The sequence below is a fragment of the Bombina bombina genome, chromosome 5 (genome assembly GCF_027579735.1).
Source record: "Bombina bombina isolate aBomBom1 chromosome 5, aBomBom1.pri, whole genome shotgun sequence".
NCBI classification, from domain to species: domain Eukaryota; kingdom Metazoa; phylum Chordata; class Amphibia; order Anura; family Bombinatoridae; genus Bombina; species Bombina bombina.
In genome coordinates this window covers 893,331,927-893,404,015 of record NC_069503.1, presented here as the reverse complement: position 1 = coordinate 893,404,015, position 72,089 = coordinate 893,331,927, and the positions used below count along the sequence as shown (strand labels likewise).

The 72,089-nt window shown below is 39.0% G+C and overlaps 1 protein-coding gene across 1 annotated transcript; it reads right to left on the bottom strand.

Annotated features, from left to right (window-relative positions):
- Positions 1-31,309: 31,309 nt before the first annotated feature.
- MRPL15 (mitochondrial ribosomal protein L15) lies at positions 31,310-67,375 on the bottom strand. Its single transcript, XM_053715045.1, has 5 exons — positions 67,223-67,375; positions 66,457-66,614; positions 65,512-65,677; positions 56,199-56,322; positions 31,310-31,895 (listed from the first exon to the last, which is right to left on the bottom strand). The coding sequence occupies exons 1-5, from the start codon at positions 67,325-67,327 to the stop codon at positions 31,558-31,560; spliced, it is 891 nt and encodes a 296-aa protein (XP_053571020.1). The 5' UTR covers positions 67,328-67,375; the 3' UTR covers positions 31,310-31,557.
- Positions 67,376-72,089: the final 4,714 nt, after the last annotated feature.

The following is a 72,089-nucleotide window of genomic DNA, read 5'->3' as shown; positions in this document are numbered from 1 at the left end:
GAATAGGGTAGAATTTTTTTATTTTGGGGGTCTTTGTTATTTTATTAGGGGGCTTAGAGTAGGTGTAATTAGTTTAAAATTGTTGTAATAATTTTTTCTTATGTTTGTAAATATTTTTTTATTTTTTGTAACTTAGTTCTTTTTTATTTTTTGTACTTTAGTTAGTTATTTCATTGTAGTTATTTGTAGGAATTGTATTTAATTTATTTATTGATAGTGTAGTGTTAGGTTTAATTGTAGGTAATTGTAGGTATTTTATTTAATTAATTTAATGATAGTATAGTGTTAGGTTTAATTGTAACTTAGGTTAGGATTTATTTTACAGGTAATTTTGTAATTATTTTAACTAGGTAACTATTAAATAGTTCTTAACTATTTAATAGCTATAGTACATGGTTAAAATAATTACAAAGTTGCCTGTCAAATAAATATTAATCCTAAAATAGCTATAATATAATTATAATTTATATTGTAGCTATATTAGGATTTATTTTACAGGTAAGTATTTAGCTTTAAATAGGAATAATTTATTTAATAAGAGATAATTAATTTTGTTAGATGTAAATTATATTTAACTTAGGGGGGTGTTAGTGTAGGGTTAGACTTAGCTTTAGGGGTTAATACATTTATTAGAATAGCGGGTGAGCTCCAGTCGGCAGATTAGGGTTAATAATTGAAGTTAGGTGTCGGCGATGTTAGGGAGGGCAGATTAGGGGTTAATACTATTTATTATAGGGTTAGTGAGGCGGATTAGGGGTTAATAACTTTATTATTGTAGCGCTCAGGTTCCGCTCGGCAGATTAGGGGTTAATAAGTGTAGGCAGGTGGAGGCGACGTTGTGGGGGCAGATTAGGGGTTAATAAATATAATATAGGGGTCCGCGATGTTAGGGCAACAGATTAGGGGTACATAGGGATAATGTAAGTAGCGGCGGTTTACGGAGCGGCAGATTAGGGGGTTAATAATAATATGCAGGGGTCAGCGATAGCGGGGGGGCGGCAGATTAGGGGTTAATAAGTGTAAGGTTAGGGGTGTTTAGACTCGGGGGTACATGTTAGAGTGTTAGGTGCAGACGTAGGAAGTTTTCCGCATAGCAAACAATGGGGCTGCGTTAGGAGCTGAACGCGGCTTTTTTTGCAGGTGTTAGTTTTTTTTTAACTCAAACAGCCCCATTGTTTTCTATGGGAGAATCGTGCACGAGCACGTTTTGAGGCTGGCCGCTTGCGTAAGCAACTCTGGTATCGAGAGTTGAAGCTGCGTTAAATATGCTCTACGCTCCTTTTTTGGAGCCTAACGCAGCCTTTATGTGGACTCTCAATACCAGAGTTATTTTTATGGTGCGGCCAGAAAAAAGCCGGCGTTAGATTTTCGGGTCGTTACCGACAAAACTCCAAATCTAGCCGTATGTAACCATAACTTACTAAAATATGGAAACTCACCCAGACTAATATTGCTGAACTCAAGCAATCCTTGATTCAATGATGGTGCTATTAAGAGTCCTTAACTCATCTAACTGCAGAGACACATTTCAAATGGGAGCTTGAAGCGCTTGGATTTGTACAATCTTTAGTTCTGCCTCTAAGAATTGACACACTTGTTGTGGAGTATAAAATAATGTTTTGCCATCTGTAAACGCGTGAGAACTGGGTACAGTAAGGTGACTTAACCCTAGAGAGAGCTGTAAAGCGGGTGAGCATCCTTCCAATGTTTGTAAACCTCTACTATATTATCCTGAAAAAGATGCATCTGTTTTTTCCGCCATAATTTAAATTTGGCAATTTTATATTTATCAATACCCACCCTATGGGCTCTTTGCACAGGACAAGGGGTAAGGTCTTCCAATATATTAAGTAATCTGGTCAGTCGCAGATGCAAATTCCTACTGGCCTTTATTCAGTACCTTCTCAGACAGGCTTCTCAACATAGATCATTACTCATGAATTATTTTCCAAAGTCAACTTGTTTGACCCTGCAGCAATTACGCCTACTTTCAGTGATAAGAGATGCTAACTTGATCTGAAATACACTATTCTGTCTTGACTCCTGTTAGAAACACGTTTTGTGAGCAGAAAGGGTGCCCATAGCTTTTTGTAGGAACTCTATTGAAGGCGAGAACAAAGTTGTAAACAGTGTTTCCCAAACGCGGTCCTCACATACCCCCAACAGGCTAGGTTTTCCATTATAGCTGAACTAGTGCACAGGTGAAGTAATCAGCTGATCAGTAACCATGGCTACTAACCTGCTTCCTCACCCATCAGCTGATTATTTCACCTGTGCTCTAGCTCAGCTATAATGAAAACCAGGCGTGGAGGACCACGTTTGGGAAACACTGCTGTAGACCAATTCACTGTAGGGTACGTTAATATTCCTAAAGGGACAGTAAAGTCAAAAATAAACTTTTTGGAATCAGAGAGCATGTCATTTTAAACAATTTTCTTTTATCAAATTTGCTTTTTCTTTCGGTATCTTTTGTTGAAGAGTAAATTCTAGGTGGTCTTGTTGCAAACACTGCTGCCATAGACTGCTAAAGACACATGCATGATCCTCCTACAAGACAACCAAGGTTACTCTTCTATAAAATATATCAAGAGAACACTAAATTAGATAATAGAAGTAAATTGGAAAGTTCTTTAAAATTGCATCGGTCTAAATTAAGAAAGTTTAATTTACACTTTACTGTCCCTTTAATTAATCCTTAAAGAAATGTATTTTGAGTGTTAACCCCTTAACGACCAAGAACGTACAGGGTACGTCCTACAAAAAATGTCACTTAATGACCAAGGACGTACCCTGTACATCCTCAGGGTTTTAAAGCACTGGTCGCAATCATGATCGCTTCCAGCTCTTTATAGGGTATTGCAGTGATGCCTCGATATTGAGGGAGGCATCCTGCAATACCGTTTTTTAAGCACTTCTGTGGCCCTTCTGCATCGGCCAGCATGGTGGCCGATCATTGGTGGGGTGAGAGCCATTGCCGGGAGGCGGGTGGGCGGCCCATCACTGGTGCTTGTTCCGGATCGAGTATACCGTTGGTCCGTGAGCAAGCGAGGAGCAATGCTCGGAGAGCGCGCTTGCGTACAGACATAATCAATGTTAGAATGTTCACTGAAGGATAGGGAAAAGGATCCGGGAGGGAGAAAAAATGGTTTGGAAAGGGATCCGGGAGGGGGAGGGGGAAGGGTATTGAGGGGGTGGAGCTACACTATGTGCATTTTATATTTATTTTAATAACAAATGGCAAATTCTGTAAAGTACAATGGGTACTGGCAGACAGCGGCCAGTACCTAAGATGGCGACCAATAGGTCGAGACTTAGACAGCTGTTGGGGGGGGGGATCAGGGCGGATGAGGGATCCTTAAACTTTATATAAAATATATATTAAGATGGACGGGGTGACAATTGTGAGGTTGGGGAGGGAAGAGAGCTGTTTGAGGGGGGTCAGGGGAGGGATCAGAGGGTGGGATGTTGTCAGTTGGGAGGCTGATCTCTACACTAAAGCTAAAATTAACCATACAAGCTACCTATAATATCCCCTTAAACAGCTGGGCATAAATACAAGTGTGGTGCGCAGCGCATTTAGTGGTCTTCTAATTACCAAATAGCATTGCCTAAAGTCATATATGTCTGCTATTTCTGAACAAAGGGGATCCCAGAGAAGCATTTACAACCATTTATGCCATAATTGCACAAGTTGTTTGTAAATAATTTCAGTGAGAAACCTAAAGTTAGTGAAAAAAGTTAACTTTTTTTTTTTATTTGTTTGCATTTAGCGGTGAAATGGTGGCATGAATATATACCAAAATTGGCCTAGATCAATGCTTTGGGTTGTCTACTACACTACACTAAAGCCTAAAATTAACCCTACAAGCTACCTATTTAACCCCCTTTCACTGCTGGGCATAATACAAGTGTGGTGCGCAGCGGCATTTTAGGCGGCCTTCTAATTACGAAAAAGCAATGCCAAAGCCATAAATGTCTGCTATTTCTGAACAATGGGGATCCCAGAGAAGCATTTACAACCATTTGTGCCATAATTGCACAAGCTGTTTGTAAATAAATTTTAGTGAGAAACCTAAAGTTTGTGAAAAAGTTACCGATTTTTTTTATTTGATCGCATTTGGCGGTGAAAAGGTTGCATGAAAATACCAAAATGGGCCTAGATCAATACTTTGGGTTATCTACTAAAAACATTTTTTATATATGTGAACGGTTATTCAGGGATTCCTAACAGATATCAGTGTTACAATGTTAAAATAGCTAATTTTGAAAAAAATGGTTTTGAAATAGCAAAGTGCTACTTGTACTTATTGTCCTATAACTTGCAAAAAAGCAAAGAACATGTAAACATTGGTATTTCTAACTCAGGACAACATTTAGAAACTATTTAGTATAAGAGTTTTTTGGTGGTTGTAGATGTTGTAACAGATTTTTGGGGTCAAAGTTAGAAAAGATGTGATTTTTTCATCATATGTTATTTTATATTTTTTTTATAGTAAATTATAAGATATGATGAAATAATGGTATTCTTTTGAAAGTCCATTTAATGGTGAGAAAAACGGTATATAATATGTGTGGGTACAGTAAATGAGTAAGAGAAAGATTACAGCTAAACGCAAACACTGCAGAAATGTAAAAATAGCCTTGGTCCCAAACAGTCAACAAATGGAAAAGTGCTCTCGTCACTAAGGGGTTAATCAATCTCATTAGAAACATATGTAAAAAGCTGTGTCCTTTCAATCCTGTTCCAAGGAGATGTGAACATACATACGGCTAGATTTAGAGTTTGGCGTTAGCCGTCAAAACCAAGGGGTTAGAGGCTCCTAACGCCTGGTTTTGGGCTACCGCTGGTATTTAGAGTCAGTCAGGAACTGGTCTAACGCTCACTTTGCAGCCGCGACTTTTCCATACCGCAGATACGCCTACATCAATTGCGTATCCTATCTTTTCAATGGGATCTTTCTAACGCCGGTATTTAGAGTCTTGGCTGAAGTGAGCGTTAGAAATCTAACGACAAAACTCCAGCCGCAGAAAAAAGTCAGGAGTTAAGAGCTTTCTGGGTAAACGCCGGTTCATAAAGCTCTTAACTACTGTGCTCTTAAAGTACACTAACACCCATAAAACTTACCTATGTACCCCTAAACCGAGGTCCCCCCCACATCGCGCCACTCTATTAAAATTTTTTAACCCCTAATCTGCCGACCCGCACACCGCCGCCACCTACGTTATCCCTATGAACCCCTAATCTGCTGCCCCTAACACCGCCGACCCCTATATTTATATTTATTAACCCCTAATCTGCCGCCCCCAACGTCGCCTCCACCCTACCTACAATTATAACCCTAATCTGCCGACCCGGACCCTCACCGCCACTATAATAAATGTATTAACCCCTAATCCGCCTCACTCCCCGCCTCATTAACCCTAAATAAATAGTATTAACCCCTAATCTGCCATCCCTAACATCGCCGACACCCTAACTTCAAGTATTAACCCCTAATCTGCCGACCAGACCTCACCGCTACTCTAATAAATTTATTAACCCCTAAAGCTAAGTCTAACCTTAACCTTAACACCCCCCTAAGTTAAATATAATTTAATCTAACGAAATAAATTAACTCTTATTAATTATTCCTATTTTATATTAATTATTCCTATTTAAAGCTAAATAATTACTGTAAAATAAACCTACTATAGCTACAATATAAATTATAATTATATGTAGCTATTTTAGATTAATATTTATTTTACAGGCAACTTTGTAATTATTTTAACCAGGTACAAATAGCTATTAAATAGTTCATAACTATTTAATAGCTACCTAGTTAAAATAATTACAAAAATTACCTGTAAAATAAATCCTAACCTAAGTACAATTAAACCTAAACACTACACTATCAATAAATTAATTAAATACAATACCTACAAATAAATACAATTAAATAAACTAACTAAAGTACAAAAAATAAAAAAGAACTAAGTTACAAAAAATAAAAAAATATTTACAAACATTAGAAAAATATTACAATTTTTAACTAATTACACCTACTCTAAGCCCCCTAATAAAATAACAAAGCCCCCCAAAATAAAAAAATGCCCTACCCTATTCTAAAATTAAAATAGAAAAGCTCTTTTACCTTACCAGCCCTTAAAAGGGCCCTTTGCGGGGCAATGCCCCCAAAGAATTAAGCTCTTTTGCCTGTAAAAAAAAAACATACAATACCCCCCCCCAACATTACAACCCACCACCCACATACCCCTAATCTAACCCAAACCCCCCTTAAAATAACCTAACACTAAGCCCCTGAAGATCTCAGCCAATCGGATTGAACTTGAATCTGATTGGCTGATTCCATCAGCCAATCAGAATTTTCCTACCTAATTCCGATTGGCTGATAGAATCTATCAGCCAATCGGAATTCGAGGGACGCCATCTTGGATGACGTCCCTTAAAAGGAACCTTCATTCTGTTTTTGGACGTCGGGAAGAAGAGGATGGATCCGCGCTGAGGTCTTGAAGATGGAGCGCTCGTCATCGGATGGAGGAACATAGAAGATGCGGCTTGGATGAGATGTTTGCCGGTCCGGATCTACTCCTCTGCCTGGATAGGATGAAGACTTCTGCCCGAAGATGGAATTCTTTAGCCGCCGCTTGGATCAAGACTTCAGCCGGAGGATGGACGTCACTCTTCAGCCCCGCTTGGGCTTGGATGAAGACTTCAAAGGCTCTTCTGGACCGATCGGGACCCGGTGTGGTGAAGACAAGGTAGGGAGATCTTCAGGGGCTTAGTGTTAGGTTTATTTAAGGGGGTTTGGGTTAGATTAGGGGTATGTGGGTGAGTGGGCTTGTAATGTTGGGGGGGGGGTATTGTGATGGGTTCTTTTTTACAGGCAAAAGAGCTGAATTCTTTGGGGCATGCCCCGCAAAGGGCCCTTTTAAGGGCTGGTAAGGTAAAAGAGCTTTTCTATTTTAGAACAGGGTAGGGCATTTTTTTATTTTGGGGGGCTTTGTTATTTTATTAGGGGGCTTAGAGTAGGTGTAATTAGTTTAAAATTAGTTTAATTAGTTTAAAATTGTTGTAATATTTCTCTGTTTGTAAATATTTTTTTATTTTTTGTAACTTAGTTCTTTTTTATTTTTTGTACTTTAGTTAGTTTATTTAATTTTATTTATTTGTAGGTATTGTATTTAATTAATTTATTGATAGTGTAGTGTTAGGTTTAATTGTAACTTAGGTTAGGATTTATTTTACAGGTAATTTTGTAATTATTTTAACTAGGTAGCTATTAAATACTTATGAACTATTTAATAGCTATTGTACCTGGTTAAAATAATTACAAGGTTGCCTGTAAAATAAATATTAATCCTAAAATAGCAAATAGCTACAATATAATTATAATTTATATTGTAGCTATATTAGGGTTTATTTTACAGGCAAGTATTTAGCTTTAAATAGGAATAATTTATTTAATAAGAGTTAATTTATTTTGTTAGATTAAAATTATATTTAATTTAGGGGGGTGTTAGGGTTAGGGTTAGACTTAGCTTTAGGGATTAATAAATTTATTAGAGTAGCGGTGAGGTCCGGTCGGCAGTTTAGGGGTTAATACTTGAAGTTAGGTGTCGGCGATGTTAGGGAGGGCAGATTAGGGGTTAATACTATTTATTATAGGGTTATTGAGGCGGGAGTGAGGCGGATTAGGGGTAAATACATTTATTATAGTAGCGGTGAGGTCCGGTCGGCAGATTAGGGGTTAATAATTGTAGGTACGACGTTGGGGGGGGGGCAGATTAGGGGTTAATAAATATAATATAGGGATCGGCGGTGTTAGGGGCAGCAGATTAGGGGTACATAGGGATAACGTAGGTCGCGGCGGTGTACGGAGCGGCAGATTAGGGGTTAAAAAATATATGCCGGGGGCAGCGGATTAGGGGTTAATAAGTGTAAGGTTAGGGGTGTTTAGACTCTGGGTTCATGTTAGGGTGTTAGGTGCAGACACAGGAAGTGTTCCCCATAGGAAACAATGGGGCTGCGTTAGGAGCTGAACGCTGCTTTTTTGCAGGTGTTAGGTTTTTTTTCAGCTCAAAATGCCCCATTGTTTTCTATGGGGGAATCGTGCACGAACACGTTTTGGAAGCTGGCCGCGTCCGTAAGCACCGCTGGTATTGAGAGTTGCAGTGGCGGTAAATATGCTCTACGCTCCCTTTTTGGAGCCTAACGCAGCCCTTCTGTGAACTCTAAATACCAGCGGTATTTAAAAGGTGCGGGGGGAAAAAAGCCAGCGTTAGCTACGCAGGTCGTTACCGACAAAACTCTAAATCTATCCGATAGAGAGGTATATAAATATAATTTGTGTTTATGCTGTGCTGGGTAGCTCACAATTTTGTGATTGATCTACATCAGTGTTTCTCAACTTCAGTGCACAAGGGCAACTAGCAGACCAGATTTTTATGAACACAGGTGAAATAATAAGCCAATCAGAAACCATGGTTATTAACCGGCACTCACACTTCAGCTAGTTAAGATATCATACAAATCTCGCCTGTTAGGGCTACCTAACTGAAGATACATCAATGAGAATTTATTCAAAAATCCACTAGATGGCATCAGAGTTCTTTCTATTCACAAGGATATTGAGAGTAAGTCAGCACTCAAGAGTACTGTAGGTGTTAACTTTCAAATAAGATGCTATCTACAGCACTGCTGGGCATAATACAAGTGTGGTGCACAGCGGCATTTAGCGGCCTTCTAATTACCAAAAAGCAATGCCTAAAAACCAATTATTCAGCCAGATATATAAAACAAATTCCATAATGAAGAATAGTCTCAAGCAACCAATAATACAACAAACCCTATACCATGTTGAGAAAATCATTTTGTGATCTGGTATTTGGATAGTGAGAGGAACTAGATTTTTAGCGAGGATTGGATTTTTTATTTTAATTTATATCTTAAAGGGATGCTATACCCAATGTTTTTCTTTCATGATTCAGATAGAACATGCCATTTTAAGCAACTTTCTATTTTACTCTTATTATCAAATTTTCTTTATTCTCTTGCTATCTTTATTTGAAGAGCAGTAATGTAAGCTGAGGAGCTGGCCTATTTTTGGTTCTACACCTGGGTAGTGCTTGCTGATTGGTAGCTACCAATAAGCCACCAATAAGCAAGCGCTATTCAGGGTGCTGAACCTACTCACTCACCCCAGAGATTAAAGGGATATTAAACAGTAAATACATGCTAGACATAATGACGTATTCAAAGCAAATATTAGCCTTAGAATATGTAGCTGTATTAGTTGTTTAAATATTGATGATATAAGTATAAAAGCTTAGTTTCTATAAAGTACTCTAGGTTCTATAAATTAATGGGCGCCACCATGTTTAAACTTCAAGTTATCTCTGCCATCTGCTGAAAACAAAAAGGGAATGATATGTAAAGCAGGCAATTAAGTAGAGTGCCTGTTGCAGCAGGACACTGAGATAAGGTTAAAACTTAAGGGACAGTTTACTCAAAAATGTTCTTCTCTTTAATTAGGTTCCCGATGATCCACTTTACCTGCTAGAGTGTATTAAATTGTTTACAAGTATTTCCTTTACCCTTATATTGGCATTTGAAATAGTTGATTTAGCCTGTGATATCCCTTCCCCACCTATTCTGAAAGTTTCTGGCCTTAGGTCCAAGTTATAGATAAGCTGTGTAAAAACAGCCAGCAGAAGAAATTACATTCCCAATGGTATATAGAAGAGATAAGGTAATAAAATACATTTCCATTGTTCTCTTCAAGTATTGGTATTTGGTTTATGGACAGATATAACATAAAGAAGTATGTATATGTATACAATGTGATAAAGTAATGAGATCTGATTATACCTACAGCTAATTCTCATATTTTATAATCTGCAGTTGGTAAAAAAAGTAATTGAAAACACATTAAGGGAAAACAATTTCACTGTATACTGTCCCTTTAAGGTCAGACATGGTGGCATCCATTACTTTAAAGGTAGACATCAGCTCCTCATTAAATCTGAGCTTCCGTGGGCGGAGGGTTACTAAGGTGGAGGAGATGGAACTTTAAACTCGCGATCACAGGCCCTAGGTAAAGCTGGTACTAAGCCAGTACTATGCTTATCCGGGCGGACCATGCCAAGTGTTCACAGCTGTGAGGAAGGTGCTGAGAAAGGTGTCTACCGCCGAAAGAGGTCTTTGGGTGGAAAATGTGAGGAAGACCCCCATCTCCGTTAGAAAAGCGGTACAAGCGCTCTGCCGCCCCTCTCCTTGACGTAGGTCTACTAGGACCCTGCTGCGTTTGCAGCACCGGGAGCCTTCAACAGCACGCCAGTTCAGAGACTGTGCAAACCAGCAGCTACAGCACGCCAGTTAAAGGGACACTGAACCCAAATTTTTTCTTTTGTGATTGAGATAGAGCATGCAATTTTAAGCAACATTCTAATTTACTCCTATTATCATTTTTTCCTCGTTCTCTTGCTATCTTTATTTGAAAAAGAAAGTCCAGAACCTTGGACAGCACTTGTTTATTGGTGGATGAATTTATCCACCAATCAGCAAGAACCCAGGTTGTTCACTAAAATGGGTCGACATCTAAACTTACATTCTTGCTTTTCAAATAAAGATACCAAGAGAATGAAGAACATTTGCTAATAGGAGTAAATTAGAAAGTTGCTTAAAATTGCATGCTCTATCTGAATCACAAAATATTTTTTTGGGGTTCAGTGTCCCTTTAAGTGACTGTGCAAACCAGCAGCTACAGCTGACAGCCGGATTAGGACAGTAGAATCTGGGGAAACTCTGTATGCTGAAGCTCAGCAGGACGCTTTGAAAGAACCGTGAGTACAGTGCTAGCCGGATGATGTATCACTCGGTAGGCACTGAAATCACTATATAACAGCCTCCTTTGCATGTGTATTATGGTGTAAATCCCCCAGTGAAGAAGTCCTTTAAACTTATGAAAGGCTGAAGCGTTGTAGTTCACCAACTGGCAGCTGTTGAAAACACATCAGTACAACAGGGAGTCCCCCTATAAGTCTCTCATATATTTGCATATACTTGACTACCAAACGGATACATTACCCTAGGGATCAGATATTTAGGAATCTGGTTAACTGGCACAATACAAAGGAGACATTTAGTACAGAAGCTTAAATGCAAGTGCCAGACTTTATTGTATGAACTTTTACAGGATGTGCTCATAAAAGAGACTGACACAGCTTACAGCGTGATCTTCTACGCTGCTTGAAAATTATCGATAATTGCAAGGATAAAGGAAATAAAGGGAAAAGGAGAGAAGTGTAGATATTTATCAGCTAACTGGAAAGACCTGTGAAAATATAAGCAGACTTTACTGTCATTGATCAATTAAATTCAGAAAATCGAAGGGAAAGTAAGGTTATATACTATTAAAATATATGCTTATAGCTGATATGGCTGATGTAGCTAGTAATGTGGTTAAGTTAGGATCGGTTGTATAATAACCTGTGAGCACCTAAATTCCCAAAGTGGGTCCCTTGCCACCAAACAAATATTAGTCACTGTTGGCCAAAAAGGTAACATATTGACATCAAAGTTACTCTTTCCTTTGCTGATGATTCCGGGAGGCCTTCCCTAAAATGCCAGCCTTAGCTTGCTTAGCATTTACTCTTGATGGTAAACGTTCAATGTTACTTCCAACAGTTTCATCTTATTGAATCTCAGCACTGAGTATACACAAAGTCAATGCCTCGGCGGGCCCAAATTAACATACCTCCTAGGCTGAATGCCTCGTCACTGTGGGGAACAGTTTACCATGGTCCGAGTGTAAGCGGTGTGTTCACTATGGGAACCTTGGAGCATTAGCTACCTCTGATTCCTCCGCCTCCTCGATTCTTCCACAGGTTCGCAATCCCTCTGCACTTCCAAACAATGTCTGTAGGCAATTGATGACTGACTCCCAGGGGTGTGTGCTCACTGGCCAATCCTATTGCGGCATAACTGACACAGAGAGTGAGCAGGGTTAAAGCCGGTTATGAAACAATGTAAAGAGCACAAAGAGTCACCACCGCTCGTATATAAAAGGTTAAACTTTATTCCAAAACATTAAAAAGTACAGGAGAGCAGTACCCATACAACAGTAGCTTAGAGGAGCGTAGCAATAGGAAAGCTTACGCATTTCAGCAAAATGCTGTAGTTATAGCCTATTTAATTGCTGAACCCCTGTGTTTAAAAAAAACCTGAGAGGTAAAATGATTGGCTAATCAAATGCTCCTCCCCTAACTTCAAGTGTTGCCTATAAGTATAATGCCTAAAAGAATCTGACAGTCTGACCTTTGCTGAATAGAAATAGCGACTCTCAAACTGTAAAGAACAGAAAATACTGTATTATACACATATCTGGATTGAAAACCAAATGTCCCCAAAAGTGCTTCAGGTTAAATATAAGTAAAAGTGGACCACGTCAATTAGTAAAAAATTGATTTCTATACATAGTGGTCTGACTATATAAACCAATGTTTATACACTTGGGCAAATTCTGGGTTAAACAAATTAACATAATATCTGATAGTTCAACAAATATGTTCATAATGTTATAACAAAATATACTACATTGATTCAAGCTATGATACAAAAATATCCAAAATACATCCTAATAAATGTATGTATAACCTACAAATGAATGGGGAGAGGGGATGAAACTCAAATATGGCTCAAATTAGGAAATACCATTGAAACTAAATACAAATGCCATTAGATAAAGTATAGAATAATAAAAGGACACATTTACCATTCATATTAGAGTAAATACCAAACATCTGAAAAGACATGTGTAAAATGTGTAATCTGTCCCTAATGCAATACAGAAATATGAATGGCAGAAGGTGGACAGGTAACATTCACAATATCAATAGAGAGTAAAAAGAAGGACGAATGTGTGTGATCAACCTATTCCCAGTAATTGATTAGGTCATATCGGGAGTTGAGACCCTCTGGTTGTCTAGTTCTAAGCCTAAAAATCCAATATGCCTCTCGCTTGGCTAACAATTTTTCCAGATCTCCCCCCTCTCTTGGGTAACTTTACTTTTTCAATTGCACACCACCTCAGTGAATGGATGGGCTCCCTGGTGTGTTTCTACAAAGTGTCGCACCAAGGTATAGTAGCTCTGCCTCTTCAAATTGTAGACAGATGTTCTCTGATACGGGACTTTATGTCTCTTGAGGTGAGACCTATATATTGAACTCCACAAGCAGGAGACAGATAACCTCAGTAGACATGCAGTTCAAACATGATTTAATACTAAATATTTCCCCTGTCAGATGTGAGGTAAAAGTGTTCGTCCTGTCCAAGAATTCACAAGGCCTACACTTCCTGTGACCACAATTGTACATACCTGTGCTCGTCAAAAAGGAGGAAAACCCTAGATGTTTCAGATTTCAGAAGGGTAGGGATAAAAGAGACCCTTGGTCTTGGGCATTTCTTGGAGCTACCATCTGACACTATATTTGACTAAATCTGTCAATTTATCATCTGCTTCCAGGAATATGAAAATGGTTCTGTATTATTTTAGAAATTTCCGGAAACTGTATACAGTAGTTAGTGACAAAATTTACACCTCTAAAAGGTTCTTTCCAATTTCTTTTTCTCTGCCAAGAGGGAGGGATCTTTGTATTCCTTCAAAACTGTCTTCTTGCAGTACTGATTGTCTTGTTAGAGTAACCCTCTCTCTCTCAATCCTGTATTATAAATCTTTTGCCTCACGGGAAAAGCCATGTGATTGATTACAATTACGTTTTAAGCGCATGTATTCCCCTTTAGCTACACTTCAGAAAAAATGTTGCAAAAATTGTACCATTAGGGGGTACAACAGCTTGTCACTGGGGCAGTACCCTCAAAGGTACACCTGCTGTACCCTTTAAAATGGGTACAAATTAGTACCCTTGCAGATTGTACCTTTCAAAGGCAAATATTTACCTTTGGTGACTAGATTGGACCTCAGTCCTATGGTACCATATTGTACCCTTAAAAAAATGGTGCAAATCTGGCCTTTTAAGGGTACTGCCCAGTGACAAGCCCTTTGTACCTCATGATGGCAAATTTGTACTCAACACAGCATAAATATTACAAACACTGTTTCATTAAATTTATCATATAACATTCAAATATGCATTCAATTAATGTGTTCTTTTTCAGGCAGTATTACAATAGATACACTGCAGCTTTAATAAAATGTTTGTATACTTAACTGTAGCAATTCCAAAGACTGCTACAGAACCACCTGAAATAGCCAGACTAAACAACCAGCTCCAAAAAGAACTACTCAAAGTATTTTATATCACTCTGAACTAGACTCTAAAAACACCCCATGCCACATGCCACATAAAACATAAATATATAGAAAACATATAGAAAACAATGTAATAATAAAATATGTCTAACGAAAAGAAGGGGGATTCGGGGAAGGATAAACGATAAAACTAACAACCATACATTGACTTGTCACTCTATGCAAAATATATGCAAATGAGTCTATTTTCCTAGTACACACTTTGGTGATAAACCTGCTACCAATAGATGGAGCTGTGTTACACATGTCAAGGAACTTTCAACCAACAGATGGCGCTATGGCGTGTTACACAATGTCCAAGTATGTGACTGGGGAACGGTTACAATTTTATTTTATTTTTTTTTTTAAACTGATCTTAAACAGCTCTTGTTTATTTTATAGAGTTTAAAACATTTTTTTTTTCTTTGTACTTTTAGTTAATGCAATTTGCTTTATGTTTAAGAGTTAACATATTGATGCTCTAAATATTAAAATTAAAATGTTAAGTGCTTGTTTGCTATTTAGAACCAGCAACACAGTATCATTGAATATATGGGTTATTAAAGGAACAGTGTAGTCAAAATTAAACTTTCATGATTCAGATAGGGCATGAAAATTTAAACAACTTTCCAATTGATTTTTATCACTAAATATGCTTTGTTCCCTTGGTGGTATTTTTGAAAATCTAAACCTAGCTAGGCTCAAACTGATTTCTAAACCATTGAAAACCGCCTCTTAGCTCAGAGCATTTTGAAAGTTTTTCACAGTTAGACAGTACTAGTTCATGTGTGTCATATAGATAACAATATGCTCACTCCCATGTAGTTATTTAGGAGTCTGCACTGATTGGCTAAACTGCATGCCTGTCAAAAGCACTGAGATAAGGGGGCAGTCTGCAGAGGGCTTAGATAAAATGTAATCACAGGGATATAAAGTATATTAATATAACTGTGTTGGTTATGCAAAACTGGGGAATGGGTAATAAAGGGATTATCCATCTTTTTAAACAATAAGAATTCTGGTGTAGACTGTCCCTTTAAGTATTTTTTTTTTGCTTTGCCCACTTCTTGGATATTACCAACAACAATTGAATATTGTTCAATAACATAATTATTTTGCTGTACAACATGTATGTTGCATTCATTTTGGGTGACAGTTATGTGAATATGAATAATTGAGCTGTACAAATGATATGGACTTGTAGGGTTTAGCAGCCTTGAAGCACCCATCCCCCTCAACCTTTTAGTCACACAAGTGATTGTACCATTTGGGGGGATTAAATGGTACAGGCATGGACCCTTTGACAGTTGGAAACATATTTGTACCTTATTTACCGCTAAATGGTACATATTAGTTCCTTAAGGTGTAATTATGATCCATTGAGGGTACAACCACAGCAGTTGTACCCTAAGTGTTCACAAACAGACCCCAACCGTACCCTTTTTTCTGACAGTGTACCGCAGCAGCTGTATGTTTAGGATGACAACTTTTACCATGAAGCAAAGAGTTTCCTGATATTGGTTTTCTGTAAATTTTAGTTATTATTGTCTTTCCCTTGTGGCCAATTAGAGTAGCATCCAAATAGTTGATTTCCTTACAATTGGTCTCAAAGGTGAAGCTGAGATCAATGTGGTTTTGGTTTAACCTGTCCCCCCCCCATTCTAAATGAAGAGGTCATCTATATACCTGCCATATGTATGTATATCACTCTTGTGAATGTTTCTATCTCCAAAGATGTGGAAGTGTTCCCACCAACCTAAAAATAGGTTGGTGTATGATGGGGCAAATTTAGCCCCCATCGCCGTTCCAAATTTCTGGAGGTAGAAAACATCCTGAAATTGGAAACAAAAATGTGAGTAAGGAGAAATCGGGGGACCTGTAATATATATTCCTGAAAACCAAGTGAATATTCAGAATATTGTCTTAGATAGAAATGTATAGCCTTGATGCCCTCATCATGGGGTATAGAAGAGTACAGTGCTACTGCATCTACTGTTACCCTGTACTTTTTAATGTTTTGGAATGAAGTTGAACCTTTCATATACGAGCGGTGGTGAACTCTTTGTGCTCTTTACATCGATCAATTAAAGGCAACTTTCTGGTCTATAAGCTAATTGATTTGGAAGAGAAGAGATAGATCACACCCAGTTCTGCTTATGTATTCAGTAGTATAGTATATAACTAGTTTAACTGAAATATTGTAATCTATTGATATAACAAATTCAATCTGATGTTCTATCACCACACTGCTTACCGATTCAAAGGAAAATTGTATGTAGCTTTAATCTCCTGGTTTTTTTAAAAAGCTTATTTTTGGAAAAAGCTCTATTTAGTATTCACCAGGAATACTGCCCTTTTTGATGTTATTTGTGCTTATTGTAAGCTACCTGAAATATTGAATCAACACTGAAGTTTTATTACCATAATGTTACACCCCGCTACGTATGCTCTTAGGTTAGAGCAGAACCAATATGTGCATGTAGTCACTATAAAGAACATATACATATGCACAGCCGCTATGTATGTTCTAGGGTTAGAGCAGAACTTATACGCATATGTAGTCACTATGTACAATGTGTACTCCTGCTACGTATGTTCTAGGGCTAGAGAAGAACCAATATACGCATGTAGTCACTATGTACAATGTGTACACCCGGTACGTATGTTCTAGGGCTAGAGCAGAACCAATATACACATGTAGTCACTATGTACAATGTTTACACCCGCTACGTATGTTCTAGGGCTACCAAGAGAATTTTCTTAATTCTCTTGGTATCTTTATTTGAAAAGCAAGAATGTAAGTTTAGATGCCGGCCCATTTTTGGTGAACAACCTGGGTTGTTCTTGCTGATTGGTGGATAAATTCATCCACCAATAAAGAAGTGCTGTCCAGAGTCCTAAACCAAAAAAAAGCTTTCTTTTTCAAATAAAGATAGCAAGAGAACAAAGAAAAATTGATAATAGGAGTAAATTAGAAAGTTGCTTAAAATTGCATGCTCTGTCTGAATCATGAAAGAAAAAAATTGGGTTCAGTGTCCCTTTAAGTCAGTTTTAGAATCTTGCCAGTTCACTGTAGGGGCGTTCAAGAAAGCCTGACATGTTTAAAATATTTTAAACACTACTACAAACCTTGAATAAGGCTTGTTATATAAAATTAAGTAAAATGGATGACAAGCTGCTATCACTCTATACATTGCTGTAGACATCGCTATAAGGCTTAGCTATATATATATATATCCTGTAATTGGGTACTATAGGTATTCGGTATATGTATATGGAAAAAAACAAATCGTAACATGCCGCCAAATAAACAAGGTGAATAACAAACAAGACTATCATTGAACAGGTTTGTAGAGAAACCAGTGGCTTCCAATGATAATTCAATGGAAAGAGAAAGTTTATCTTTAATTACACAAAATAGCAAAAATGATTGTTCCTAAAATAGATGGAGTTCTAATAGAAGTTCAAAAAGATATTCAGATACTTACCCAAGAAATTACAATTTTTCAGACCAGAATAGGGGAATCAGAACAAAGAATATCTGATGTAGAATATGTGTACACAAATGTGAATGAAAGAATTGTGGAACTAGAGAAACAGAATAAGTCTCTGATGATGAGACTTGAAAATTTAGAAAATTGCTCTAGACAAAAAAAACTTAGCGTTTTAGGTATCTCAGAAACAGTAAAGGTAAATGAATTAAAAGAATAATAGAAACACAAGTACCAGCAATATTAGGTGTTCCTAAAGAAAAGGGCCCATTTTTGATCGAAAAAGTTCAAAGAGTTAAAGGGACAGTCAAGTCCAAAAAAATAGGGAATGTAATTTTAAACAACTTTTCAATTTACTTTTATTACCACTTTTGCTTTGTTCTCTTGGTATTCTTAGTTGAAAAGCTAAACCTAGGAGGTTCATATGCTAATTTCTTAGACCTTGAAGACAGCCTCTAAATCTGAATGCATTTTGACCACTAGAGGGCATTAGTTCATGTGTTTCATATAGATAACATTGAGCTCATGCATGTGAAGTTACCCTGGAGTGAGCACTGATTGGCTAAAATGCAAGTCTGTCAAAGCAACTGAAACAAGGAGGCAGTTTGCAGAGGCTTAGATACAAGGTAATTACAGAGGTAATTGTAAATGGTAATGGTAAAACTGGGGATATGGGTATTAAAGGGATTATCTTTCTTTTTAAACAACAAAAATTCTGCTGTTGACTGTCCCTTTAAAATTATGAGAGAAAATAACTACACAAGAGACCTCCCTAGACCCTGGTTTCTCAACAGCCGGGCCGTGGCCCAGTACCGGGCCGTGATAGCCCTGCTGGTGGGCCCTGACCTGTCATGCCCCCACTGCACACTCTTACCCCACTGCACACAAGGGGCAGACTGAGACCAATCAAGGCCCCAGGAAAACTGTCTCACACTGACCCAAATGTATTCAAATTTATGCAAATGAACATGGTAGCCTCCCTGCCCTAACCACAACAGGCCCATCAACCTCCAGAGCCAGGACCCCCAACATTAAGGGCCAAAGAAAGGGCCCCCAACCTCCAGGACCAGACCACACACTCCATGGCCCTCACAGCGACAGACCCTCGGCAGGACCCCCACACTCCAGGGCCCCCACTAAACCCACACTGAACTGCTTAGTTACTGATGGGGCAAATCCCTGCTGCCTACTATATATATATATATATATATATATATATATATATATATATATATATATAAATATAAAACTACCGGGCCCTGGACATGTCCAGCTAAAATTTACCGGGCCTTGAGGTCACTTTGGTTGAGAACCACTGCCCTAGACAATTGATAGAGGAGTTTATGAGCTTTAACAACAAAATGTTACTGTTTAATGCATATAAACAAAATAATACAGCTACATATCAATATAAGAGAATCTCTATTTACCATGATTACGCACCTGACATCGCTAGAGCAAGACGAGAACTGATTCCCTTATGTAACAAGTTAAACAACAAGGACTTTAAAGCTTTTGTGATATTCCCTGCAAAGATTAAGATCTTATTACAGGATGAGATCAGGTTTTTGAACAACAGTGAGGAAGTGACTAATTTTTAAGAACGTAATAAAAGTTAGGTACAAATATAGATAGGGAGTTTTGGGGCCGGCTGGATGGGTGGGTAGGGGGAGTTGAGAGAAAATTAATATAAAACTTATCATTGACCACTAATACAAATATCATATACACGTTCACAGTTTTTTTGTTTTTTTACACAACATAGCATTCTTCACGTATTAACATGAACACTATTCACCATTATTTATATATTAAAGTGTGAACATAATATATATTATACATTTTTAATGCCCACCAAGTAACATTATTAGTCTAGCTACAATTTTCTTTTCCCCTCTTTTCTTTCCCTGTTTCTCTCTACCCATTGCACCTAGTCAACCCCGCTCCTCCCTGCAATTTAGTTAATGCTTAACCTAAAAAATACACATTGATCAATATCATAACTTGGAATGTAGGAGGAATTAATTCCCCTATAAAAAGGAAAGCGATTTTAAATCCTTTTAAAAAAATGTACATCAGATGTAATTTTTTTCCAAGAAACCCATTTACTTGATAAGGAACATAGGAAACTTAAGAGGGAATGGGTAAAAGAGGTGGTGTTTCTATCACATAAAAAAATAGTAGAGGTTTGGCAATTTTAATAAAAACTTGGATGACGAGATTAAAAAAAACTATACTTGACCCCCATGGTAGATAGGTCATAGGCAACATGCCGCCAGGCAAAGATTCAGGCCCGGATGGCTTGCCTTCTGAGTGGCAAAAATTACAGAAATAACACCTTCGGAAGCCTTTTCGGCGGCCAACATCATTTTCATTCCTAAGAGTGTGAAAGATCCACAGATGGTTAATTCATATCGCCCAATTTCACTCCTTAATCAGGATTACAAGATATTAACTAAAGTTTTAGCTAATAGGTTGAAAATCTTACTTCCTGAATTGATCCATTAAGGATCAATCAGGGTTTATTCAAGCTAGATCTTCCTGCAGGAATATGGAATATTTGTAAAGTATTGCATATAGTTAACCACTTTTGGAGATTAAGGAAAACCCCCATAAGAAAGAAATTAATCCCGAATGCAATGTTGTTGGCCCTAGATGCCAAGAAGGCTTTCGATAGGATAGAGTGGCAATATTTATTATCCTGCTTAGGAAGTTGTAATATAAAAGGTCCCTTCAGGAACTTTGTAAAGAATGTGTATTCCTTATGCCTCTGTCATATTCAATGGGGTGATGTCCCCTAGGTTTAAACTGGGTAGAGGTACCCGACAGGGTTGTTCTCTCTTTCCCCTCCTGTTTATCCTGGTTGCTGATTAAACTAAGAGATAAATTTACAGGTATAGTGATAGAAGGGGTACGCCATCAGCTTTCCTTATACACTGATGATATGCTACAATTTATACAAGATCCTGCAAAATATCTACATAAAAATTTTGAAGTAATCAATGGGTTTGGACTATTTTCAGGTTTTAAAATTAATGGTAGTAAATCGGAAATGCTGTGGTTAAATAAGAAAGATGATTGCGATATTAGCCATTTCCCGTTTATAGAATCTCTTAACTACTTAACTTATTTAGGAATAAATATATCATCCCATCCAGATAAATGGTATAACATTAATTTTGAGAAAATATATCCATCTATAGAGCAAACTCTGAACAGGAATAATTTGCCTATTTCTTTGCTGGGCAAAGCACAGTTAATTAAAATGATGATTCTACCAAAAATGTTATACCCTTTAAATATGTTACCAATCCTGATTCCTACAAAAGACATTGAGAGACTAAAAAAGGAGCTTTAATAATAGGTTTCTCTGGAGTGGGAAAAAACAACTCGTATTAGCTTAGATAACTTGAAACAATCACCGTTAGGTGGAGGTATGAGGGTACCAGATATTTACTTATATAATCTGGCATCCTTAGCAAGACTGGCAGTAGACTCAGATCATTTTTATGTAAACTTCTTGGAAATTATATCCTCAAAAGGAATAGTAAGAGCATATATACTTAAAGGATTACTTTCTGTTATAATTTTTAAGCTAAACAACTAACATATTAAAGTTAATAAACATTAATTAAAACCTACTGACCTATATTTTCTCCAAAATGAAGTTTCATAACGTTCTAAAAGTTATATATTTTATTCGCCGATGATGTCACGTTATCCTGCCCACTATTTTCAGCACTGCATGTTCAAAATACTTAAACCAATAACTCTGTGTTTAAAGCGCCATTTTGAAACCTAGGTATTGTAAACGGATTGGTACAGCGCAAAGGATACCCACGGAGTGGGTTTGGAAAACAATTACATTTGCAGACAAGATTTCTGATATACGGTAGAGATATGTTAATGAAATGCTATTGATAAAAAGCGTATTTGGGGTTGTTAGTTAGTAACAGGCATAGAAAATATTTACTTACAGTGGCCCTTTAATTTAGAAAGGAATGAAATGGACAAAGGTATTAGGAATAACGTTATGTATAATGGAATTTTGAAAGCTTGGTTTAAGATCAGTAGCATGTTGAAGTTCCCTATCAAAAGTTCAGTTTATTTACCAATTAGAGGGAACCCAAATTTCAAACCGGGTTTGGACTCATTGATATTTAAGGAATGGGAGAGAGTGGGAATCAACATAGGAGATTTATTAGATCATGTGAACAAATCATTGCGACAATTCTCTGAACTACAGTACAGATTTAATCTTCCAGAAACACATTTTTACTCCTATATTCAAATTTCACAATATATATAAAAAAAGGTATTATAAACACTTCCTTTTTTTAAGGGTGGAACATCCATTGCAGTGCATGATAGAATTTTTTCGGAAATAACATTTTTCTTACTCTACTCTCTAGAGCTCTATTGGATTCAAGGTTAAATGAGTTCAGGGAAAAAAATCCTTTATGGGTGGCAGTGAGAAGCATCTATTGATTTAGAGGCTAATGTCTTGGGAAAAAAGCTTAAAGAATGTTATGAATACCACTCAAGACTCATTTTAGAGAGTCACAAATAAAAATCCTGCAAATATTTTATGTAACCCCCAAAATTGCAGCAAGGTTGTCTAATTGCAAACATAGTTGCCCTAAATGTAACTTTTATGACCCTAACTTAACGTCTATTGGGCAAAGGTTAGCTTTTGAACCTCAAAAATGCTTAGAATGAAGATTGAGTTAAACTTTTTGAATATTTTACTTGCCTATAAATAGACAGGTTAACTTTGAGAAAGCTGGGTTAATGACAATGATTATTTTGATGGCAAGAAAATATATAATGATAAGATGGATGAATAAACGAGGCCCAAGCGTGCAGCATTTACAGCCAGCACTTTTAAATCAATTGACTACGGATGTATTATACGATAGAGAAACAAGACTTAATGAGTTTTTAAAAAAAAAAAAACAGAATTTATGCTTACCTGATAAATTACTTTCTCCAACGGTGTGTCCGGTCCACGGCGTCATCCTTACTTGTGGGATATTCTCTTCCCCAACAGGAAATGGCAAAGAGTCACATGATCCCTCCTAGGCTCCGCCCACCCCAGTCATTCGACTGACGGACAGGAGGAAATATATATAGGAGAAACCATATGATACCGTGGTGACTGTAGTTAGAGAAAATAATTCATCAGACCTGATTAAAAAACCAGGGCGGGCCGTGGACCGGACACACCGTTGGAGAAAGTAATTTATCAGGTAAGCATAAATTCTGTTTTCTCCAACATTGGTGTGTCCGGTCCACGGCGTCATCCTTACTTGTGGGAACCAATACCAAAGCTTTAGGACACGGATGAAGGGAGGGAGCAAATCAGGTCACCTAAATGGAAGGCACCACGGCTTGCAAAACCTTTCTCCCAAAAATAGCCTCCGAAGAAGCAAAAGTATCAAATTTGTAAAATTTGGCAAAAGTGTGCAGTGAAGACCAAGTCGCTGCCTTACATATCTGGTCAGCAGAAGCCTCGTTCTTGAAGGCCCATGTGGAAGCCACAGCCCTAGTGGAGTGAGCTGTGATTCTTTCAGGAGGCTGCCGTCCGGCAGTCTCATAAGCCAATCGGATAATGCTTTTAAGCCAAAAGGAAAGAGAGGTAGAAGTCGCTTTTTGACCTCTCCTTTTACCAGAATAAACAACAAACAAGGAAGATGTTTGTCTGAAATCTTTAGTAGCCTCTAAATAGAATTTTAGAGCACGGACTACGTCCAAATTGTGTAACAAACGTTCCTTCTTTGAAACTGGATTCGGACACAAAGAAGGTACAACTATCTCCTGGTTAATATTTTTGTTGGAAACAACTTTCGGAAGAAAACCAGGCTTAGTACGCAAAACCACCTTATCTGCATGTGAAAAAGTATGAAGGAATTGTTCAAAATTCACCAAAATTTCACCACAGTGTCTTAAGCATTAAAAGTATTGCACACCCAAATTTCAGAGCTTTAACCCTTAAATTAACGGAACCGGAGCCGTTTTTACATTTAACCCCTATACAGTCCCAGCTATATGCTTTGCTGAGACCCAACCAAGCCCAGAGGGGAATACGATACCAAATGACGCCTTCTATAAGCTTTTTCAGTGATTCTTAGCTCCTGACACATGCATCTGCATGCCTTGCTCTCCAAAAACAACTGCACATTAATGGCGCGAAAATGAGGCTCTGTCTATAACTAGAAAGGCCCCCATCTGAAAAAGGTGTCCAACACAGTGCCTGCCGTTTTTCTAAACGTTCCCCAAGATTATAATACCAATAATTAGTTAGAATCTGCATAATACGCCTAGTAAAGCAATCGTTTTAGCCCAGAAAAATGTCTACCAGTTTTTAAGCCCTTTTTGAAGCCCTTTATTCTTTTATGTTTAACTAAGAAAATGGCTTACCGGTCCCCATGAGGGGAAATGACAGCCTTCCATGGTCTTGTTAGAAATATGGCTAGTCATACCTTAAGCAGAAAAGTCTGCTAACTGTTTCCCCCAACTGAAGTTACTTCATCTCAACAGTCCTGTGTGGAAACAGCAATCGATTTTAGTTACTGTCTGCTAAAATCATCTTCCTCTTACAAACAGAAATCTTCATCCTTTTCTGTTTCAGAGTAAATAGTACATACCAGCACTATTTTAAAATAACAAACACTTGATAGAAGAATAAAACTACATTTAAACACCAAAAAACTCTTAACCATCTCCGTGGAGATGTTGCCTGTGCAACGGCAAAGAGAATGACTGGGGTGGGCGGAGCCTAGGAGGGATCATGTGACCAGCTTTGCTGGGACTCTTTGCCATTTCCTGTTGGGGAAGAGAATATCCCACAAGTAAGGATGACGCCGTGGACCGGACACACCAATGTTGGAGAAATGGGGTTATTTTATTAAGACAGAGTTGAATATAAGAGGACAGATGCTGGCGCCCTTGTCCCAATATATAAACACAGACTTAGTATAAGTATCTCCAACCTTTCTATAGGGCAAAATGTATGGTAAATAGTAGGGAGTAATGCAATAGATATTACAAATCTAGAATATAAAATTAAACAACACGCTGTTTAGGTAAAAAATATTGTCTTAATTGACACCTTTCTAGTAAATTTTTCGTATTTTTTAAACCTCAATGTTCTCAGTATCCTGGGATTAGCAAAAATTAATAAATTTTTAAAGAACTGTAAATTTCTAATTGTCATCCTCAATCTTTACCACCGTCTCTTCCCTGGATACATCTAATATTATGGGCTTGGTTAAACTGACCAGAGCTTAATGAAGATTGATAAAATTGGGGTGAGAAAGATAACCTTAAGCTATATTTATTTTGAATTTGGCTTGGGGATAGATAAATAAATTTATCAGGTAAGCATACATTTTGTTATTTCTTGACACGGATCATCAATTACTGTTAAGAATATCATTCCTGGCCAGCAGGAGGCAAAGAGCACCACAGCAAAGCTGTTAAGTATCACTTCCCTTCCCACAATCCCCAGCCATTCGACCAAAGGAAAAGGAGAGAAAGGAAATAAGGTGCAGACGTGCCTGAGGTTTATATATAAATTTAAAAAAAAAAAAAAATGATCTCAAAAACAGGGAGGGCCGTGGACTCACCGTTTCAATTTTTTTTTTATCAGGTAAGCATAAATTTTGTTTACTTTCGAATGACATGGTGTGTCCACGGATCATTAATTACTGTTGAGAATCAATACAAGCTAGGAGGACACAGATGATAAGGGAGGGCAACACAGGTAACCTAAACAGAAGGCACCACTGCTGGCAAAACCTCTCTCCAAAAGAAAAAAAACTCAGTCGAGGCAAAAGTATACAGCTTTGAAAAATTCGGGGGGGGGGAAGCAGAGAAGACCAAGTTGCAGTCTTGCAAATTTTTCCACAAAAAGCTTCAAGCTTGGAAACACAAGAAAAGGCGACAGCCCTAGAGGAAAGAGCTGTAATTCCTTCAGGAGACCGCTGATCTCCAGTAAAAACTTCACAACCAGAAAGAAGAGAAGTATTCAAAACTTTATGACCTTTACGTTTCCCGGAGAAACACACAACAAACAGGGCAGAGGACTAGGGAAAATCCCTAGACACTAGAATAAAAGTGAACGCACAACATCCAAGTCGAGCAACAAAACGTTCATGAGGACTAGGACACAGAGGGAAACAACAATTTCCTGAAGCATATTTATGTCCGAAACTATAGGAAGGAAATCTAACTAGAACGAAGAACCGCCGCATCAGCATTATAGAAGAGATAAGGCGAACCACACTGCAAAGCTGAGAGTTCCAACACTCTCCGAGCAGAAAAGAAAGTAAAAATAAAATAAAAACTTCCAAGTTAACATCTATGGAATGCAATGGTTCCAAACTGAACCTGCTGCAAAAAAAAACTTATACAACAAAGTTCAGCCTCCACAGAGGAGCAACAGACATAAATCCAGGCCTGATTCTGAGCAGGGCCTTACCAAAGCTTGCACATCTAACACATCTGCTAGACGCTCAAATAGCCAATGGGGAAAAAAAAAACTAAATCTGATCCTTCAGGCTACTGAATGGCCAACCCTGCTACAGAACTTCCTGGAGAAAAGACAAAAAAGTAGACGTCCTGACCCTACTTCAAGAGTAACCCTTGGATCCACACCAATAAGATATTAACGCCATATCTTATGGCAATCAATCTAGTAACTGGTATATGAGCCTGAAACATGGTCTCAAGGAAAAACAACACACAGACAAAACTAAGCATTCAATCTCCAAGTAGTCAGATTCAGAGAAACAAGACTTGGAAGGAACCCTGAAAAGAAGGTTCCTCCTCATAGGCCGTCTCCAAGGTGGGAAGAGACAACATTTCCACTAGGTCTGCATACCAGATCCTGCGAAGTCACGCAGAGGATATTAGAATCCCCGATGCTCTCTCCAGTTTGATACGAGCAACGACTTGTGGAAGAAAAGCAAACTGAGGAATAGGCATGCAATACTGAAAACCTCAGAAAACTATGAGGGCAGACTGCAGAGATCATGAAGCTAGCCGGTCTGCCAAAAAACTCCAGAATGACACTCTAAAAAAACCCCATATGAGGATTTACCTAGAGAACCCCTGCGGATGGAGAGCCCACTCCGCAAGATGAAATATCCGTCTTGAAAAGTGGATGACAGACAGCAAATATGAGCTTTCGCCCCTGAGCGATCCAAGTCCCCTCCTACAAAGATAAGGAACCTAGAGTTCCTCCCCCTGGAGGTTGGCGGAAACTATTGAGATGTTTTCGCCGAAACCAAGCTAACGATGACTGAGGTCAAGCCATCAGAGCATTGAAAATCGCTCTAAAAACCCTGCACCTTAAACAAGACCCAGACTGCTTCCCAGTCAAGTAGTTCGGTGTCAGAGTATACACCCCCCAGCAATGACTCCAGAAGCACTCGGCCTGAGACAGATACTCCTGAAAGGCCACTACGGAAGAGAGTCTCTTGTCGACTGATCTAGAGCTATCCTCTGAGACAGATCCGAAAGCTTTCCATTATATGGAACAGTCAAAGAATGATGTCCATGGGATCATCCAACCAACTCCCTCCGTACATCGGGTCACTAAAAAGTGAAAGAAAAATTAACTGTAGCTAGATCCAAACTCCCAACCTCCTGGTTGTTAGATGGCAAAAGCTATATACACCGGGCCACTAGAGCTTGCTGTAGGCCAGACAGTAGACTACAGATAGAGAAAATGAAATAATACAATTAATTCCCCATTTTATGGGAAAGGTGATTGGACAAGATCTACTGAGAGAATTTCCTCGAAAGAACCAAATAATGTCCAGAAAGCACCCTTGCAGTACCCCAAGACTAAAAAGTCTTTGAAAGTAGACTCCCGAATCATGGAAACAATAAGGACACATCCTTAGGTCTATGTTAGTTATGAACAGGCCCTCTAGAAGCAAAGGAAAATGGGTACTACTTTAAAGTCAAAACCTGATAAACTTGAGGTAAATACCTAGATCCTGAGCCCATAATGTGACAGGAACCCAGAGACAGAACTTTTTTTCACTTTCTGCGATGAGATTTTTTTAGTGAAAATTTTTCTGCAGGTCATTTTTAAATAAAATAAAATTGTAAATTTGTCAGTTACACTAAATCACCAGATCAATTGCAATGTGTTGGTTAACTGGAGAATAAAGCAATATTTAAAGTTGTCTAATCTAGTGCAGTAGTTGAAAATTGCATTGCAAATTAGCTGCAGACAAAAAAAAAGTAATTGTAAAATGTCTCTTGAATTAATTTGTTTTCTTTTCTCTTAGTCCAACATAGAAATGTAGTAATAAAAAAAGGTGCATTGCTCATATAAACATCTTACATTCAGAGAAAAACAGCTTTGCAGACTGTGAAAAGCTAGGGAACGAGCCAGAGAACAATCAATGCCCTGCTGCTTTGTAGCACTTCTGCATATTTGACTGTTGTCTTCAAACAGCACTTTGCTCTGGATGCACTGTGTTAAGGAAAACTTATACAATGCAGCCTGAGAACAGCTCTGTTTAAAAAGAACAGCCTAATGTGGAGTAGCATTGAAAAGTTAAAGTGCTAACAGTTCCTGTTCTTTCTGCAGACATGCTGCATTTTCTGCGATGACATCTCAGATCACTCTATGTTCTGCCTTGGGGGACAGGAACTATCACACCCAGAGAGAAAGGTCCTGAACCCAGTACCAAGTCGTCTCTCATCCTACCTGGGTTACAGATACTCTAGAAGAGAAATCTGCCCATGGGAATAAACTTAGATTGTGTTCCAAACCCTACATAAGGAAGAAAAGGAAAACACTTTCCTTTAGACCCTTAGACCTACTCCAGAAAAACCCGGAAGTCAGGGATAGTTCTACCAAACCCAGTCCAAACAAGGACTCATCCTTGAAAGGAAACGCCAGAAGCATGATTTTGGAGGAAACATAAAAATATTGAACCTGCAACTACAGCACTATAAAGCCTAGGCTGTACCACTAAGCCATAGGTAGGCTTCTAAGTTGAACAAGATATTAGCCATAATGCCCCACGGCTAGCACAGCAAGCCTAAGACAAGTAATTGCTCTAAATGAACAATTAAACCTCCCGCTTATTTATGTATCCGTACAGGAGCAGGTAGCCTCTAAAGGGATCGAAGATCTCTGCGCCATAGTAGTGAGGCTCCTCTCTACTTACAGCACCATGCATTTTAATGGAGACAGCGACAGGAAAACCCTCGAAAGGACGGAAGACAGGGAGAAGATATCCCTAGCTTATTCTATTCCTGTGAAACATACAAAGTATGCCTAGAAAAACTTCCTCAAAAAGGAAGGAACATCATAAAAATGATAAAGTTCACAAAACTTTCCAAGGTTGACGACAGGGGTATCGATGTCATCCAAGTAGCCAAAATCTCCTTTTAACAGTACACAAGGTGTGCAAGCATACATCTGAAGGAAACCACTTCAGCATCAGATGAAGGAATTATATGGTCCGAATCTGAGATTTTTTAATCACAGAAGTTACTGGGAAAATCCCCTCACCAGACTTAGGAGAGAGCAACCTGTGTAGCAGATGAGAAGCAGAAACCTTACTATACGAATCTTCAAATGTCCTTTTGCATTTTTCCTGTAGAAACGAAACACAGATAAAGCTGCAGATATAAGAGGATACCTGAGCTACAAAATCTGAAGGCAAATACACTCCTCCAGGAGATTAAGGGGAACCGCAGGGCACTGAATGTGACGCCATAGAGACTTGGGACACTTGAGGAAAAAGCTGTGGCATTGCCTAAACAGCATCATCCGGGAGACATGAGGCTCGCATGTAACAACTTATCTGAATTTCAGAAAGCACATTAGTTAGACAAATTATTTATCCTGAAGGACAGGAATCAATTTTATCAAAAAGGGACATAAATGTACTTTCATATTATGGTCCACCAGCGCCATAAACATATATTGGAAGTCAGGGTAGATACAAAAAGCACTTACCTGCAATCCAGCAGGACGACAGCCTAACCGGTATGAGAGGAAGTCACTCCTCACATAGACCTGTAGAAAAAAAGAGTAAACCTACTCAGGCTTTCTATACAGGGGCAGCAACAGGAAAAAATGCAGTGAGTTCCATCCCACAAGTTCCTAACTGCTTTAAAGCCACCACTGCCCTACTGAAGAGACTAACGTGGGGTACAGCTAAACCCAATCTTGAGAGGAAAGTCCAGAGTAAACCTACTCTGACTTTAAAATAATAAAATCTTGATTGAAGTGAAATAAATCCAATCTTCTTCTTTCTTCAGACACTAAAACTTCACCTCTTCCTTGCACCACAGGCAAAGAGAATAACTGGGGGTTGTAGGAAGGGAAGTGATACTTAACAGCTTTGCTGTGGTGTTCTTTGCCGCCTCCTGCTGGCCAGAAGTGATATTCCCAACAGTAATTGATGATCCGTGGAATCACTGTCATTAAAAATAAATACTCTTTATTTAAATGGTACTCTCCATTGTTCTCGGGTTAAATGGATAGGCTGGAGAAGGATGGAGATAAGATGACAATATAATAAACTCAAAACTGTATAAACACTAATAATATACTTATAATGCATCCAGTGTATGGAGCACTCGATATTTAATGTTATTAATGATGAATCATGCAATTCCTCTTTTATATTTGCGCAAAAAAAAAAGATAGTTAAAGGGACATTTCTACAATTTATTTTGTAATTCAGAAAGAGCATGCAATTTTAAGCAACTTTCTAATTTACTCCTATTATCAATTTTTCTTTGTTCTCTTGCTATCATTAGATGAAAAAGAAGCCATCTAAGCTTTTTTTTGGTTTCAGTAATCTGGACAGCACTTTTTTATTGGTGGATGAATGTATCCACCAATCAGCAAGGACAACCCAGGTTGTTCATCAAAAATGGGCTGGCATCTAAACTTACATTCTTGCATTTCAAATAAAAAAAATTTGATAATAGGAGTAAATTAGAAAGTTGCTTAAAATTTCATGCTCAATCTGAATCACGAAAGAAAATTTTTGGGTACAGTGACCCTTTAATAAAATTAAAATTTTCCATTGTTCTCTCCAAGTATTGATCTTTGGTTATGGATAGATATAACAAAGAAGTATCTATATGTATACAATGTGATAAAGTAATGAGATCTGATTATACCAACAGCTAATTCTCATATTTTATACTCTGCAGTTAGTAAAAAAGTAATTGGAAATATAATTTTACTGTATACTGTCCTTTTAAGTCATAGTGGAATAAAAAATTTTTTTTAAAAAATGGCAGAATTAATGAAAAGGGGACACAAACCAAACCAACGACCCAGGCAGAAAAGATTGTGAATTATTGGGGTGGGGAGTACATTTTTGATATGTTTATTTAGAAAAAACATTCATTAAAAATTTTAAATTCAGAAAAAAGTTTGGAATTCCTGATTTGGGCGTTTGTAACTGTACAAAGTTTAACGACACAAAAATAAAAAAAGTAAACAAACAAAATAAAGAGCGAAAACAGATATTGAACTTTAATTTGATCATGCCCACTGACCACAATTGTACATAAAAAACATGTATGTAGAAGTAGGATTAAGATTACTGGAAGTGCTGCGTAGCTCTGCTACAAGAAAAATCTTAACCAGGCCATATAAACCAGAGCCATAATGCAAAATTATTTCAATAGTTTCACATATGAAATAGGTTTTTGAATAGTGAATTGTTTAAAGCTTCCACAAAACTGCTGCCCCCTCTCATGAGCTGTAATATGTAAGCAATCGTTCATCGGTGGGTTTCAAGATCTTCTTCTCAGACATATTTACCACCCAACCAGGTGCAAGGCCAAAGAAAATTTGCCGGGGATCCTTCCGTGTACTAAGCATCTCATATAGTTCATCTTTGGTAATGTCAGGAAGAATGTAGCCGTACTTCTTGGCAAGCTGTTTCCTGGCTTCTAAAACTTTTGCCGGATCTGCCAGGTAGCCACGATTTGCAGGATCTGTGTAATACTTTACCAAGTCCTCTCGAGGAAGCATTCGCTTGGGAATGGGCTGTCCACGCATGAAAAATGGAATTGGTTTGCAAAGTTTCTCTGCGGATAAAACAAACATGGAAAATCAGGAGATTAACGGTTTTAAGAAAATTTAGACATAGAAAGAAAAAAGTATCTTAAAAACACTTCCATTCAAAACTTAATTACATTTATGCGCCTTTTTTTTTTTTTTTTTTAAATATTTTTATTGACCAATTCGATATACAGTACAGATAACAAAAAGAAAATCACGAAAACAAAAATAGAAAAAAATCAAGAAGATACAGGGTTCTTATAGATACAGTATAGATAAAGCACTTATCACAGTATATCACTTTTTTATTTTTTTTTGTACCTATTTTTTAACAAAATATGTTCAATGAAGCGTCTATGCGGATACTCCTCCTAATAATAGAGCTTCCGTTAAAAATTTAGAGCAAAATAACAAAATTTTATACTTATAGCTTTCTAAGTAAATGTTTGCAGGATCCCTGCATAGTTCTAGTAACTGGATTCTATACCGAATTGGGGGTTTTCTAAAAAACAAAAAATAACAAGAAAGAGAAAGAGAAAAAGAAGAGAGAAGAGAGAAAAAAAAAAAAAAAAAAAAAAATATAGATATAAAAGATCCCCTCCCCTCTCACCCCCGCTCCCCCACCTCTACCCTGCGTTGGATTCTTAAATTTATTTATATTCAATATAGGCTTGGATTTGACTATTCATTTTCCCCTCCTTCCTCTTTCTACAACTGAGATCAATACCATTAATTTGGAAAAACAGAGAGAATCAACGTCTCGAAGAATTCCGATCTACGAAAATTACGAACGAGGAGAAACTGAGTAGTCAACGGATAAGACAAGATAACTCTTAGCCATTTCAAGAAGAAATCTCTGATCCTTTTTTCTTCTGAGGGGACTATACTCATTTGTTCAAAAATTATCTGGGCATGTATAGTGTTTATGAAACTGCCCATTGTGGGTGCTTTCCTATTCTTCCAGTCTTTTAATATAAGGTTGCGAACAAGCATAATTGCCGTGTTAATAAGATTGATATTAGCTCTATTATGGTCTATGTTAGAGAAAAAAAAATATGTTTAGCTTGGATTTTTAACCTAAAATCTAATAGCTTATTAAGCCAAAATTCTACTTTTCTCCAGAACTGAGCTATCTTGGGACAGTTCCAAAAACAGTGGATTATATCTGCCCGAGAATTGTTACATCTTGGACATTTTTCTGCAGAATGCGAGTACCACTTAGATATTTTCCAAGGTGTCATATAAGCATTATTGAGTAATTTTATATGTGATTCTTTCCAGACTGTAGAGATGTTCGCTCCCTGTACCCATTTAAAACTAGCAGTCAAAGATTCTGCGGAGATATCCGTAAAGGAAAGATTCCACTTCTGGACTAAATTATCCCTAAACAATTGGGCCTGTTTTGCCAGCATGATTTTATATAGAAGAGCTATACTGTGTTTACCTAGTTTATAGCTCGTTATATAGATTTCAACTTCCCCCCAGCCATTCGTGTCTAGATTTGTTTTTTTAATTCCTGTTATATAGTGCCTAATCTGTAGATAAGCAAAAAAATCTTATTGGATAGACAGAATTCTCTCGCAATATCCTCAAAGGATCTTATTTGGGACATGTTATCTAAACATTGATATACATAGAGCAAACCTTTTTGCATCCACGTCCTATAAACTTCATGTGATAGACCAGGTATAAATTTTGGGTTACCTTGTATCGGGAGAAATGGGGAAATCTCAAAATTAGCTTTAAACATTATATTAAGTTTTTGCCATGCTTCGATAGTGTTAAATAATGTCTTTATATTTTTAATATCAATGTAGGCTTAAATCAAAAGACAGACTTACAACCCTTAATCTCCCAACTTAGCGATATCTTTCTTCCCCAATTTGAACAACTTAAAATCCAAATCTCTAGTCTATCGTCAGAATTAAAAGTATTCGCTAACAGACTCACAGAAGCAGAAGATAGAATTTCAGAAGTGGAAGATATAGCTAATAATCAGTCTCAAAAAATTCAAGAGTTAGAAAAGAAAAATATGACTCTGACTGCTAGGTTAGATGACCTTGAAGACCGCTCAAGGCGAAATAATTAAAAAAAAAATCATAGGTCTTCCTGAGTCAGATCAACCAAAAGATTTATTACACTTTGCTGAGACAATATTGCCCCAAGCTCTAGGCCTAGACCTCTCTCAGTTGCCAATACCGGTAGAACGGCCGCACAGATTGGGACCCCCTAGAAGCAGAGCCAATGGAAAAAATATGCATAGACCAATTTTGGTCAAGTTCCTAAACTTTCAAGATAAGATAAATATTCTCCGTCTGTATAGGAAAACAGATGATTTCCATATAGAAGAAAATAGAATTCTATTGTTTCAAGATTATTCCGCTGATACTGCTTTTAGGAGGAAAGAAATGGCCCCTTTCTGTACTAAGCTGATAAAAGAAGGCTTTTTGGCAAAATTAGTGTACCCCGCAAAAATTATTATATAAGAGAAGGAAGGCATAGTCAGATTAGACAATGTAGAAGAAGCCAAAGGTTATTTCAAAGATCACAAGCTAACACTCACATGAGGTCTGTACAGCTACAAATTAGAATATGCTTGAGTCTTCTAGGTACTCTGTTACTGTATCTGTCTAAAATGGAAAATATGTCTAAATATAAAGAGTTTAGAGTTAAGAATGTTAGTTATTAAGTTGATACTTAGGCTGCTCTTGCTGCCAAAATTGTATTACGCCTTGGCTGATAAGGTTTTTGTTGTATATAATTTTTCTTTCTTTCTCTTTCTCCCTTCTTTCTTTTCCTTTCTTTGTTGTTGCGGATGGTTACCTTCTCTCCCTCCCCTTCCCCCCCCCTTGTTCCCTTGCTCGCCTACCTGTGTCTCCCAGCTTACGTATGATATATTTATTTACTAGATGAAGGGTAATATCAGACTGCTTTCATGGAACGTGGGTGGCATCACCTCCCCAATCAAAAGGAAAACAATAATTAGACAACTGGGTAAACATAACCCTGACATAGCCTTAATACAAGAAACATACCTGAAACAAGAGGAAGTCGTTAAACTTAAAGCCAAATGGGTTGGGGAGGTGATTGCCACCCCCTGTTCTAGAAGGAAAAAAGGAGTAGCTATCCTGATAAACAAAAAAACATAATTTATGCTTACCTGATAAATTCCTTTCTTCTGTAGTGTGATCAGTCCACGGGTCATCATTACTTCTGGGATATTACTCCTCCCCAACAGGAAGTGCAAGAGGATTCACCCAGCAGAGCTGCATATAGCTCCTCCCCTCTACGTCACTCCCAGTCATTCGACCAAGGACCAACGAGAAAGGAGAAACCAAGGGTGTAGTGGTGACTGGAGTATAATTTAAAAAATATTTACCTGCCTTAAAAAAAACAGGGCGGGCCGTGGACTGATCACACTACAGAAGAAAGGAATTTATCAGGTAAGCATAAATTATGTTTTCTTCTGTTAAGTGTGATCAGTCCACGGGTCATCATTACTTCTGGGATACCAATACCAAAGCAAAAGTACACGGATGACGGGAGGGATAGGCAGGCTCTTTATACAGAAGGAACCACTGCCTGAAGAACCTTTCTCCCAAAAATAGCCTCCAAGGAAGCAAAAGTGTCAAATTTGTAAAATTTGGAAAAAGTATGAAGCGAAGACCAAGTTGCAGCCTTGCAAATCTGTTCAACAGAGGCCTCATTCTTGAAGGCCCAAGTGGAAGCCACAGCTCTAGTAGAATGAGCTGTAATTCTTTCAGGAGGCTGCTGTCCAGCAGTCTCATAAGCTAAACGTATTATGCTACGAAGCCAAAAGGAAAGAGAGGTAGCAGAAGCCTTTTGACCTCTCCTCTGACCAGAGTAAACGACAAACAGAGAAGACGTTTGTCGAAATTCCTTAGTTGCCTGTAAGTAAAATTTTAGGGCACGAACTACGTCCAGATTGTGTAGTAGACGTTCCTTCTTCGAAGGAGGATTTGGACACAAATCTTGATTGATATTCCTGTTAGTGACTACCTTAGGTAAGAACCCAGGTTTAGTACGCAGAACTACCTTATCCGAATGAAAAATCAAATAAGGAGAATCACAATGTAAGGCTGATAACTCAGAGACTCTTCGAGCCGAGGAAATAGCCATTAAAAATAGAACTTTCCAAGATAACAACTTTATATCAATGGAATGGAGGGGTTCAAACGGAACGCCCTGTAAAACGTTAAGAACAAGGTTTAAACTCCATGGCGGAGCAACAGTTTTAAACACAGGCTTAATCCTAGCCAAAGCCTGACAAAAAGCCTGAACGTCTGGCACTTCTGACAGACGTTTGTGTAACAGAATGGACAGAGCTGAGATCTGTCCCTTTAATGAACTAGCAGATAAACCCTTTTCTAAACCTTCTTGTAGAAAAGCCAATATCCTAGGAATCCTAACCTTACTCCAAGAGTAACCTTTGGATTCACACCAATATAGGTATTTACGCCATATCTTATGGTAAATCCTTCTGGTAACAGGCTTCCTAGCCTGTATTAAGGTGTCAATAACTGACTCAGAAAACCCACGTCTTGATAAAATCAAACGTTCAATTTCCAAGCAGTCAGCTTCAGAGATTTTGATGTTTGAAAGGACCCTGTATCAGGAGGTCCTGTTTCAGAGGTAGAGACCAAGGTGGACAGGATGACATGTCCACCAGGTCTGCATACCAAGTCCTGCATGGCCATGCAGGTGCTATTAGAATCACTGATGCTCTCTCCTGTTTGATTCTGGCAATCAATCGAGGAAGCATCGGGAAGGGTGGAAACACATAAGCCATCCTGAAGTCCCAAGGTGCTGTCAGGGCATCTATCAGGACTGCTCCTGGATCCCTGGATCTGGACCCGTAACGAGGAAGCTTGGCATTCTGCCGAGACGCCATGAGATCTATCTCTGGTTTGCCCCAACGTCGAAGTATTTGGGCAAAGACCTCCGGATGAAGTTCCCACTCCCCCGGATGAAAAGTCTGACGACTTAAGAAATCCGCCTCCCAGTTCTCCACTCCCGGAATGTGGATTGCTGACAGGTGGCAAGAGTGAGACTCTGCCCAGCGAATTATCTTTGATACTTCCATCATTGCTAGGGAGCTTCTTGTCCCTCCCTGATGGTTGATGTAAGCTACCGTCGTGATGTTGTCCGACTGAAACCTGATGAACCCCCGAGTTGTCAACTGGGGCCAAGCCAGGAGGGCATTGAGAACTGCTCTCAATTCCAGAATGTTTATTGGCAGGAGACTCTCCTCCTGACTCCATTGTCCCTGAGCTTTCAGAGAATTCCAGACGGCACCCCAACCTAGAAGGCTGGCGTCTGTTGTTACAATTGTCCAGTCTGGTCTGCTGAATGGCATCCCCCTGTACAGATGTGGCCGAGAAAGCCACCATAGAAGAGAATTTCTGGTCTCTTGATCCAGATTCAGAGAAGGGGACAAGTCTGAGTAATCCCCATTCCACTGACTTAGCATGCACAGTTGCAGTGGTCTGAGGTGTAAGCGAGCAAAGGGTACTATGTCCATTGCCGCTACCATTAAGCCGATTACCTCCATGCATTGAGCCACTGACGGGTGTTGAATGGAATGAAGGGTGCGGCAAGCACCTTGAAGTTTTGTTAACCTGTCCTCTGTCAGGTAAATCTTCATTTCTACAGAATCTATAAGAGTCCCCAGGAAGGAAACTCTTGTGAGTGGAACGAGTGAACTTTTCTTTTCGTTCACCTTCCATCCATGTGACCTTAGAAAAGCCAGTACTAACTCTGTATGAGACTTGGCAGTTTGAAAGCTTGAAGCTTGTATCAGAATGTCGTCTAGGTACGGAGCCCCCGAGATTCCCCGCGGTCTTAGTACCGCCAGAAGAGCACCCAGAACCTTTGTGAAGATTCTTGGAGCTGTAGCCAATCCGAATGGAAGAGCTACAAACTGGTAATGCCTGTCTAGAAAGGCAAACCTTAGATACCGGTAATGATCTTTGTGAATCGGTATGTGAAGGTAAGCATCCTTTAAATCCACTGTGGTCATGTACTGACCTTCTTGGATCATGGGTAAAATTGTCCGAATAGTCTCCATTTTGAACGATGGAACTCTTAGGAATTTGTTTAGGATCTTTAAATCCAGGATTGGTCTGAAAGTTCCCTCTTTTTTGGGAACCACAAACAGATTTGAGTAAAACCCTTGTCCCTGTTCCGACCGTGGAACTGGATGGATTACTCCCATTAACAAAAGTTCTTGTACGCAGCGTAGAAACGCTTCTCTCTTTGTTTGGTTTGTTGACAACCTTGACAGATGAAATCTCTCTCTTGGAGGAGAGTATTTGAAGTCCAGAAGGTATCCCTGAGATTATCTCTAGCGCCCAGGGATCCTGGACATCTCTTGCCCAAGCCTGGGCGAAGAGAGAAAGTCTGCCCCCCACTAGATCCGATCCCGGATCGGGGGCCCTCAATTCATGCTGTTTTAGGGGCAGTAGCAGGTTTCTTGGCCTGCTTGCCCTTGTTCCAGGACTGGTTAGGTCTCCAGCCTTGTCTGTAGCGAGCAACAGATCCTTCTTGTTTTGGAGCAGTGGAAGTTGATGCTGCTCCTGCTTTGAAATTCCGAAAGGAATGAAAATTAGACTGTCTAGCCTTAGGTTTGGCTCTGTCTTGAGGCAGGGCGTGGCCCTTACCTCCTGTAATGTCAGCGATAATTTCTTTCAAACCGGGCCCAAATAAGGTCTGCCCTTTGAAAGGTATATTAAGTAATTTGGACTTAGAAGTTACATCAGCTGACCAGGATTTTAGCCACAGTGCTCTGCGCGCCTGAATGGCGAATCCGTAATTCTTAGCCGTAAGTTTAGTTAAATGTACTACGGCTTCCGAAATGAATGAATTAGCTAGATTAAGGATTCTAAGCCTGTCCGAAATGTCGTCCAGAGTAGCTGAACTAAGGTTCTCTTCCAGAGACTCAATCCAGAATGCCGCTGCAGCCGTGACTGGCGCAATGCATGCAAGGGGTTGCAATATAAAACCTTGTTGAACAAACATTTTCTTAAGGTAACCCTCTAACTTTTTATCCATTGGATCTGAAAAGGCACAGCTATCCTCTACCGGGATAGTGGTACGCTTAGCTAAAGTAGAAACTGCTCCCTCCACCTTAGGGACCGTTTGCCATAAGTCCCGTGTGGTGGTGTCTATTGGAAACATCTTTCTAAATATCGGAGGGGGTGAGAACGGCACACCGGGTCTATCCCACTCCTTAGTAATAATTTCAGTTAGTCTCTTAGGTATAGGAAAAACGTCAGTACTTGTTGGTACAGCAAAATATTTATCCAACCTACACATTTTCTCTGGTATTGCAACTGTGTTACAATCATTCAGAGCCGCTAACACCTCCCCTAATAATACACGGAGGTTTTCCAGCTTAAATTTAAAATTTGAAATATCTGAATCCAATCTGTTTGGATCAGAACCGTCAGCCGCAGAATGAAGCTCTCCGTCCTCATGTTCTGCAAGTTGTGACGCAGTATCTGACATGGCCCTAGCATTATCAGCGCACTCTGTTCTCACCCCAGAGTGATCACGCTTGCCTCTTAGCTCTGGTAATTTAGCCAAAACCTCAGTCATAACAGTAGCCATATCTTGTAATGTTATTTTAAATGGCCGCCCAGATGTACTGGGCGCCACAATATCGCGCACCTCCTGAGCGGGAGATGTAGGTACTGTCACGTGAGGCGAGTTAGTCGGCATAACTCTCCCCTCGTTGTTTGGTGAAATTTGTTCAATTTGTACAGATTGACTTTTATTTAAAGTAGCATCAATACAGTTAGTACATAAATTTCTATTGGGCTCCACTTTGGCGTTAGTACAAATAGTACAGGTCTCATCCTCTGAATCAGACATGTTTAACACACTAGCAACTAAAATTGCAACTTGGAAATATTATACAAGTAAAATACAATGCAAAACGTACTGTGCCTAAGAAGCACAGAAAGATATATGACAGTTGAAATCAATAAACTGAAAAGGTTACAGCATCAAACTTTGTAAAACAAAACACAATTTTAGCAAAGGCTTGTTCCCATTAGCAAAGAATAATTAACCCTGATGGCCTAAAAAAATTTAAGAATAAACGTTTTTTATCACAGTCAACTACAATCTCACAGCTCTGTTGTGAAGTTTACTTCCCTCAAACAAGCTTTGAAGACCCCTGAGTTCTGTAGAGATGAACCGGAACATGCAGGAAAACAACAATGACTTTCTGACTGAAATTTTTGATGCGTAGCAAAAGCGCCAAAAAAGGCCCCTCCCCCTCACACACAACAGTGAGAGAGATCAGTAAACTGTCAGAATTAGATCAAGCAACTGCCAAGTGGAAAAATAGTGCCCAAACATTTTATTCACCCAGTACCTCAGAAAATGAAAACGATTTTACATTCCAGCAAAAACGTTTAACATAAATTAGTAAAAAGCCTGTTGCTTGCAAATAGGCTAAAGTTTATATACACAGTGTAATTCCAGTGAAGTACCATTCCCCAGAATACTCAAATGTAAAATATACATACATGATATTGTATCGGTATGGCAGGATTTTCTCATCAATTCCATTGTCAGAAAATAAAAACTGCTACATACCTCTTTGCAGATTAACCTGCCCGCTGTCCCCTGATCTGAAGTTTACCTCTCCTCAGATGGCCGAGAAACAGCAATATGATCTTAACTACTCCGGCTAAAATCATAGTAAAAACTCTGGTAGATTCTTCTTCAAATTCTACCAGAGAAGGAATAACACACTCCGGTGCTATTAAAAAATAACAAACTTTTGATTGAAGAAATAAAACTAAATAAAATCACCATAGTCCTCTCACACATCCTATCTAGTCGTTGGGTGCAAGAGAATGACTGGGAGTGACGTAGAGGGGAGGAGCTATATGCAGCTCTGCTGGGTGAATCCTCTTGCACTTCCTGTTGGGGAGGAGTAATATCCCAGAAGTAATGATGACCCGTGGACTGATCACACTTAACAGAAGAAATTGACATATAATATTATAAAAATATCATTAGATCCTGATGAGAGATGGGTTCTCTTGGAGATACAGGTTGAGGGCTTCAAGATGCTGATCTGTAATGTCTATGGCCCTAACAAAACAGACCCTATTTTTTGGAATAGCTTAATCTTTATGTTAACTAACTTTATGGATCAGAATATAGTTTTAGCAGGTGACTTTAATTTAATACCATCAGAAACCCTAGACAAATTCAGTCCCAGGAATTGCACTTTTTCCGGTCAGAAGGCCAAAATATTTAAGCAAATATGTAAAAACCTGAAATTACATATCTGGCGCCTTCAATTCCCAGATACAAGGTCCTTTACCTGTGATTCGAAAGCCTATGGCTCTCTATCTAGAATAGATTTTTTTTTGTTATCTAGCTCCTTGATTAAACTAGAGATTCAAACAAAGATATATGACATTCTGATTTCTGACCATGCAATTATCTCTTTAGATATACAGTTACATTCATTTCAGAAAATTGAAACAATTTTTTCTTCCCAAAATATCTAGTAAATAACCTTCAATTTAATAATTGGCTAATACATAAATGGAAAGAATTTTCCCTCTTAAACAGATTATATAGAGAAAAAACCGAAATATTTTGGGAAACTGCGAAAGCCTATTTAAGAGGAGAGATTAAAGCATATATGATTTAAAAAAAAAATAAGCTGCAAATGAGGGAAAAATCAGCTTTCCAACCAAGTACAGAATGCATATCGTAAATATATAAATAACCCCTCTAGGAGACTAAGAGATAAATACAATGGGGCCAAAACGGAAAGGGAAATCTTTATTCCAGAAAGTTACAGGGGAAGAATTAAAGATAAGTGCCAAATATAAAGGTCAATACGGGAAGTCAGCTAAGTTTCTATCTAGACTAGACAAAGCAAGGAAAAAGTCCAATGTAATAGAGGCTATCCACGATGGGACAGAAAGAGTAACTGATCAGGCTAAAAAGAATTCTATCAAAATCTATATGCTGCCAAAGAAATCAATGCTGATAACAAAGTTAATTTTTGGCAAAGAATCAATTTCCCTAAGTTATCACAAGTAATAGATAATGATTTAAATAGACCAATAACCAGTGATGAAGTAATGGAAGCCATTAAGAATGCTAAACTTAAAGCTCCTGGCCCGGAGCAAATTCCTGGGGAAATGTACAAAATACTTAAAATAGAGATAGTAGATGTTCTAGTACAATTGTTCAATGGTTATTTTATTGGTGGTCAAAGTATGTCAAAGTACTTTTCTGAATCTACAATATCATTGATATTGAAAAAGGGTAAACCTGCGCTAGATCCTAAGTCTTACCGACCTATTTCATTGCTTAATGTAGACTATAAGCTATTAACTCATATTATCGCCAACAGATTGAAAGGATGTTTAGATCCTATTATACATCCCGATCAGGTGGGCTTTATGCACCAAAGATCCCCAACCAAAAACACATGGAAGGTAGCGCTAGTATTAGAATATCTACAAAATAAACTCTCTGAAAAAACAACAATTAAACAGGATTTTGCGATAATAACAATCGATGCCGAAAAGGCATTTAATGTTATAATCTGGGATCACCTGTTTTTTACTTTATCTCAATTTGGCTTTACAGGTCAGTTTCTGCAATTCATTAAAACAATATATGACCATCAGAGGTCTAATATATTAATAAATGGTAGCTATATACTACAAATTTCACATTATATAGGGGGACGAGGCAAGGTTGTCCACTCTCGCCGCTACTATTTAATGTGGCTATAGAACCGCTTGCTATAATGATGCGGGAAGAACTACAAGGAATTAGGCTGGGGGAACAAAAACTTGTACTACCCCTTTACGCAGATGACCTGCTGTTATACGTCAAAAACACAAAGAAAAATATACCACAGGCCCTAAAGATCATTGACCTGTTTAGCTCTATTTCGGGCTATAAAATTTAACGCCAACAAGTCCGAAATTTTATGGGTACATAAAAACAAAGAGAGCCTACAAGAACACCCCTTTCGCGAGCCCCCTAGTATTAAATATTTAGGAATATATTTCCATGCTGACCCAAAACAATGGTACAGATTAAATTACGCTCCTTTTTTTAAAAAGGCATCGGAGAAATTACAACAGTGGAGTGCTTTCCCTATCTCTCTGCCAAAGTAATGATTATTAAATCTATCTTATTCCCCCAATTGATGTATATTATGCAAAATATTCCACTGTTTATTCTGACCCAAGATAACAAAAGGTTTAATGCAGAATGTGCAATTTTCTATGGAATAACAAAAGACATATGCTGTCTATAGCCAAGTTAACACCTAGAATGGAAGAAGGAGGCTTATCCTTTCCAGATATTAAAAAGTATAACATTGCTACTTTAGCCCGTTTTGCAATTGAATGGGTATCAGAAGCCAACCACCTCACACTATTATCAATAGAGGAATTCCTGAGCGCACCTTTCTCACTGAAAGCCCTACTACACTGCCCAACGACATTTATGCGCCTTTCAATTAGAGGTTGGACATAAATATATGCACACAAGAACAAGTGGAAAGCAGACTAATTTACTTGGAATATCAAACTTTAAAATCAAACGCAAGCAATCAAACAGGAGATAACATAAGGCATCATTGTGAGATTAACAGTGTGCACATTTATACATGTATAATAGTCTTAAAAAGGGTCTTGCGTCACATAGCATTGTATCAATAGTTTAATACTTTACACACAAAAGACTTATTTGCTCTGAAGATGAAGCCACTAAAGCTATTGTAGCTTCATAAAAAATTTTTTATTTGTTTGGATATCACTAATGTCATAATATAAAGATTTGACATTATGCTAAAAGGGACACCCACGTCAAAACTTTTGATTCAGAAAGAGCATGCAGTTTTAAGAATTTCCAATTTACTTCCATTCTTTTTATATTCACACTTTCTGGGTAACAAGATCCTAGCGAGCATGTGCACAAGCTCACGTGTACTAGTGATTGGCTTATGTCTGTCACATGAAACAGGAGGCTGGAAAATTGGAGAAAAAATAAATTTTTCTAAAAAATCAAAAAATATAAAATCTACTGCTGATTTAAAATTAAGAGTAGGTGTTATTGCCTTGTCTTTTTATTATGCACTTGCTAATTATGCAACTTGGCTGCATTGAGTGGCCCTTTAATAACAGTGCTGTCTGGGAGAGACAATAACATATTACAAATTAAACATTAAATACTACAACATTACAGTAAAAACAAAATTGTACACATTCGTTAGGGCCTCCTGCAGGGTTAATAGTGATAAAATGACATGGTCTTGTTTCACTATAATGGCCCTTTAATCTAGAAGCTCATTTATAACTGTCCCTAACTTACCTCAGCAGAGGAGATAACCAGTATACATGAGTGAAAGTTCAGATTAGGCATTTGTTTATTGGTTTTGCACAGATCTTTGTATGCTGTACTTTAACACTGACATATCAGGTGCCAAAAGTAGTTTTATTAAACCTAACATATAACACTGCGACTCACGTTACTTTCTTTTAAACAATATTTTAAAAACAAATCTACATATTATTCTCAAGCTAACATTTGCATTAATTACATTGTGACACCTAGCAATTCATTAACATTTAATGGGCTTTTAAAGGGACATTAACCTCTTCCCGCCATTAGGAAGTCTAATGCCGACATGGAACGTCTTAGCCGTTTGGATGTACTGAAGCCTTCGGCGCTTCCTGAATGGGATAGTGGGCTGGAGGCCTTGCCTATTGTCATAGGCCCCCCCCGATCCCATCATTGAAATCAAGCGATCGCATGAACAATGGCTTGATGTAAATTTTTACATTCGATTTAGTTTGTTCCGATTTAGACAAATAAGCCCTGGTGTGAAAAGGTTAAACTGCGGGGCACAAATACAAAACAATAGTTACTAAATAACATGTTTTTTATTTCCTCCTGTGCCTGCAGCTCTATTCAAAATAGTTCTATTTTAATAGCTTAAAGGGACACCTCAATCAAAATTAAACTTTCATTAATCAGATAGAGCATGCCATTTTAAACAACTTTCCAATTTACTTCCATTAACTAAATGTGCAGTCTTAATATTTAAACTTTTTGAATCACCAGCTCCTACTGAGCATGTGCAAGAATAAGTGTGTATGCATTTGTGAATGGCTGATGGCTGTCACATGGTACGTGTATGCATTTGTGAATGGCTGTCACATGGTATAGGGGGAGTGGAAAAAGACATAACTTTTAAAATTGTCAGAAAAAAAATCTACTACTCATTTGAAGTTCAGACTAAGTGCTATTGTATTGTCTTGTTATATTGCATTTGTTGATTATGCAAATCTACTGTGTTGACTGGTCCTTTAAAGGTGGGAGCAGCCCCCTTGGAGCTTAGCTATTCTCACACCGTATAAAAAGAAAGAAGCAGTGCACACTCACAGAGTAGCTTTTTGTCAGCTGTATAGTTGGGGTTAGTGTACATGAGAGTGTGAGCTTTACATTTTTCAATTTGATTTTCCATTTTAAAGGTAAACTAAATATATTTAAAAAGCAAATCAATCAATAGAGTAATATAGCTGCTGCAAAAATGTTATAACTGTAAACCTCACTGATCTGTAAAGGGTCACAGCTTCTGACACTGGGTGCAAGAATACATACAGAAAGAAAAGCTATATGCCTGCAATGAACAGCAGCCCAGTGGCTTGTTCTATGTCCCGGTTACCACTTGGATGTAGTTTTAGACCAATTGTGTTTTTCACAGAGAAGGACTTTCCTGAAGTATATCAGTCTGATCCCATCTGATCCCAGTCCAGACACAAAACACCAGACAGTATTCCTCTTTACAAGGGAAATGGCAACCCAAGACAATAGTTTCGGCCTCCTTTGGGCCTCGTCAGTGAGGTGCAGCCACGTCCCTTTAAGCACATTGGTAAAGGAGTCCACATATGGTTGTCGCCCCCCCCCCATCATCCGTTAGGGAGACTTTCCTCAAGGTCATAATACAAATACATACAGAAAGATGCAATCTGGACAAGCAAGAAAGTTGCAAGGAAGTTTATCCAGCTTTTGATATGTCTTAGTTGAGTGCAAGTCTCTATTTTCTTTTTATGTAAGCAAATTGCTCTTGGTTCTCCCCAAGAGTAAAAGGGGAAACTAAATGTGGACTCATGTACACATGCCTTAGAAGGATGCAATTTTCACCTCAGGATGAGTCACCAAGAGGCCAAAACATACGTCTGGCACATGTTTTCTCTTGTTCAGAGGAGAATTGCCTGGTATTTCAGGGCTGGGCTGTCATTCGACAGTATCAGACTGATATGCTATTGGATATTTTTTTTCTAGCTTTTGATCTGTCTCAGTTGAGTGTCTATTTTTTCTTTTTTTTTTTTTACACTGGATGTAAAAATAACTGTGCTCCATAATGGTAGCCCCAGTATGAAGAGGTAGGGCTTTATCATCCAGAAACTTGAAGGAATAAAATAAGAGAACAGCTATGAGAGCTGCAGTCACAGAAGGAAAAGCAATGGTGCAGTATGTAGCATCCAAACTATTGCAGATCTGATGAGCAACGTATGTGGGTAACTAGAAACCAGGCTTTCTCCAACATTGGTGTGTCCGGTCCACGGCGTCATCCTTACTTGTGGGATATTCTCTTCCCCAACAGGAAATGGCAAAGAGTCCCAGCAAAGCTGGCCATATAGTCCCTCCTAGGCTCCGCCCACCCCAGTCATTCTCTTTGCCGTTGCACAGGCAACATCTCCACGGAGATGGTTAAGAGTTTTTTTGGTGTTTAAATGTAGTTTTATTCTTCTATCAAGTGTTTGTTATTTTAAAATAGTGCTGGTATGTACTATTTACTTTGAAACAGAAAAGGATGAAGATTTCTGTTTGTGAGAGGAAGATGATTTTAGCAGACAGTAACTAAAATCGATTGCTGTTTCCACATAGGACTGTTGAGATGAATTAACTTAAGTTGGGGGAAGCAGTTAGCAGACTTTTCTGCTTAAGGTATGACTAGCCATATTTCTAACAAGACGATGTAATGCTGGAAGGCTGTCATTTCCCCTCATGGGGACCGGTAAGCCATTTTCTTAGTCAAACAAACAGAATAAAGGGCTTATTATGGGCTAAAAAACTGGTAGACATTTTTATGGGCTAAATCGATTGCTTTATTTGGGCATTTTATTCATATTTATGCTGACAATTTGCATTTATAAACTTGGGGAACGTTTATTAAACGGCAGGCACTGTGTTAGACACCTTTTCCAGTCAGGGGGCCTTCCTAGTTGTAGACTGAGCCTCATTTTCGCGCCATTACTGCGCAGTTGTTTTTTGAGAGCAGGGCATGCAGATGCATGTGTGAGGATCTAAAAATTGCTGGAAAAGCTTCTAGAAGGTGTCAATTGGTATCGTATTCCCCTCTGGGTTTGGTTGGGTCTCAGCAAAGACTATAGCTGGGACTGTATAGGGGTTAAATTTATAAACGGCTCAGGTTCCGTTATTTTAAGGGTTAAAGCTCTGAAATTTAGTGTGCAATACTATTAATGCTTTAAGACACTGTGGTAATTTTTGAACAATTCCTTCATACTTTTTAACATATTCAGTAATAAAGTGTTTTATGTTTAAAATTTAAAGAGACAGTAACTGTTTTGTTTTAAAATGTTTTTTGTGCTTTGTTGACAAGTTTAAGCCTGTTTAACATGTCTGTACCTTCAGATAAGCTATGTTCTATATGTATGAAAGCCAATGTGTCTCCCCATTTAAATTTATGTGATAATTGTGCCATAGTGTCCAAACAAAGTAAGGACAGTACTGCCACAGATAATGAAATTGCCCAAGATGATTCCTCAGATGAGGGGAGTAAACATGATACTACATCATCTCCTACTGTGTCTACACCAGTTTTGCCCACGCAGGAGGCCCCTAGTACATCTAGTGCGCCAATGCTTATTACCATGCAACAATTAACGGCTGTAATGGATAACTCCATAGCAAATATTTTATCCAAAATGCCTACTTATCAGAGAAAGCGCGATTGCTCTGTTTTAAACACTGAAGAGCAGGAGGGCGCTGATGATAATTGTTCTGTCATACCCTCACACCAATCTGAAGGGGCCATGAGGGAGGTTTTGTCAGATGGAGAAATTTCAGATTCAGGAAAAATTTCTCAACAAGCTGAACCTGATGTTGTGACATTTAAATTAGAACATCTCCGCGCACTGCTTAAGGAGGTGTTATCTACTCTGGATGATTGTGACAACTTGGTCATTCCAGAGAAATTATGCAAGATGGAGAAGTTCCTAGAGGTTCCGGTGCACCCCGACGCTTTTCCTATACCCAAGCGGGTGGCGGACATAGTAAATAAGGAGTGGGAAAAGCCCGGCATACCTTTTGTCCCCCCCCCCCCCCCCCCTATATTTAAGAAATTATTTCCTATGGTCGACCCCAGAAAGGACTTATGGCAGACAGTCCCTAAGGTCGAGGGGGCAGTTTCTACTCTAAACAAACGCACTACTATTCCTATCGAAGATAGTTGTGCTTTCAAAGATCCTATGGATAAAAAATTGGAAGGTTTGCTTAAAAAGATTTTTGTACAGCAAGGTTACATTCTACAACCAATTTCGTGCATTGTTCCTGTCACTACAGCAGCGTGGTTCTGGTTCGAGGAACTAGAAAAGTCGCTCAGTAGAGAGACTCCATATGAGGAGGTTATGGACAGAGTTCACGCACTTAAATTGGCTAAGTCTTTTATTTTTGATGCCGCTTTGCAATTAGCAAGATTAGCGGCGAAAACTTCAGGGTTTGCTATCGTGGCGCGCAGGGCGCTTTGGCTAAAGTCTTGGTCAGCGGATGTGTCATCCAAGACAAAATTGCTTAACATCCCTTTCAAAGGTAAAACTCTATTTGGACCAGAATTGAAAGAGATTATTTCAGACATCACTGGGGGAAAGGGCCACGCCCTTCCATAAGATAGGTCTTTCAAGGCTAAAAATAAGTCTAATTTTTGTTCCTTTCACAATTTCAGGAACGGACCGGCCTCTAATTCTGCATCCTCTAAGCAAGAGGGTAATGCCTCACAACCCAAACCAGCCTGGAAACCGATGCAAGGCTGGAACAAGGGTAAGCAGGCCAAGAAGCCTGCCGCTGCTAACAAAACAGCATGAAGGAGTAGCCCCCGATCCGGGACCGGATCTAGTGGGGGGCAGACTCTCTCTCTTTGCTCAGGCTTGGGCAAGAGATGTTCAAGATCCCTGGGCGCTAGAAATAGTTTCTCAAGGTTATCTCCTGGAATTCAAGGAACTACCCCCAAGGGGAAGGTTCCACATGTCTCACTTATCCTCAAACCAAATAAAGAGACAGGCATTCTTACATTGTGTAGAAGACCTGTTAAAGATGGGAGTGATACACCCAGTTCCAATAAAGGAACAAGGAATGGGATTTTATTCCAATCTGTTCGTAGTTCCCAAAAAAGAGGGAACTTTCAGACCAATTTTGGATTTGAAGATCCTAAACAAATTTCTCAGGGTACCATCGTTCAAGATGGAAACCATTCGAACGATTCTACCCACTATCCAGGAAAGTCAATTTATGACTACCGTGGATCTAAAGGACGCGTACCTACATATTCCTATCCACAAAGAACATCATCAGTTCCTAAGGTTCGCTTTTCTGGACAAGCATTACCAGTTTGTGGCCCTCCCATTCGGGTTAGCCACTGCTCCAAGGATTTTCACAAAGGTGCTAGGGTCCCTTCTAGCGGTTCTAAGACCGAGGGGCATTGCAGTAGTACCTTACTTGGACGACATTCTAATTCAAGCGTCGTCCCTGTCAAAAGCAAAGGCTCATACAGACATCGTTCTAGCCTTTCTCAGATCACACGGATGGAAGGTGAACATAGAAAAAAGTTCTCTGTCTCCGTCGACAAGAGTTCCCTTCTTGGGAACAATAATAGATTCCTTAGAAATGAGGATTTTTCTGACAGAGGTCAGAAAATCAAAACTTCTAAGCTCTTGTCAAGTGCTTCATTCTGTTCCTCGTCCTTCCATAGCGCAGTGCATGGAAGTAGTAGGGTTGATGGTTGCAGCGATGGACATAGTTCCTTTTGCACAAATTCATCTAAGACCATTACAACTGTGCATGCTCAAACAGTGGAATGGGGACTATACAGACTTGTCTCCAATGATTCAAGTAGATCAGAAGACCAGAGATTCACTCCGTTGGTGGCTGACCCTGGACCATCTGTCCCAGGGAATGAGCTTCCGCAGACCAGAGTGGGTCATTGTCACGACCGACGCCAGTCTAGTGGGCTGGGGCGCGGTCTGGGAATCCCTAAAAGCTCAGGGTCTATGGTCTCGGGAAGAGTCTCTTCTCCTGATAAACATTCTGGAACTGAGAGCGATATTCAATGCTCTCAGGGCTTGGCCTCAGCTAGCAAAGGCCAGATTCATAAGGTTCCAATCAGACAACATGACGACCGTTGCGTATATCAATCATCAGGGGGGAACAAGGAGTTCCCTGGCGAAGAAAGAAGTGACCAAAATAATTCAATGGGCGGAGGATCACTCCTGCCACCTGTCTGCGATCCACATCCCAGGTGTGGAAAACTGGGAGGCGGATTTTCTGAGTCGTCAGACATTCCATCCGGGGGAGTGGGAACTCCATCCGGAGATCTTTGCCCAAATAACTCAATTATGGGGCATTCCAGACATGGATCTGATGGCGTCTCGTCAGAACTTCAAGGTTCCTTGCTACAGGTCCAGATCCAGGGATCCCAAGGCGACTCTAGTAGATGCACTAGTAGCACCTTGGACCTTCAACCTAGCTTATGTATTTCCACCGTTTCCTCTCATTTCCAGGCTGGTAGCCAGGATCAATCAGGAGAGGGCCTCGGTGATCTTGATAGCTCCTGCGTGGCCACGCAGGACTTGATATGCAGACCTGGTGAATATGTCATCGGCTCCACCATGGAAGCTACCTTTGAGACAGGACCTTCTTGTTCAGGGTCCATTCGAACATCCAAATCTGGTCTCCCTCCAGCTGACTGCTTGGAGATTGAACGCTTGATTCTATCGAAGCGTGGGTTTTCAGATTCTGTGATAGATACTCTGGTTCAGGCCAGAAAACCGGTAACTAGAAAGATTTACCATAAAATATGGAAAAGATATATCTGTTGGTGTGAATCCAAAGGATTCCCATGGAATAAGATAAAAAATTCCTAAGATTCTCTCCTTTCTACAAGAAGGTTTGGAGAAAGGATTATCTGCAAGTTGTCTAAAGGGACAGATCTCTGCTTTATCTGTCTTACTACACAAAAGACTGGCAGCTGTGCCAGATGTTCAAGCATTTGTTCAGGCTCTAGTTAGGATCAAGCCTGTTTACAGACCTTTGACTCCCCCCTGGAGTCTAAATCTAGTTCTTTCAGTTCTTCAAGGGGTTCCGTTTGAACCTTTACATTCCATAGATATTAAGTTACTATCTTGGAAAGTTTTGTTTTTGGTTGCAATTTCTTCTGCTAGAAGAGTTTCAGAGTTATCTGCTCTGCAGTGTTCTCCGCCCTATCTGGTGTTCCATGCAGATAAGGTGGTTTTGCGTACTAAGCCTGGTTTTCTTCCTAAGGTTGTTTCTAACAAAAATATTAACCAGGAGATAGTTGTACCTTCTTTGTGTCCGAATCCATTTTCAAAGAAGGAACGTTTGTTACACAATTTGGACGTAGTCCGTGCTCTAAAATTCTATTTAGAGGCTACAAAAGATTTCAGACAAACATCTTCCTTGTTTGTTGTTTATTCTGGTAAAAGGAGAGATCAAAAAGCGACTTCTACCTCTCTTTCCTTTTGGCTTAAAAGCATCATCCGATTGGCTTATGAGACTGCCGGACCGCAGCCTCCTGAAAGAATCACAGCTCACTCCACTAGGGCTGTGGCTTCCACATGGGCCTTCAAGAACGAGGCTTCTGTTGACCAGATATGTAAGGCAGCGACTTGGTCTTCACTGCACACTTTTGCCAAATTTTACAAATTTGATACTTTTGCTTCTTCGGAGGCTATTTTTGGGAGAAAGGTTTTGCAAGCTGTGGTGCCTTCCGTTTAGGTAACCTGATTTGCTCCCTCCCTTCATCCGTGTCCTAAAGCTTTGGTATTGGTTCCCACAAGTAAGGATGACGCCGTGGACCGGACACACCAATGTTGGAGAAAACATAATTTATGCTTACCTGATAAATTACTTTCTCCAACGGTGTGTCCGGTCCACGGCCCGCCCTGGTTTTTTAATCAGGTCTGATGAATTATTTTCTCTAACTACAGTCACCACGGTACCATATGGTTTCTCCTATATATATTTCCTCCTGTCCGGTCGAATGACTGGGGTGGGCGGAGCCTAGGAGGGACTATATGGCCAGCTTTGCTGGGACTCTTTGCCATTTCCTGTTGGGGAAGAGAATATCCCACAAGTAAGGATGACGCCGTGGACCGGACACACCGTTGGAGAAAGTAATTTATCAGGTAAGCATAAATTCTGTTTTTATATATGTGGTGTGTGCCCATGTAACATAAGTCCTTTTTCTAATACAGGGGGGGATTATTGCTAGAAATAGATAGGACAACATTCTAAAATGAAATATACCCTTGACAGTAATTCTCAGTTTGATATTTAGTAACTTGTAGAAAATGTTGACATTGACATACAGGATGTACTACATGTAAGTTAAAGGACCAAATTAGAGAACATCTGCTGTTCCTCAATGCTGAGATCCTAAAAATGCAGTTGCAAAACATTTTGCTATACATAGAATAAAGCAGGTTTACGTTGAGTAAGAAAAACACAATATTTACTCTATATATGATGTATGATATACATTTTTTAATTTAAAAAAAAAAAAGTTTTTTGGATTCACCATTTAAAAACAGGTTCTCCTAAAGGAATACAAGATCTGGAATGTGAAGTTATACACTGGACTATTAATTATAGGTATTTTTAAACAATGGTTATGTCTTAAAAGGGAAACCTGAGGAAACGGCCAAGAGCTTACGGCCGAGAAAACGCGTTGTTTAGCTCAAATACTTTGTTTTTTATCATACTCTGATGCCTTTTAAATCTTTCACGAACTTTTCACTTTGAAGTGCCAAATCGGCATATAAGAGTAAACCATAATCCATTGGTTTGTATTATACTCCTATTTCTGGTCTTAACCAATCGCAGTGCAGACGGCGTGGTCATTCATCTTGCTCTCTGTTGGAGCATACCCTATTGCTATACACAGATTGAAGGAGTTTCTTTACCCACTGTGGAGAGACAGCAGTTTTTTTGCCCGTTAGCAACAAGACTTCGTCCTTCCAGCGTACTGACTGCTGTTAAAAGTCAGCCTGCTTGTTAGTACTTATTTTACCAAGAGTGCCACCACACTTGTGAGTACCTTTTCACCAGCTTTCTACACACTGCTCAACATTTGTTTGTGATTTCTACACCATGAGGCACTTTCTTTTTGTTTTCACCTTTTGACAGACTTTCATTTCAGGCAATTAGTACTGACTCTTAAATAACTTCACGTGCGTGAGCACAGTGTTATCTATAGGAAACACATGAACTAACACCCTCTAGCTGTGAAAAACTGTCAAACGCATTTAGATGAGAGGCGGCCTTCAAGGGCTTAGAAATTGGCATATGAGCCTACCAAGGTTTAGCTTTCAAAGCCAAGTGAACAAAGCAAATTTGATGATTAAAGTAAATTAGAAAGTTGTTTAAAATTATATGCCCCATCATAATCATGAAATTTTAATTTGGACTTTACTATCCCTTTAAGGATACAAAGAACATCTTTAAAAATGTGTTTCTAGTTAAGTCCCATTACAATTTTTTTTAGAATGTGTGTGAAAAACATACATACATACACACACACACAGGTGTCCCTCTGTTTACGCCGGTTCAATTTGCGCCGTTTCAGAACAACAACCTTTTTTTCCAGTCATTTGGAAAGCAATGCACTAATTAAAATAGCCAGTAGGTGGAGCTGTCCGCTTGTTTTGCAGCAAAGTTATGTAACTTAACAGTCTTAAATTGATTTGTGTACACAGATCAGACCAGATCTATAGAGCAAAATATAGCAGGCACTTCCCTATTATCTTTCTGTCCAGCAGCTTCAGGTGAGGGTGCCTAACTGCTTATTAATCACTGCAGATTAAAATGCATAGAATAGGTGCAGACCCAATATTATCCAACATGCTAACAACGCAGAGAACGAATTGCAGAAAAATGCAAGAAAAACGTTTTTGTTCATTAAACTTAGTTTGAAGAGGATGCAGCCTGTTGTGTAAATATTTTATTAGCGGATGTTTAGCAAATGTTTTTGTTCATTAAATTTGGTTTGATGTTGATACAATCTATATTAGGTTTATAATGCTGTTTAGCATTTAAAGTCTTCATTTCAAAGCTTTAAAAATAATGTATTAGGTGTTACTTATGACAATTTTGAGAGGGGCCTGGAACCTAACTCCCTCACTTCTATTGACTTACATTATAAACTGGGTTTCAATTTACAACGGTTTTGATTTACAACCATTCCTCCTGGAACCTAACCCCGGCGTAAACTGAGGGCTACACACACATATACATATATATATATATATATATATATATATATATATATATATATATATATATATATATATATAAAATTAATAGAATATATATATATATATATAAAAAATTAATAGAATATATATATATAAAATTAATAGAATATATATATATAAAATTAATAGAATATAAATATATATATATAAAATTAATAGAATATATATATATATATATATATATATATATATAAATAAAATTAATAGAATATATATATAAAATTAATAGAATATATATATATATATATATATATATATATATATATATATATATATATATATATATATATATATATATACACATACATACACACACACACGACAGTGCGTGTATATAAGGATAGTAGACAGGCACACAGCTGATATCCCTGATGAAGCACTGTTAAGGCAGGAAACGCTTTTCCTCTAACTTTGGAGTTTTCTGGATTACAGTATTTTTATATGCCTTTGTAATAAAATTTTGACTTAACTGCACATATTGGCACTTATCTTTTGTATACGGACTACTGTAGTTGTGCTTAGCAGTTTAAAGGGAGAGCCTAGTCAAAATAAAACTCACGATTCACATAGGGCAATTTACTTTTATCATCAAATTTGCTTTGTTCTTTTGGTATTCTTTGTTGAAAGCTAAACCTAGGTAGAGTCAAAATGATTTCTAAGAAGATGAACCGCCTCTTATAGTGCGTTTTGACAGACACCGATAGTTCATGTGCGTTATATAGACAACAATGTGATCACTCCTGTGGAGTGATTTAAAATTCAGCACTGATTGGCTAAAACGCAAGTCTGTCAAAAGTACTGAGATAAGGGAGCAGTCTGTAGAGGCTTAGATACAAGGTAATCAGAGGTAAAAAGTGTATTACTATAACCGTGTTGGTTATGCAAAACTGGGGAATGGATAATAAAAGGAATTATCTATCTTTTTAAACAATACAAATTTTCAAGCAGACAGTCCCTTTAATGTCCTTTTATTTGCCATTATATACAAAGAGTTGTAATTAACATCATACAACATCATGTATGCATGTACCACTTTCCTAATTCTATACACCAAATATCCAATACACTTCATCCACTAGTATATTTCACTTGCTTTATATCCAGTAAAGAAACCTGTTGAAAGCAAGCTTTAAAAAGGGACATTCCAGCCAAAATTGGAATCCACATGGAATGGATACATTTAAATTTTGAATGGAAGCATTTTTGTAATATACATGTATTAGCAAAAATACTTCTAACAAAAGCTATAGCGATTTCAAAACTGTATTTAAATATGCACCGTGCACCAGCATTTTAAACACAACACTTGCTCAGAGAGCCTAAGGTGCTTGTACCATCTGGTAATTACTCAATTTGTTAATTGCCGGCATGATACGAGCCCCACACACACTCTGAAAAGCTGCAGTATTTAAAATGCTGGTGCACTGAGAATATTTAGCTATGCTTCACATGCACGTGCAGAGAAAAATGTTAATACTAAAAGAGCGATAACTTTTACTAGAAGCATTTTTGCCAATACATGAATATTGCAAATATGTTTCTATACAAAGATGTAATTCATCTATGTGCATTTACATTTTGACTGGAATGACCCTTTAAGGAATAAATAATCCTGTACACAACATTATGAACAGTCATAACTAAATAGTTTTGATTGCCATAAAATACACTTACCGAGGCTCCTTGGATCGTAAAAGCTGGTTGTTATTACACCACCATTTTTTTCTATGGCTGCAATTGCAAGCTCGGAGGCCCACTGGACTTCAATGTTCACTTTTGCGCAGAAAATATCTGCACCCTGAAAAAGATAAAAAGTACAAGATTATTAAGGAGTTATGATCCCAGCATAACATTCAATACAAAGTGTATTCAGCAGATGCTGAAAGATACAACTGCTAACATACTGATAAATCAAAAAAAATACGCTAATTTTACAAAGACACAAATTGATGAATTTAAAATAAACTACAGTACTTCTGTTTAAGTGAACTTTCAATGAGTATTAATGTTTTATAATAGAGTTTGACAAACCACTGAGAGTCACAGATGCTAGAATCTTACTCCTGGGAACAAGGACACCCTTATCTGGCGTCCATTGCATGTGACTAACTCCTGAAATACGTTTCCCAGTACCTACGTATTTAAAAAAAAAAAAAAAAAATTATGTATGTTGCCAAACTGTAAGATACAATATGCTTTTAAAAAATAAATAAATAATACTAGCCCCTACTCAATCTGGTCCATTGTTTAAAATGGAGGTTTGACAGATTTGTAGGAGTATAAAAGAAATTACGGTCGACTAGTCCCGGTACCATGCTTACAATTTATTTAAAAGAACATTTATAGACTGTATTCCAAGATTGCCACTGGTTTATAATACTCTGTGTCTCTAGGACAGCAATTGATATAAATTTGTTCAAACTGTGGGGGGGGAGAAGATTCCGTTTTTATGTGCATACACAAATTCCTGGCTATCTGTGGCTCATAAAACATACACAAATGCATATAAAAGTTTTAAAATATCCTTTAAGATATAACAAGAAATATCTTTAAGATCAGAATACAACACAGGCCAGTCATTTTATTTACCCCAAAAGAAAACACACATTTATCTGAGAAATTAGAACAGTCATTTACATAAGCCTTAAGGGCCGATTTAACAAGCTCCGTATTGGCCCCAAAGCCTCTATTTCCATGCAAGTCTTCAGGCTCGCCGGAAACAGGCGTTAAGAAGCAGTGGTCAAAGTGAAGGTCAATTTAGATGAATTGGTGCCCGGTTTTTAATAATCCTATTAAAAACAAGGGCACTCTAACACATCAAAATTGACATTTCATTTGTTTTCTTCACAGCCGCTCCAGCGATTCCCCCGGCCGTCGGAAGCCTCTTCATACGTCAGAAATGACGAATCCGGCTTCCTTCCGGTGGAATCTTGGCCTGAGGCAACGCCGTGATTGGAGGAAGCCGGATTTGTAATTTTGGACCCGTGAAGATGGCTTGGGACAGGCGGAGGAAGCACTGCAACTGCTGTCAGGATTAAAAGGTAAGTATTTGAAGAAAACTAGTGAAATGTTAATTTTGATTAATTAAAGTGCCCTTGTTTTTAATAGGTTTTTTTAAAAACCAGGCATTGATTCATCAAAATTGACCTTCACTTTAAGACCTCTGAGGCGACAGACAGCAATCGGCACGATCTCATACGATCGAGTTGATTGACACCAACTATTAGCGGCCGATTGGCCGCAAATGTGCAGGGGTGTGGTAATGCACAAGCATCTCTAGTGAAATGCTTGTGCAATGATAAATGACGAAAGTCTGCATTTTTCTATGTCTGGCGGACATGATCACTACAGCAGATCATGTCCACCCAAAACATGATAAATCGGCCCCTTAGAATGACTCCTGATCTGCAAGAGTGCTCTTGTATGCAAAAGCTCACAGACCTCACACAAAGTAAAGCTTTTTTTTGTTTTTGTTAACTATTTTCTAACAATAAGTTTGTCTCATATTGAAGGTCTCCCCACCCTATATTTTTTGCATATTTGGGATAATTCAACAAATCAAAAAAAAAGCTATAATGCACTAGCCCTTCTATATGTTCCTTGGGGAGGGTGTAGCACTACTTACAATAGCAAAAGCATTATAGCACATGCACACTAATCAATCCACTAATGGAATAACCAAGCTTGGTGAAAAAAAAAATGCGGTGCATTAAAAGTGCACTACAAATTATACATACTCCTCATGCCATTAAAAAGGGACACTGTTCCGTATTTTTTTCTCCATTTTAAGGCCAGATTAAGATTGGCGCTCTGTTACGCACAAGCGATAAGGGGTTTATTGCGGGTGTTTGTGCACACACACATCGGAAGTAGCGCAATAATTATATCAGAACTATATGATGTGTGCAAAAAGCTTACTGCTATTCTCAGGTATTTGTAGAGCGCCAACAGATTTTGCAGCACTATAAAAACTTAAGGTATACAAGATAACATTTACAGGGATCAAATGGGTAGAGGGCCATGCCAAGAGTGGCTCTGTTGTAGTCGGCTCTTATAAAGGTGATCTACAAACAGCTGGGCTCCTAGGCTTACATGCTAAGGGGTTCAGAGGATAGCAGTGGGGATAGGAAGGTTAGTGTAGGTTGTAGGTGCATCCCTAAATAAGAGAATCTTTAAGGAGCGCTTGAAGCTTTCAAAACTAGGGGAGAGTCTTGTAGAGTGAGGGAGAGAGTTCCATAACATGAGAGCCAGTCTGGAGAAGGCTTGTAAACTGAGTTAACAGTTATAGAGAAATAGGGGTGGAGATTTTGAAAGAAGGGGGGGAAATAAGGAGCTCAGTTTTGGAGAGATTTAGCTTGAGGTAGTGAGAGGACATCTAAGATGAGATATGAGAGAGACAGATAGTGACACGGATTAGCAAGTAAGGAAATAGGTCTGGTGCAGAGAGGTAAAATTTGGGTGTCGTCGGCATACAAATGGTATTGAAACCCGTGGGACTTTATTAAGGAACCTCAGGATGTGAAGATTGAGAAGAGAAGGGGGACCGAGGACAGATCCTTGCGGTACCCTAACAGAAAGAGGTAACAGGTTAGAGGATGCCCCACAGAAGACTACACTAAAGGCACGGTTAGACAGATAGGAAGAGAACCACAAGAGAGCAGTGTTGCAAATGCCGAAGGATTGGATCAAGAGGGTGGTCGACAGTATCAAAGGCTGCAGACAGATCAAGAAGGATAAGCAGAGAGAAGTGGCCTTTGTATTTTTCTGTAAGTAGGTTGTTGGTAACCTTAACAATTGCTGTCTCTGTGGAGTGATGGGGGTGAAATCCAGATTGCAGTGGGTCAAGGAGGGAATTTAATGTAAGGAAATGGGCTAGACGTGCATAAACTAGCTTTTCAAGAAGCTTTGAGGCAAGAAGAAGTAGGGAAATAGGGCGGTAGTTGAAGGGGAGGTTGGATTGAGAAAAAGTTTTTTTGAGGATAGGTGTGACCAGTGCATGTTTAAGAGATGAGGCAAATTTACCAGTGCTGAGGGAGAGGTTGAAGATGTGTGTGTGTGTGTGTGTGTGTGTGTGTGTGTATAGGGGTAAGGGAAGAAGAAGAGGGTGGGGAGTAGCTGTGAGGGCATGGGGTCAAGGAGACAGGTAGTGAGGCGAGAGGATAGTATAAGGGCAGAAACTTCTTCCTCTGTAACAGGGGCAAGAGAGCTAAATTAATGGCTATTTGGGTTTTGGATGATTGTGATCTTTTGAGGGGGTGGGAGACTGGTAGTATGTTAAGAGCTGATTTAATTTCTGATGGAGTCGATTTTGTTGTTTAAGTAGCTAGTAAAATCTTAAGCTGAGAGAGAAGTTATAGTAGGAGGTGGACGGAGAAGAGTATTGAACGTGGAGAACAGACGTTTTGGGTTTGAAGAAAGAATAGGAGATAAGAGTAGAGAAGTAATTATGCTTATATAGATTAAAAAGGCAGAATAGTAAGAGTTCAGGATGAACTTATAGTGAAGAAAGTGAGCTGAACTTAAAGATTTTTTCCAGTGTCCCTCAGCAGTACGGGAACATCTGCATACTGTAGGTACCGTGTCAAAGGAGTATGCCAAGGCTGAGTGTATGATTTCCAAGCTATGGTATGTGGGGCCAGATTGTCAAGGACCGATGTAAGGGTGGAGTTATAGTGGCAGATATATTTGTTAGGGCAGGAAAAGGAGGGGATGGAAGAGAGTAGAGGTTCGAGAGAGCTAGTGAGCTGTTGCTGATGATTTGATTCTTCTGTGAATTTTGATGTGAGGGGTGGAAGGAGGGAGAGTTGTTGGGAGGGAAATGATGTTACAAGTGAGGACATGATTGTCAGAAAGAGGAAAAGGGGAGTTGTTGAAGTCTGAAATAGTGCATCGATAGCTGAAAATCAGATCAAGGGAGTGACCATCTTTGTGAGTGGGAGAGTCAGTCTATTGAGATAGGCCGAAAGAGGAAGCGAGTTGCATAAAGTTGTTTTGCAGAGGCGGCGGTGGGTTGTTGATGTCGCCAAGAATGAGGGCAGGGGTATCTGAGGAAAGGAAATAGAAAAGGTAGCCAGGCAGCAAAGTGATCCAGAAATAGAGTTGAGGAGCCAGGGGGGGCGGTATATGACTGCAATGCGTATAAGCGGAGAGAATAATCATGTGCGTTTGGAATGAAGAAAATATGAGGAAAGAGAAGGGCTGTATTTGTTGAAAGGTGCAGTGAGAGGAAAGTAAAATACCAACACCACCTCCTTGTCTATTACCAGACCTAGGAGTGTGGCTGAAGTGAAGACCCCCATGTGACAGTGCAGCAGCCGAAACCGTGTCTGAAGCAGAGAGCCAGAAGATTGAGAGAGCGGGAGATAGAGGTCACGGATAGAAGTGAGCTTGTTGCAAACAGAGCAAGAGTTCCAGAGTGCATAAGTGAAGGAGGTGGTGGCTTTAGATGCAGGCTTTAGCGCAGTTAACGCTAAAGCAGAAGAGATAATTACAGCTCCACTTGTAATCTGGCCCTTAATGTGTTTATAGTGATGGATTTTACCTGCTGGAGTGTATAATTCCTTTGTCATTTGAAATAGCTGCTTTTTGCCTGAAATGATCATCATCAGTTATTAGTAGAGCACCAACAGACTCTGCAGTGCTATAAACAAGGTCTAATATGCAAGGAAGCATTTACAGAAGACAGGAGTTGTACTGTTGTAAATCAGCTCTTATGAAGGTGATCTACAAAACAACTGGGCTCATAGGCTTACATGCTAAGGGGTTCATGGGATGAAAGGAGGAGCAGAACAGAGGTAAGAACATGTTATTGTATATTTTATACATCGCTGAACAGTAGAGTCTTTAAGGAGAGCTTGAAACTATGAAAACTAGGGGAGAGACTTGTCGAGCGAGGTAGTGTTCCACAAGACAGGGGCAAATCTGGAGATGTTCTGTAGACAGAAATGTAAAGAAATAATAGTGGAGGTGATTATGAGCAAAGGGGATAGGAGGGAAGAGTATCTGAAAACTAGGTCTGAGATATAGGGGAAGCATTGTTTTTGAGGGCCTTGAATGTCAGAGTCAGGATTTTGTGTTTTATTATGGAGGTTAGAGGAAGCCAGAGAGGTGCAGCAGATGAGGAGTCAAGTGTGGCCCCAAGAGTAATTATGTTATCAGTTATAGAAAGTTGGGGGATAAAGATTTTGACAGAATAGGGGGCAAATAAGGAGCTTAGCCATGGAGAGATTTAGCTTAATGTAATGTAAAGACATCCAGGATAAAATATTAGAAAAGTCAGTGACACGAGTTAGCAAGGAAGGAGATAGGTCTGTGCTCAGAGGTAGATTTAGGTATCATTAGCATACAAATGATACTGAAACCTTTGGGACCAAGGACAGAGCATTGAGGTACCCCAACAGAAAGTGGTAAAGGGGCAGAGGATGCACCAGAGAAGGCTACACTAAATGTGCGGTTAGACAGGTAGGAGGAAAACCACAAGAGGGCTGTGTTTGAGAGAGTAAATCGATAGCTGAAAATCAGATCAAGGAAGAGTCCATCTTTGTGAGTGGGAGCGTCGATGCATTGTGACAGACCGGAAGGAGAAGTGAGCTGGAGAAATTTCTCCAGGGGCAGTCGGATTTTCAATAGGGAAGTTGAAGTCCCCAAGAATGAGGGCAGGGGTGTCTGAGAAAAGGTTGCAAGGCTGCAAAACTATTAAGAAATTGAGTTGAGGAGCCAGGGGGCAATATATAACTGCAAAACAGAGAGAGGGGAGAGAATAAGCTAATCATGTGGGTTTAGAAGGAAGAAAATGTGAGCGAAGAGATGGGTTGTATTTGCTAAAAGGTGCAATGAGAGGAAATTAAAATACCTACACTACCTCCCTGTCTGTTTCCACATCTAGTGGTGTGGCAGAAGTCGAGACCCCCATGAAACAAAGCAGCAGTGGAGGCTGCGTCTGAAGGAGAGAGCCAGGTTTCTGTGAAAGCCAGAAGGTTGAGGGAATGGGATATTAAAGGGACAGTACACTGTAAAATTGTTTTTATATTAATGTATTTTCAATGACTTGTTATACCAGCTGCAGAGTATAACATTAATGAGAAATTGCATCTTCAGGTTTATTTGTGTATCTGAAGTAGCTGGTTTTGTGCTTTTAAACCACAGCCTATTACAATGGGTTGAGCTTCAGGTAATATCAGATCTCATTATGTTATCACTTTTATGTACACAGACTTACTTCCTTATCTTATATTTGTCTAAAAAAACAAATCTCAAAACTTAGAGAGAACAATGGAAAATTATCATTTTATTACTTAACTATCATGCCCCCCACTGAGAGTGTAATCTCCTCTGCCTGCTGTGTTTACTTAGGCTATTCAATAGAATATACTCCAGTATAGAAACTTTCAGTATAGGTTGGGATACCACAGGCTAAATCAGCTATTTCAAATGCCAAAATAGGGGTAAAGGAGCTATTTGTAAACAATTTAAAACGCTCCAGCAGGTAAAATGAATCATTGGGAACAATTTAAAGGGGAGAAAAATTGTGGGTGAACTGTCCCTTTAAGAGGTTGTGAATAGAAGTTAAAGGGGAGAAATGTTTTGAGTAAACTGTGCCTTTAATTTGTTCCCAATGATCCACTTTACCTGCTGGAGTGTATTAAATTGTTTACAAGTATTTCCATTACGCTTATATTGGCATTTGAAATAGTCGATTTAGCCTGTGGTATCCCCACCCATCCTGAAAGTTTTTGGTCACAAGGCCAAGCTGTATAAACACAGCCAGTAGAAGAAATTACACTCCCAGTGGGTTATAGAAGAGATAAGGTAATAAAATGTTAATTTTCCATTGTTCTCTCCAAGTATTGGCGATTGGTTTATGGATAGATATAAGATAAAGAAGCATGTATATTTACACAATGTGATAAAGTAATGAGATCTGATTATACCTACAAGCTCAACCCATTTTATTAGGTTGTGGCTTCAAAACACAAAATCAGCTATTTCATATACACAAATAAGTCTTATAAAGCAAATATCGTACATTTTATACTCTGCAGCTGGTAAAAAAAAAGTAATTGAAAACCCTTTAAGGGAAAAACAATTTTATAGCATACTGTCCCTTTCAGTCAAAACAGAGCAAGAGTTCCAGAGTGTACAAGTGAAGGTAGTGTTGGCTTTAGATACAAGAACTTGAGTAAGGTTTCCAGAGTTCTAGGTCTATGGAAAGGCATACATGGGTGAGCAAGATTAGGAGGTTGTGGTGGGCCAGAATTGGTAAAGATATCACCTGCAGCTAGTATAAGAGGAAAAGTGACATAGGTTGAGATACAGATTTACAATATTGAGAGTGCCTTTGGGATGTGGTGCAGGGAGGAAAGAGTTTAGGAATGAGAGCAGAAGGTCAGGATGGGCCAATAAATAATGGTGGTGGTAAGAGGGAAGGAGTAAATAAAAAAATACATAGTTTGATGTATAGACAAGAGGTAGCAAAAAGGAACATGGAGTATTTTTACAGAAGGGAATCAGTGAAACATACCAAACTAAATATTACAAAAGTACTTGCCTTTTGTTCACTCCTTGTTCAATTACTGTATAATTATTTTGCCCAATTCTAATGGCCTCACTTATAAAATGCTCACTTCAGAAATGCAAAAAAGATACTATTATGATAGTGCTAACTGCCCTTGCAATGCAAATCTCTTACAATGTATTCCCCAAACTAGTGTTCAACGTATAGGGCAGAGCAGTCAGCTGGGTGCATCAAATTAGCAAATGAGAGGATCACAGAAAGTCAAAAAGGCCAATTTGGAAGTTTGACCAAGGCCAGGTCAGGGTGAGATAAGTTACAATAATAGACAATAGAATTTGGAGGAAGTTGAAGTTACACCATTAGTCAACTATAAATTTAAGAATTATAATTAGCAAGTATTGCTATAATGCACCATATATACCACACATATGACTACTTTAGTATTCTCTATAGATAAGTAAACATGAACAAGCAGCAATCAAAGTTCCCAGTGGGAGTTGAAAGAAATCGGTATTTACATGTTCCTTTCAATAGCTCTATATAATTACTAATCATTTTATATAGAGACAGAGAGATAAGATGTTTTTATTTATAGTGAAATAGATAAGGTCTGCTATTTCTATAGACAATTTCAATAGGCAGGTTCTTGACTACAAATCGATTGAGACTTTAATGAGCAAAAATTTTGTTTCAGATACAAAAATAAAGCCTAAAAAAACAAAATCACTTTCCTATACTCTGTAGCCACTATAACACGTCCCTGGGAACACATTAAAGGTCAAGTCAACCCCCAAAAAATTCTTACTTATACAGATAAGGTTACAAATGATTAATATTACAAACTGTAGCCCAATTTTTATAAATATATTATTGTGCAAGTAAAAATACAAGTTGTCTCTCTGCCGTTTTGAAATTTTATTGCATGGGCCTTTTTATAGGAACCTCTATAATACTGAGCTGTTATTTTTAGTTCCTGGTTAAAAAAGGCCCCCTGCAATAAAAACGGTACATTGCACATGAGCAAAGCACGGAAGCGTGTAGAATCGCAAAGTTACATTCACAGGCAGATGAGGAAGACGGGGGGGGTGACAAAATCTTGAGGGGGCAGGCGGCCATTTCAAAACAGCCGAGGGACAACTTACAAGTATTTTTACTTGCACAATATATATTTATAAAAATGGGGCAACAGTTTGTAATATTAATCATTTGTAACTTTATCTGTATAAGTAAGAACATTTTTTGGGTTGACTTGCCCTTTAAGGGGAAATCAATTTTATAGTACAATGTCCCTTTAAACATAATATAATGAACTTACACTATGTTTTATTGTGCATACAACTCAAAGGGGGTATTTTACAACTACCCAGAAATCTACTGCACACATTTAACACCATACAAACGCAAGTTGGAGAAGTGTCTGGTTTACTTATTTTTAAACAGGGAATGAGAATGTTTGTAAAAGAAAAGCTTTACCTCTTCCACCAGCTGGACACCATAGTCCCTCTTGAGTGGCTGTACTGTAACTCCTCTGGCATTGACCAATTGTGTTAGGTCAATGGGTTGCTTTGGGTCTACTCTTCCCAAATCAATGAGGTACTGAAGACGGTTGAGACTAAGAGGATGGTACTGGCGTCTAAAACTGAAGAATAAAATGGATTTTAGATTCAAATAAATATCATTTATTTAAACAAGACAACATTCAGATAGGGAATGCAATGTTAATCAACTTTCTAATTTACTTTTATCAAATTTGCTTTCTTCTCTTGGTATGCTTTGTTGAAGGCTAAACCTAGGTAGGCTCATAGGCTGATTTCTAAGCCCTTGAAGGCCACCTCTCATCTCAGTGCATTGTATTAGCTTTTCAGCACTAGACAGTGCTAGTGCATGCGTGCCATATTAGATAACATTGTGCTCACTCCCCTAGAGTTATTTAAGAGACAGCACTAATTGGCTGAAATGAAAGTTTGTAAAAAGCAGAGATAAGGGGGTATTCTGCAGAGGCTTAAATACAAGGTAATCACAAAGGTAAAAAGTATATTACAGGGAAAGTCTACAACATAATTTTTAATAATTTTTTAAACAACAATTTTTGTGTAGACTTTCCCTTTAATATAACAGTGTATATACTGGGGAATATGTAATAAAGGGATTATCTACCACCTTTTTAAACAAACATTTTCAAGTAGGCTGTCCCTTTAAGTGTGAGCCTTTGAAAAAATTTTTTTTTTTTTTTGGAAATTGCATTCTACAACCCTTTGCAGGGGTTAAACACATGCAATCAAAGGTGAAATAAAAATAAATACCACTTTGCAGAATTTTCTTTTTACATTTATTTTTTTCCTTTTAGAATTGCCCAAACAACTAATTTCTTTAAGATAAAAACATATTTGGATTGACATGATCGACACATTAATTTACCTGTGTCCCTCATTGAACCCATATTTTGGAATAACAAGGTAAAAAGGAGTCTGGCCTCCTTCAAAGCCTAATCGTGGACGGTTTCCTCTCTGAGTTTCTCCTTTGTGACCCCGACCACTTTTCTTGCCCCCATGTATTCCACGGCCTCTTCTTCTTACCTTAAAAGACAAAGCAACATATGAGATTAGTGCACTTATATCTTTTATTTGATAATTCTAGTAAAACTAGTAATTATGATGATTTGCCTATAAATTACATAGGGAGATACCAAGATAAATTGTACATAGATGCCTCATATGATTGGCTCACCCATGTGCATTGCTATTTCTTCAACAAAGGATATCTAAATAATGAAGCAAACTAGATAATAGAAGTAAATTGGAATGTTGTTTAAAATTGTATTCTCTACTTGAATCATGAAAGAAAATGTTTGGGTTTAGTGTCCCTTTAATGCTTTGGCTTCGTTCCGTGACTGATAAAGACACATCAAGCACCAGTTTGAATACAGCGTGCCAAATCTTGTAATCCAATTACGTTTTCTAGAAACCTTAACTCTAATGAAGAGCTAAACCTCAGAACCAAGGGATTTAAAGATGCCAAACTCAGATCCGCACACATTTGTCTATGCATGGGTGAAATTGTTTTATTGCAAGAAGGGGATAAACTACATTTACACTTTGATATCTCATTTGTCCGCACTAAATGGGATTTCCAGTATTCTTTGACACTCTTCAAAACAAGGGAAAGTATACTAAAGAAGTCTCACTCTTTGTCTGGCTCCGGGATTTGGTCTGAGGTTTGCAAATGTGACCCGGGGAAGACTCTTCAATAACACCCTTGCTTTCTCCCCGCTGTTCCCGGAGGCCGCCATGTTTACGTACTGAAGGGCAGGAGGAGGAGCGAACGTCAAGTGACACAAACCCTCACCGCTTTACGGTTTGCTCTTACGTCATGGTACTGGCAATGATACGATACTGACATTTTTAAATAGGTGATCGCCTCGCCAGTAGTCAACTTGGCAACTGAAAATGTATGGACAAAATAAACGCGGTTAATATATTATGCAAACATAGAAGGAATGAAACTTGTAATATTTTTATTTTTAAACACCGGTACTTCACAGATTGCAGAAACTAAATATCGTTGTAATTTATAATATAATGAAGTACAGCAAAAAAAACACTGATACGACGACTACTAAAATATGTATTTTATATGAGCGGGGTGAAACAAAATCACCTTACAAAATCAATTACCATTAAAGGTATAGAAAGGACAAAATGTAAATATGCATTGGTAATACCTTCCAACATTTACAAATTAAAAAGAGGGACCGCACCCCCTCCAGGACAAAAATATGTGTTGACTGAGCAGTAGCAGTGATGGGATTTTTTTTTATTTGTAAAAAATCATGAGACTTATGTAATGTAAATTAAATTCTTAAAAAAACAAAAAAAAAATCATCTACATATAAATATGTGTACCATAATTTTTAGAAGTGAAACTGGGACCATCTGGTGCAGTACCAGTGGGGGTGTGGTCAGGGGCGTGGTCGAGGGGTAGTGGCAATTGCCGACCGGAACTAATTTTCCAGAGAGTTTGTGATCACCGCCTATCACAAAGGGCAGCTTTTGCTAAGCAGTTCCCCAGAATGCGTTCTATCTGCACAAGCTCATTATTACACAGCATTGTACCATATAATATGCCAGGCGGTAAATGTTCCCATTACAGAGCAGCACCTGATGCACATATTACAGAGGTATTGTGTAACTTACAACAGGCACTTACCTAGCATACAGACTCCGCACACGTGTGAACACTTAACCCGGAAGTGAACTGCTAAGGCAAAGGTCATATAACAAGATGGCGGTGCTCTGTCACTGTTGCTATGGAAACGACTAAGCATACAGTGGAAATGTTTTCTAATGTTCACATAGCTTTATTGTAAACATAACACACCCATGCACTGTACACACAGGATAAATAATGTTACATATATAGCTATTTACATTGTGTCTGCTACTGAGCAAATGTAGCTGCTGCTATAGCAATGCCTGCTCAGTGAACAGCAGTAGCTCTTGGCTTGCAGCCTGATGCTCTTTATGTGACCGCAAAGCCAGGTGTGCCAGGAGAATACCCTTTTCTAGTCACTGGCACTGTTGGGTTAAAGTGTCACCCAGGGTAGACTGTTAATGTCTTGCTACCATGGCAACTGCATGTCCCATAGTGATTTGTTCCTCACATGCTGCTGATCCTCACACTGGCCACACATCTGTGACTGACGTCACTCACTTCTGCACTATTCAGCGCTGCGCTACTTAGTTTCACAGTGCCACTGACTGTAAACAAAGTTTGTCAGGCAGTCAGTAAGGCACATAGACAGAATGGACCCAAACATGTCTGTTTTTCAAAAAGACAACAAACAGAAATACCGGACTGTCCGGTCAAATACCGGACACCTAGCAAACTGGGACAGAATGAACAATCGGGTGGGACACTGGGACAGCGCCTCTAAACAGAGACAATCCCAGTCAAACTGGGACTTCTGGTAAGCATATATAAATAAACATTCACACACACACTACATACACATACATGTTGCAGACACACAACAAGCAGACACACCACATGCACATACATGCAGACACACAACATACACACACATGCAGATACACACCACATATACACAACAAATAGCACAGATAATGTCCCACACCTGGCCTGAGTCCCAGGGGAAAACTTATATAATATGTACACTGTGCTCAGTCAGGACAGTCAACACTGCCTTGTCAGTTGTGCAAATTTCCCCAGCTGAGCAACACGTTACACAGGAACATCGCTTGAACTATTGCCAAGCGCCCAAGCCGCAAGCGAAGCCTATTCACTTACTGGCTGCCGGCGTCCTCTTTGACTGAGAGAGACTGAGGCCGCGGTGGCTGGTGAGTGAACTAACACAAATTAACACCTCCTTCCACCCTGAGTTCAACTACTTGTTCACTGTGTATACAGTGACTGCCTGCAGCGGCCAGATCCGATCATCTCTGCACACTGAGGGCTTGTTAGGGTTTTTTCCTGCTTTGTTTGCCATGTGCTGCTGGCAGCCATTTTACTCACCTCTCTTGCTGACTTTGGTGCATTCTGTGTGATGCTGCTCATTTCCTGCACTTCCTTTTATGGCCAGACTCCTGTACATCATCCATGTGAGACAGGATGCAGTCTCAGAATTGTGATGTCATCACTTATTATTTAAAGGGCCTTTGTTCAGTATGCTTTGCCCTTGCGTTGTCTCAGACCTGTTTGTGAGAGCTCCTGTGTATTACCTGGCTGTCTGACATCCCTCCTGGTTCCTGATCCCTGGCTTGTTCCTGACTCTGCTGTTCTCCTTGTTCTGATTCCGGTTCGTCTGACTACTCGCTTTGGCTCCTGACTCGGTTCGTCTGACTACCAGCTCTGGTTTTGATTCCTGGCTTGTTATTTGAATTGTGGACTTTTTATTATATTTTGCTATTAATAAAGGTGTGATTATTTTTGCACTTCTCGTCTCAGTCTGTTTCCTGGCACCCTGACATTACGCAAGGGCCATGAATCCTGATGGTACTAATAATCCACATTTACCTGTCATAATTTCCAGGATGGATGAAAAGGATCACTGCTTGGATCAATTTGCACTAGCCCTGCAAACCCTGCTGACTCGCACTGCACATTTGGACCAAAGTGTCCCGCAAGTTATGGCTGCTCCTGTTTCCACTGATGCACCTAGTCCTACCAGGAGCATGTCCGGTTCTGCACCACTACCTCAGCGATATGGAGGCGATCCTAATCAGTGCAGAGGGGTTTTGAACCAGGTGGGCATTTACTTTGAGATGTTACCTCAGGAGTTTCCCTCTGACAGAGCTAAGGTGGGATTTCTCATCTTGTTACTCTCTGACACAGCTCTTGCCTGGGCTAATCCCTTGTGGGAGACTAATAAACCTGTGATTTCAAATTACCCTGAATTTGTGGCCTCCCTTCAAAGGGTATTTGATGTTCCGGCTCGCTCCTCCTCTGCTGCTAAACGACTAATTCAGCAAGGTACAAGATCTGTTGCTCAGTATGCCATTGAGTTCCGTACGCTTGCCGCAGAGGTAGGTTGGAACAATAAAGCACTTGTTGCCGCCTTCTTTCATGGGCTCTCTGATGCGATTAACAACAAAGTTGCTGCCAGAGATTTACCAGAAGATCTCGAGGCATTGGTGTCTTTTTTGATCCTAATTGACATCAGACTAAGTGAGAGAGAAGAGGCGCCAAATGGTGTGTATCGTTTTGAATTCAGTAGGCCTTGCCCCCAAATAAAAACTACTTACAAAATTTCCAGCACTTGAGAAGTGCCACAAATGCCTTCTGAACAATTACTATAGAAAGTTTATTAAAAACTTTTCTTCCTTGGTCAAACCAAACAGACATGACCCGTAAAGAGAATGAACCACTCCATTGGTCACCTACTGCCATTAAGGCCTTTGATAGTCTTAAGACTGCCTTTGCTGTCGCTCCAGTTCTGGCTCATCCTAACCCTGTCCTGCCTTTCGTTCTTGAGGTCCAATGCGTCTGAGACTGGAGTAGGTGCCCTCTTGTCTCAATGTCCTACACCTGACGGTTCCTTGCATCCGTGTGGTTTCTTCTCTAAGAAATTGTCTCCAGCGGAGTGCAATTATGAAATTGGCGACAGGGAATTACTGGACATAATTTTGGCACTCAAGGAATGGAGGCATCTTCTTGAGGGTACTAGCGTGCCAGTGCTCATTCTTACTGACCACAAGAATTTAACTTATCTATCTGAAGCAAAACGTTTGTCGCCCGACAGGTCAGATAGGCGCTATTTTTGTCTCGGTTTAATTATGTGGTCTCCTACTTGCCTGGTAGTAAGAATGTTAGGGCTGATGCCCTCTCTCGACAATTTTCACCTCTGTCCAAGGAGGAGTCTGTACCTACTCCAGTTATACCTCCTGACCATATTTTAACTACCATACGTACTAATTTGACTTCTCCCTTGGTCGAGGAGATCCTGGCTGCACAAACCAATGCACCTCCTGAGAAACCTAGTGGCAAGTGTTTTGTTCCTGAGAATCTTCAAACTCAACTTTTGCACACTTACCACTATCCTAAAGCCGCAGGTCACCCAGGCAAGAACCAAATGTTTTGGTCTGTCACTCGACAATTCTGGTGGCCAGGTCTTCGTTCTGACGTTGCTGCGTATGTTGCCTCCTGCTCAGTTTGTGCACAGAATAAGACTCCTCGACGTCTTCCTGTGAGTCTTCTTCAACCTATTGCTAATGGTGAGCGTCCATGGACTTCATTGTCGAGCTCCCTGTTTCCAATGGCAATACTGTTATCCTTATGGTGGTTGACCGTTTTTCTAAAATGTCACATTGCATTCCCTTGAAGAAGTTGCCTACCGCTCAGGAGCTTGCTTCAATTTTTGCCCGTGAGGTCTTCCATTTACATGGGTTACCCAAGGAGATAGTGTCGGACCGGGGTAGCCAGTTTGTCTCCAGATTTTGGCGTTCCTTTTGTGCTCAAATGGGGATCCAGCTCTCCTTCTCCTCGGCATATCACCCTCAATCCAATGGGGCTGCAGAACGGTCTAATCAAGCTCT

Excerpts from the sequence above, each read along its gene's own strand:
- MRPL15 (XM_053715045.1), bottom strand. The coding sequence starts at position 67,327 with ATGGCGGCCTCCGGGAACAGCGGGGAGAAAGCAAGGGTGTTATTGAAG. Across the intron at positions 65,678-66,456 it reads GGGTTCAATGAGGGACACAG|TTTTAGACGCCAGTACCATC; the intron begins GTAAATTAATGT and ends TTTATTCTTCAG. Across the intron at positions 56,323-65,511 it reads GTGTCCAGCTGGTGGAAGAG|GGTGCAGATATTTTCTGCGC; the intron begins GTAAAGCTTTTC and ends TATCTTTTTCAG.